The sequence below is a fragment of the Macaca nemestrina genome, chromosome 1 (genome assembly GCF_043159975.1).
Source record: "Macaca nemestrina isolate mMacNem1 chromosome 1, mMacNem.hap1, whole genome shotgun sequence".
Taxonomy (NCBI): Eukaryota; Metazoa; Chordata; class Mammalia; order Primates; family Cercopithecidae; genus Macaca; species Macaca nemestrina.
Window position 1 is genome coordinate 127,818,716 of NC_092125.1, and position 72,089 is coordinate 127,890,804.

Consider the following 72,089-nt stretch of genomic DNA (forward strand, 5'->3'; position numbering starts at 1 on the left):
CTCATTTCAGCTGAGGGACAGCAAGGAGGAGGGAGAGACAAAGTTTACATCTGGAAGAGAGTAAGCATTAAGCACTGAGCTCAGAACTTTAAGCAGTAGAGGAAAGGAGAACTGAGAAAGCTATACATATGCACAAGGTCAGAGACCTTGTGCATGCCTGAGGCTGAGTCTTAAACAGAAGAACAGATACTATATTACCCTCACAGTACAATCAAACCAGATTACTTGAGTTACAATGGTAGCAGCACACTTTTAGGAGATGGCCAAAAAGGAAAGAACATAACACAATACTGTCTCTGAGTTACAGTAGAAAGGAAAACCTAAAATTCTGAATCTTATATTAGTGAATTGTGCTCCTACAAAGTACCAACCACCCTAGATACAAGGTTAAAACTCCTGAACTAAAGACTTAAGCAAAAGAAATGTTGTGATGATTTTGCAGTATGCAATTATTACCTCAGTTTTACTATTATTTATTGCTCTACACAACATGTCAGTTTTTAACTGAATGAATGCACAAAAATTGTCCATTAGCCTGTTGATGGTCATCTGAGTTTTAAAAGGGAGCTTAAAAAGGCAAAGAAAAATCCACAGTCAAATAAAAACAAACAAATGAAAAATATCTTCAAGAGAAAGAACAATTATTATAACCAGATTCAGATGTGACACAAATGTTGAAACTATGTGACTATCAAGCAGGGAATTTAGAATAATAATTAATACACGTAAAATTCTAAAACTTTCAAAAATAGGAGGATAGTGTGCATGATCCAATTGGTTATTTTAGCAAACCATTGGAAATCATAAAAAAGAATTAAATGAAATTTATGGAAATTAAAATACATAATGGGAAAGAGCCCCTTCTCTAGGCTCCTCAATATAATCAACACAGCAAAAGAAAGTCTCAGTGAACTTAATGTGTATTCAATGGGAAATACCCAAGTTGAAACACAAAGAAAAAAATCTAGTGAGAGAAGAAAAGGAGGATACCCAACAGCTGTGAAACCATAGCAAATGTTCTAACATATATAATTGTAATTGGAGGAGCAGAAAGAGAGAAAGAGGGAAAATACATATTTGGAAAAATAATGGCTAGAATTCGCTAAAATTAATGTTGAGAACTTCAGTTTTAGTCCAAACTCTATGATTAGTTTTTCAGGCCTGACCACAGGCAATTAAAGGCTTTCCTGGCAGGTGGGATGGTACAGGTTGTCTGCCCTACGTCAGACTTAGTGCACGGCCAGTGCATTTCAGTCTCTGAAGCGAGTTGCTGTCAAAAACTAGTATTCCCCTACCTGGCCATGCTGCTATGCCTATGTGCCCAAACACTTCTCTTTGGAGATCTGCTTATCAGCAAAAGCTCAAGGTAATTTTTACAGTTTTAAACCATATATATGTGTATGTTTATTTATTTATTTATTTATTTATTTATTTATTTATTTATTGAGACAGAGTCTCGCTCTGTCGCCCAGGCTGGAGTGCAGGGGCTTAATCTCAGCTCACTGCAAGCTCCGCCTCCCGGGCTCACACCATTCTCCTGCCTCAGTCTCCCGAGTAACTGGGACTACAGGTGCCCGCCACCACGCTCAGCAAATTTTTTGTATTTTTAGTAGAGATAGGGTTTCACAGTGTTAGCCAGGATGGTCTTGATCTCCTGACCTCGTGATCCATCTCCCTCAGCCTCCCGAAGTGCTAGGATTATAGGAGTGAGCCACTATGCCCAGACAACAATGTATATTTTTAATAATACAGTATATATCCTTCTCTGACTTTTTTTACACTCAGTGTTATATTTGTCAGAATAATTCTTGCTTATGCATAAAATTATTTGTCATTGATTCTCACTTCTGTCAGTTATTGCATAAATGAATGTACAAAAATTGTCCATTATCCTGTTGATGATCATCTGAGTTCCTTACATTATTAAACTTACATACATTGTTTTTATGGATATAATTTTAGGTGTCTCTTTGAGCAAATATGCAACAATGTATTTAGGGTTTAGGCCTAAAAGGGAGATCCCAGGATCACAAAATAAGCACATATTCAATTGTTCTGATAATGCCAAACTGCCTTCTAATGAAGTGTGTCAGTGTATGCTCACATCATCAGAATATGAGCATTTCTACTGATGCATTCTTTTCCTTAACAGTAAGGTTTAACATTTACAATTAAACGTTCTTGATTATTAATAAAATTGAGTGTCTTTTGATATGTGTACAGTCATTCGTGTTTTTTCTTCAGTCTTCTGTTGGTCTTTTAAGATTTTCTCTGTCTTCATTATACTGAAGGATCTGCAATCTACTGTGTGCTTGACACTTTTATTTATTGCTATTTGAAGATACAGTCATTCAAATAATTGAAAGTTTCCCTTCTCTCCTAGAGCACACAATTTGTAACAAGTAAATTAGCAAGTATATAAATAAGACAATTGTGGGTATTTATAAACACTCTCCAGGTTTTTTGCTGTATAAGAAATTCTCTATTAAGTTTTGTAATAATGCAAGTAGATAAAATATCACATTGTTTTCTATATAAGTATTATACACAGGATATTTCAGTCTCTAGCATGCATCTCTACCTGGACTCTTCCCTTCTGTCTTTTCATTTCTACAGTGTCGCAGTGGGCTCTATATGCCACAGGTTGGGTTTTTTGCAAGTAGACACTGAGATGGAATTTGGCATGCATAATGTTTATAAGTGATAAGTATTTGGGAAAAAGATGGGGATGAAGGTGTGTGGTTGGGCAAAGAAAGAAGTTAAACTATGATGCAAGCTCAACAAAGCCTCGGTCAACCTTATGTTGGGAGATCTGAAACACAAACAGCCAGTTAGAATAATCCCACATTGGCCAAAATATAAGGACCTTTGTGCCTCCACCTCAATTAGTCATTGAATATGGGCTGCCCGGGTTATCATATGCCATTTTAAGTGGGTCTTTGCAACTGTAATACGGAACTAAAAACATGGGGCTCTTTGCTTGCAGCCCAGCCACTTGATTTCAAAATGAATTTATTTATTTTTTCCTTCTCTTGCATTTAAAGATATAACCTTGAGGCAAAATGGAAAAGCTTTTTTTTATGAACATTAAAATAGACTCATATCCCTCCTCTTTTCATCATATATACTCCCTTTACATTTATCTAACTGTGTGCTAGTATCTAATTACATGTCTTCTTAAATGTTCCAGGGGCTAATCTTGAGACAGGTAGACCAATTCTGCAGACCCAGCTGCAGAGTTCCAGAGATTGCTTCAAGATGACTAATTAACAACGCAGCCATTGTCGACATGCTGTCAGCCTGAGGTCCAGGTGGACTGCAACCCAAGATAGCCACCTGAACAAGACACACAGCCATTATACTCATACCCATTCTTACATGCCTTCCTTATCAAGTTTTCCTTTTGAAACCCCTGCCTTTCCCCCCACACTCCAAAAAATCAAAGTAGTTACTTTGGATGGGAATCCAACTGCTTCCCCTTTGCTAGTTTTGGTTAACAATAAGTCACTTCCTACCACCAGACCTCACTCGTGGTAATTGGGCTCTGCAAGCAATGAGCATGCGGACCTGATTTGTTCAGTTGGTGACACACCCCATGTGCTCCGGGGGCTGAGCCCAAGGGTCTGGTTTCCATCAGACAAAGCATGAGGCTGCCTGATGCCTGTGAAATACAGCTGCTTGTGGCTAGCTGACCCCTGAACTGGAACGGTGGGGAGTTTCCTTGCGGCTGTCTTAGGGGGAATCCTCTCCTTCTTTTCCTGTTGCAGTGTCTGTTGCCTTCACTGTTTCGTTGGTGCAAACGAAGTGACTTTTAGAGAAGTCGGCAAACTTTGAAACTAGAATTTTGGAACTCTGAACTTTGGAACTGAGTGAGTTGGAGTGCATCCGAACACCCTGTGCCCCCTTTGGACTGTTGCTGGGGCTCTACTCTGTTTAGACTTGGCCGATAGTGAAACCATTTGAGCATTTTATGCGTTTGCATTTGTGGCACCCTTGGGGCTTTGCTCGGTTTGGACTTAGTCGCCTGTGGGGAAGGTGGGGAGGGAAGGCGTTTGAAATTGAGGTGAGGGATTTGAGACTCTACCCAGCCTCTTAAATGGATATGTATTTGGAGGTGCGCCATTTATTCGTACATGTGAGTGTGAATATGTGCCTTTTGTACGTGGACCTTACTTCATTCTGTCTCTCTCTGTATGTCTCTCTCTTTCCCCTTTTTCCAATTTAGCCAAAAGCTCCCTCTGCCTGAAAACAGTTCACCTTGACTGGTGACTTGCAGAGGTGGGAGGGATTTGTCTGGAGTGCTGAGGCTTTCCCTGGCAGGAGAAAAATGAGGGTGGTGGGGAATTAACCCTTCGCGGTGCAATGGCTGGAAGGCTCCCATGTCTCCCCTCCTGTCCTTCGTTTTCCTCTTCTTTTCTGTAAAGCATGACTTCTTTTCTGCCCTCCATTCCTCTCTTTTCTTTTGGCCTTTTCTTTATTTCTTTGTATTACAAATAGTTATAATGGCAATTTGCTATTTTCGTATTTTAGCAAACTTAGCTAATGCGTGCTTTTGATGGTTTCTGTTTTGTTGTTTTGTTGTTTTGTAATTACAACACAAACTAATGTTTTCATAGATATTTAAATATGTTAATTATTCTGGCTCTTGAAGAGGCATTTTGATGTGTAGACTCCAGTTTATCTTCCATCAAATAAGTTTTTTCTGAATTTCTGAATTATTATTTGTTGTTGTTTACTTGGTTTAGTACTTAAATTGTCTTTATTTTATAGATTTTGCATCTTCTTAAATTCTCCTCCTTAGTGCAATGAATAAGGCATGATAGTTGCATCCTTCCATAGTGGAAACTATAGGAGGCTTAAAAATTTTGTTTATGAACTGTTACTTTCATTCTCAAAATACTGGCTTATAATAGAAGAGAATTTACCTCAGTTATTTTTATCACTATAAATGAAATGCAATTTGTTGGTTGGAATGGTTAAGAAACAGAATACTTGTTTTATAACTGTTGAAATAATTTAAAAAATTTAAAAAATAACAAGAATCACATTTGTGGGAACAAAATTATATATATATATATATATATATATATATATATATATATATGAGAGTGGTTTCATTTATAATTTGATCACTGATTGCCTTCTTATCTACAGAATTTGCTAATTCCATTTGGGAACTGGCTTGAAGCCTTCCTACCCCAAATATGCAAATCTAGAATTTTATACCCAACTAAAAATAACCTTCAATATAAAAGTCATAATAAAGATGTTCTTAGACAAACAATTGCTAATAGTGTTAGTCCCCTGTAGAGCAACGCTGCCAAAATACTATAGGAAGTTCTTCAGGCTGAATAAAAATTATCTCAGATGGTCTAAAGAAGGTATAGGAAGAATTAAGATCTTCAAAAAGGTAAATAAATGCGTAAATATAAAAGACTTACCTGTTTAAACCAGTACATCTCAAATTTTGACATGCATCAGAAACATCTTGTTAAAATAGGGCTTGTTAAAATGCAAATTTCTGAGCTCAATTTCAGAATTTCATAATTTCATGTGTGTGTGTATATATGTCTGTGTGTGTATATATATATGTGCGGGTGGGGTGTTAATATTATCTGTCTATCTATCTGTCTGTCTATCTAATGTATTGTAAGAAACCATCGACATTTATTGTTGCTGCAAATGATAGCTGTGGTATAAAGACAATATTATCATTAGTGAATCCATTTCAGTTTTGAAATTTATATATCTAAAAATATGGGTGATTCTAACTGTTATTAGAATTATTAGTCAAAGTCAATAGCCTCACAGGTTAAATATTTTTAGTTCAGTTTAAGTAGGTTTACGGAGAGTGGTGTCTAATGTGTATTCCCTGATCTCTTTGGAGACAACATAATTTTGTTTATAGTTCATATGTTCTTTTCATACAAGGTGTAGAACATAAACAGTAAAAAACTATACAGGAAACATTATTTCTTGATACTATGCTCATCAACATGGCATGAAATATCTACTTTCAGGACTTAAATCACTGCCAGTTAGAGCCAATATTTGGCTTTACAAGTTATATTTGATCATACATATATTTCCTCTCAGTTTCTACTTTTTTTAATTTTCATAAAAACAACATGCTTTATGCTTTTTCTATGAAAGAGGACTTTAAGCAATAGTTAGAAAACCAAATGTTTGGAATACATTTATATTAAATTTTATTAATTACTTTTTTAATAGGTGCCAATAAACACATAAGACTTGAACAGTTCTTTCATAATATATTCCCTTATTGCAGTAAAAATAATTCCAATATAGGCACACATATAATCACAGGGGCTCATAATCACTAGAAATTAATGTTGCAATTGGTAGTATTTATTTAATTTTCAAGTTTTGGAGGAATTTTAACTATATTACCAAATTTAATCATTCTATTAATATTATGATATTAGTATTATTATTCTAATTCTGTTGATGAAAATTGAACATTAAAATATTAAGAAAATTCTGTTAGAGCTAGAATTTGGGTGTATGCTTACATTCATTCTCAAGTAAAAGAAATTATTTACAGTAAATTCCAGGGCCCTCTGAAATGCCATGTTATCTTTGTGGAATAATTCTTAGAAATATAAACAGGTATAATTACTTAAAAATACAAAATTAAACAAAAGTAAGGAATGCAGATGTGCTAATTTTTGTATAACGGTATTACAATTTGTTTTATCATTTTCAGAGCCAAGGAACTTACAGAAAATTAAATATATTTTACTTGAAAATATCATATTTCTTTCAAGAAAATGAATATATAACTTATGGTAGTGTCTTCTGGGATTGGTGGTTCAAAGCCAAACTGCAGTATAGGGTAATGAGGCACTGAGTATGAAGTCATACCATCTTTTCCTCTAAGGAATGTTCATAACTTTCAATACCTTTTGGGATTGTCTGTAAGTAAAGATATCACATACAATTTCACTAGCAATATTTGAGATTAAAATGAAAAAAGAAATAGTTTTTAAATTAACTTTAAAAATAGTTACTGGTATGAATATTTTATGGAAAGCAGTTCCACCAATTAGCTCCTAGGTGTGCAGAGACCTGATAGCTGGATGCTGCCTAAGGCACATATGACATTAAAAAAATAAATCAGCTCTGAGGAATTCAGAGGACAGGTTGGAACATGAACATAGATTAAGTCACATGAAAATGAAAGGACTAAAGTTTGAAGTTCTTTAAAAATTTGCAATAAGATTGTAAACTCAATTCTCAGTTGCTCAGTCTGTAATTGCTTGGATACATGCATGCTAGAAGACTTGAAGCCAGATGTTGATCTTTCATTCTCACCCTATGGATTCTGTCCTCTCTTTGAATTTATTATTGATTCTTTCAAAATAAATATTCACTGGGGTTTAGATTAGAGATGAAAACCTGGCACATAATTATGCTTGTGAATCTCACTATCAGAAGATTTGGCAAATGACTGTTTTCTATTTGAGTCTTCTCAAAAATCAGTAGCAGCTTTCATTGGCTTTTATATCAATTAGCTAGAGAATTGATTTCAAGTTAACCCACAGAAGCATTTTATGACTATGGAAATATTTCAGAAGTTTTATGTAACTTGAATTACATTTTAGAAATCATTAGCTTAAGGAAGAGTTGGTTTATGAGATTTGTTTTTGGTTTTTTTCTTTACCATTATTTTGGAAATTAGAGTTAGCCAGTAAATATTTCTGTTTTGTACGTAATTTGTTTTGGTCTGTTAGAATCCTTATGTTTTAAAAATATAGAATTATTCCAGCTTTCCTTACATCTCACATTTCTACATTTTTATGTCAATACAAATTATAATTTAATATTCTTGGTAGTTTTCATACTGCTCACTCAGTTGCATCATGCTGCCCAACTCTCAGGGGCAACATTAGTCTATGGTCTAATGTGAATAGCATCCTAAGGCGTAACTACAATAATAAAGCCTGGCGTGGTGCCTCACACCTGTAATCCCAGCACTTTGGGGGGCCGAGGTGGGGGATCACCTGAGGTCAGGAGTTCCTGACCAGGCTGGCCTACCTGGTGAAACCCCGGGTCTACTAAAAATACAAAAATTAGCTGAGCATGGTGATTGCACACCTGTAATCCCAGCTACTTCAGAGGCTGAGGCAGGAGAATCGCTTAAACATGGAAAATGGAGGGTGCAGTGAGCCAATTGCTCCACTGCACTCTAGCCTGGGTGACAGAGAGAGACCATCTCCAAATAAATAAATAAAAAATAACAAATAAATAAGTAAATGAAAATAAATACAGTGTAACTACAATAATAGTGTCTTTGTTTTTGTGAGTATTATTGGAAAAGGGCATTATAATACAATGGAAAAAACTATGTAAAAATGAAATGTAATTCAATTTATATCATAAATATTTTTGAGAACCATTTATCTACTCAGCAATTATTTACCAAACTCTACCACATACAATTTGTGGTATGTGCTAGAGATTAATTTTGAGAAAATCATACATAATTTTTACTTTCATGGAACTTTATGGAATTAACTTATAGAATTAAAGAGTTAATCTTAAACATATATAACTTTCTGCTTTAATAATTTCTAAAGAGAAGAATTACAGAAAATATATGTATAATGGAAATTTTAAAAATGATTAATAAATGAAAACTTCTTTTTATAAAGTGGCAGTTGAGCTGAAAATAGAATAAATCAGTTAATGGAAACATGTATGTGGGGTTGCTTTTGACAAATATTCCATAAATTTCTTATACTGAAATGAGCTTGGAACAATAAGAAATGAAAGTTCACATGAATGTAGCATAGGGAACAAGTGAAATTGTAATAACAGCATATCACTCTAGAGATAGATAGAGTAGAGCTAAAGTAGGACATACAATTGAATTGAAGATTTAGATATTTACCTGAAAAGTAATGGTAACCAATTCAATTTTTTTAAAATTTATTATTATTATACTTTAAGTTCTAGAGTACATGTGCATAACGTGCAGGTTTGTTACATATGTATACTTGTGCCATGTTGCTGTGCTGAGTTTCTTCACAGAATTGGAAAAAACTGCTTTAAAGTTCATATGGAACCCAAAAAGAGACCGCATCTACAAGACAATCCTAAGTCAAAAGAACAAAGCTGGAGGCATCACGCTACCTGACTTCAAACTATACTACAAGGCTACAGTAACCAAAACAGCACGGTACTGGTACCAAAACAGAGATATAGACCAATGGAACAGAACAGAGTCCTCAGAAATAATACCACACATCTACAGCCATCTGATCTTTGACAAACCTGAGAGAAACAAGAAATGGGGAAAGGATTCCCTATTTAATAAATGGTGCTGGGAAAATTGGCTAGCCATAAGTAGAAAGCTGAAACTGGATCCTTTCCTTACTCCTTATACATTTTTTTTTTTTAACAGGGGGTTGAATAAAGTTTAAAAAGACCAATCTTCCTGGACACTTCGTCAGTTTCCTAATATGTCCCTTTTTCTTATTTCTCGTGTGACATTTTAGTTTATATATATTTACTCATCCTAAGCAAGGTCCATATCTGCTAAGATAATTTCTTATTCTGAATATCAATTAAAGTTTTTGTATTTTCATATCTGCTAAGATAATTTCTTATTCTGAATATCAATTAAAGTTTTTGTATTTTCAGAATGAGAGTCACAGCTAACTATGAGGAGAGCTAATCTTTTAACTGTATTTACAACAAACATAATTAAATGATAATCTCTTAAAATTAATCATGTTATTTCAAATTCCACATGTTAAAACTTTGCCTATTAAAATCAATATTTCTTTTTTTTTTTGAGGCGGAGTCTCGCTGTGTTGCCCAGGCTGGAGTGCAGTGGCGCGATCTCGGCTCACTGCAAGCTCCGCCTCCCAGGTTCACGCCATTCTCCTGCCTCAGCCTCCCGAGTAGCTGGGACTACAGGCGCCCACCACCGCGCCCAGCTAATTTTTTGTATTTTTAGTAGAGACGGGGTTTCACCGTGTTGGCCAGGATGGTCTCGATCTCCTGACCTCGTGGTCCACCCGCCTTGGCCTCCCTAAAATCAATATTTCATGATTATAAATGAGTTTATAATATCAAAATGTTGGTGGTGGTAATTATGATAGGAAAGAATTTCACAGTCACTTTTTTTTCACAAAAGTAGAAGTTGAGGTTAATCCAGTATGAGCATATCTTCTCTTGCATGATGAATTTAAAAAATGATGACATTGTGGTTAAAATTTTAGTTTTTAGCTTGAAAGTCTGTATCAAGAACTGACTTTGCCTTTTTTTTTTTTTTTTTTTTGATATAGAGTCTCACTCTGTCACCCAGGCTGGCGTGCAGTGTTGTTGGCTCACTGCAACCTCTGCCTCCTGGGTTCAAGTGATTCTCCTGCCTCGGCCTCCCAAGTAGCTGGGGCCGTTTTTAGACATGGTATAATATATATTTTCCACCAATACTAGAATACACGTATTACTTGTATTTTTTTGATGAGAAAACCAGATTTGGAAAGTTTAAGTTGTTTCTCCAAAGCACTATGTTAAATAATCTCAGATTGTACATACCTAAGAATAGATGATCTTGCCCTAAATTTCCTCCATGTAAATGTAGGCTGTTAGTATTTGTGTAAAAATGAGCAATCCACCTCCTTTTCTGTGCTGTTTTTACATTTGCAAGTTAGTGATGATAATATGATCTAAAAATAGGATTGCCAGAAGGAATAGATAATGTTATATAAAACAGTGTTTAGCACATAATGCTTAATGGCAGTTGTTCTCATAATCATTATTGCTGTTATTTAGTGCTAATAGTGATAGCAAGAGTAGTTATGATATTTATGTAGTGTAAAGCATGAGTGTGAGGTAAGAAAAAAAACGGGATGTGTAAGATGTTGATACTTGATTATCACAGTTTATTTTCCCTTTTGCAGATATATATATAAAAAAATATATATCTGCAGAATATGCATCTGTAATATTTTGTGCGGATGGAGATAGATTATATTCCAAGTATCCCTTAGTGTTAGGTGATCATAATAATAATGTTATAGTCAATGGGATGTGGGCAGAAGTAATGTTTGTCTCTCTCTGGCCCAGTTCATAAGTATATCCCACAAAGTGATAATTTGTATGTTCTCCTCTTTCACTAACTGGATGCCAATGACGAAGGTGATTTTGGAATTTTCAAATGGTAGACTCTCATCTCTTTGAACAGAGATAACACATATTTGAGCTAGAACAATTTTGGAGTCTAAATTCTTCTGTTTTCTTCTTTCATAGCATCATGATTCTTTTTTTTACGTAATCTTCAGCATATCAATGTATATCAAAACCTATAATGATACCAAGAGATTCTTCTGTCATAGCTAGATATAACCTTCATTCAGATAGAACTATGAACACAATGAATATTTATTCAAAGAACATATATTAACATTCACTGGATAAAGTTAAAAAAACTGAATTAAAAATGCATAGTTTATGTTAAAAAACATTTTTACAAAAATTAGTTTTACATTATATATTTTCAAAGCAGCATAAAAGTATAGGAGGCTTTATTATGACAACTGCCAATTCTATCAACGTAGAAGCGTTTGATTTAATAGAGACTCTTTAGTCAAAGTATTAAACTCTCTCATTGTCTAACTCACTTTTTACAACCCCCAACTATATTAATAAAACTTTTTAAAGTACCTATTTTACAATCATTGGAAACATAAATTACTAAAGTTGTCTGATTTTATCAATTATTAATAGTGTTATTAATTCTTATAAAGATATGTAATTATGAAAAATATAATTTGATACCTGAAAAAATGATATCCAGAAAGATACAAATTATGTTAGCCTAGGTCAGCAAGACGTCAGAACAGAAATTTCACAGTTCACATTCCCCAATGGAAACAAATATTAGCAGCAATTCACAGTCAAAAGTGCATTTTCAGGAGCATTGGAGTCCAGATAGGAGATTGTGAATCCCCAGTGGAGTTTAAAACCAAAAAGGTCCACTGTAAGAGGGCAGGCTTGTGCCTCAATGGCAGGCTTACCAACCATAGTCCTAGCTTTAGACTAAGCAGCCATATACTTCTGGAAGATTAGCTCTGCCATGGTTTTCACACCAGCCTCATTAGCTCAGGCACCTGGGTGGATTCATGCCCATATCTACCCTGGATAAAAGGCCCTCTGACATTGAACCTGACTACAGATCCTCCAGCAGCCCTGTAATTTGGCTCCATCTCCACACTATCACAGTCCATGGACAGTCTTGCCTGCTTTGGTACCTAATGAGCGCTATGCCTCTTTATGCCCATGTTAACAGGCTCACTGACATTTGACTGGACAACAGCCCCTTGAAGAAGCTCAATGGCCCACTCTATCCCCATGCTATCATGGTCTAGAGGCAGTGTTACCCACTCAAAAACCTGGCAGGAGCCATGAAAATTGGCATTCCCAGTAGAAGCCTGCTGACCTCAGACTTGCCTGTAGACCCTGAAATAGCCTAATGTTCTGGATGCAGTCTTGCTCTACTGGGTTCCTGAAGGCAGTCCTGCCCACCCAGGGGTCCACTGGGGACCTTATCAATGAGTCTTTTTGGCAAGAGCTGTACCTATATAAGACACTAATAAAAGGACTATCATATTCAGAGTCAACTGTAGACCCAAAAGTGGCCCCACAACCCATTTTTATTCCTGCTCACCTGCAGTCACAGAGTTAGTCCCGCCAGTCTGGGTATCCAGCAGAAGAAGGTCTATATCTGCCAAAATCAGTCTGTAAACACAGATAAATGTATTTGCTCCTTCAATGTACAGACACTAATGCAAGTCTACAAGGATCACCAAGAATCAGACAAACATGACACACTAATAAAGGCCCAGTAATTGACTCTAAAAAAATGGAGTTTCATAAACTGCTTGACAGAGAACTCAAAATAATCATCTGAAGGGAACTCAATGAGCTACCAAAAAAAAAAAAAAAAAAACATGTAGCTAACTGAACAAAAATCAGAAAATCAATACATAAGTAATATTAAATGTGTAACAAAGAAATGAAACCATACAAAAGAAAGAAATCCTGGAACTAAATAATACAATGACTTAACTTCAAAATTTAACAGGTAGCTTCAACAACAGACTCAATAATTCAGAAGTAAGAATCAGCTAACTAGAAAGTAAATCATTTGAAATTATCCAATTAGAGAGGTAATAAAAGAAAAAAGAAAGCATAAAGGATTTATGGGACACCATCAAGAATAACAATGTAGTCATTACAAGAATCTGTGAAGGAAAAAAGGGAGAGAAACAGCAGAAAGTACATTTAAAGAAATGACAGCTGAAAACTTTCTAAATCTAGAAGGGGAAATGAACATCTTGATTCATAAAACCTAAATTTCCAAATAGAAATAATTAAACTGAAAAAAGTCATAGACAATGAGATAATTTTCTAAGCAGCAAGAGTAAAAAAACATGCCACATACAATAGAGCCCACTTAAGACTACCAGTCTGTTTGTCAGCAGAAATTTTGCAGGCCAGGAATGAAATGATACATAAAAAGTACTAAAAGAAAAAAAGAAAAAAAAAACAAAAACTTGCCAACAAAGAATACTTTACAGGGTGAAACTGTACATTAAGAATAAAGAAAAGACTTTCCAAGACAAACAAAAAAATAAAGAAGATGTTTAACCACTAAACCTGTGTTACAAGGAGTGCTAAAGGAAGATTTTCACGTTTTAAAGTACAGATGCTAAACAACAACATTAAAATGTATAAAAGTATAAATGTAATTTAAAAGGTAAGCAAAGAAACAGAATATTTTAATAGTGTAATAGTAGAACATAAATCATTATTAAAAGCAGTATATAAATTAGAAGAAAAAAGTAGTCAGAACCACCATTACCACAGGATTATTTTAATACCAATACACTGTAAAAAGAAAATGTAACATCATTTACATAAACTGCATATGCAAGAAAAAACATGAAGTGTAGAGTATCTGTATCCAATTGAAGTTATGTTATCAGCTAAAGCAGACTTATTTATCTAGAAAACGTTCAATTTGAGCCCACTGGACAACAAATTGCAGAGTAGATACACAACAGGTAAAGGGGAAAGAATCAAAGCACATCATACAAAAAATTACCAAACTACAAAAAGAAAAAGAAGAGAAGATTAAAAAAATTACAAAGAGACAGAAAACAATTAACGAAATGGCAAAAGTAATTTCTTACCTATCAATAATTATTTTAAATGTATATGGATTAAATGGTTACACTTAATATGATCCATGTAATCTATTATAAATAAAATCAATTTAATAAAATGTAAATGTATATGAATTAAACTTACCAACCAAATGAAACAGAGTGGCTGAATAAATTTATGTATATATAAAAATATATTACATATATATGTATGTTATCTATAAGATATTTTCTAGATTTATGGTACAAACAGGCTGAAATAGAAAAGATAGATAAAGATATTTCATAAAAAACAGTCACAAAAAGAGGACAGGGATTATCATACATAAAATAGACTTTAAGTGATAACGTCTCAAGAAACAAAGCAGGTCATTATATGATGATAAATTGTCAACGGAATACGCAGATATAGCAATGATAAATATATATGTACCCAATATCAAATATATCACAAATTGAATATATTCAGCCCTTTATTTGTCAATGATACTTCAATAAATCTGGGAAAAATAATTATATAAGAAAGAAATAATTTCGTCTCTGTGAGGTCCTTTCTACAGTGGTGTGCCACATTCACTTAATGTTTCATTTATTGAAGTAGTATTCAACTAGGTATTAGTAAGAATACTTAATTAGTGTCACTATGTCCCAAGATTACTAATGATAGAGATTTTTAAATATTTTACTCTTTTATGTTTGATCTGTGCTCACACAAACATAGAAAATCAATATGTATGGCTATATTTTTCAGATTGATGCTGTAGAATTTCTCCAGTTATGCACTATGAATAAGTTCTGGAGATCCAATATACAAAATGGTGACTATAGGTAATCATTCTTGCATTGTATATTTGAAATTGGTTAAGTATAGATCTTAAGTCCTCTAACCCAAAGCTTAACATGTGAGGTGACGGATAGGTTAACTAGGATGATGTAGTGACTCACAATATATAGTATATCAAAAAATCAAATTGTTCACTTTAACTATATAAAGTTTATATTTATCAGTATAACCCCAATAAAGCTGAGAATAAAGAAATCAGCTTTGGGGAAACAAAAATGAATCATGTTAGTCCAGGCATTTATATACGCTCATAGGCTCATTTTAAATGACTTTATTTGGGATCTAGGCCTTTATGTAGAACATTTGAAAGCTGGTACTGGTATATTTATTTCTTTATGTTCAATCCTTTTTGACTTCCTCTATTACTCCAGTCTGTATATCTAGCAGTCTCCTCTCAAACATCTCTACTCTTTCTTCAAATATATTTGCTTAATCCATTCCCAGAATGCCAAACTTGACTTTTCTTTTGTAAATTTATGTACGTGTTTATTCATATTGTATTGTTTCCAGCAGTTACTGGCTCAACAAATGTGTTTTAACAATGACTTTCATTCAGATCAATATTCTAAATACGTCACTCACAACAATAAAGATGGTTTTAAAATACTTAGAATCCTTTTCTAGCCTATGCATAATTAATTTAGTCCTCTCTAGAAACAATTTTACACAATAATAAAGAAATAACCCTTTCCCAATTTTCAGTCTCTCTCAAGGGCAATAAGAGATGATATTGACTAGACTATACTCCTTATGTGAACTGCATGAAGTCAGAAAAATAAAGAGCATATCTTTAAAACAAAACAATGTACTCGGCAAACATTGTAGTAAAAATGGAAAATGTTTTAGTGTTTTTCAAGTTATACTCTAGTAGTCAACTGCCTGCATGAAGGTAGGCCCTAGGTATACATATATGTATGCAAGCTAATGTTAATGATAAAATTGAGGACTTTGCCCCTAAAATATCTTAATTACACATTTTATTGTCATAATGCTTTCTAGTTACCCACATTTAGTGCTGTGTCATAGGATTTATACCCTTTTTTACCCATTTATAGTCTTTCAAAAATGAAAGCAGAATAAGGTTAAAAGATGGGCTATTTCAGACAAGAGATCCAGGACAGACTTGTTTGACTTGAGGCCACTTTATTATTACACTGAATGTGACAACATAGGCATTCAGAATCTGGTGAAACAATCTTCTAGGAGCAGCTAACAAGAATCCTAAGACAGGAGTGTTTATGTTTGGGTTGAGACACATTGAGGAGCTGAGTGATTGACAGCAAGGGGAGCAAGACATGAGGTAGACTTGTATTCTATTCTCAGTGAAATGGGATAGCTTTAGAAGCTTTTTAATAAAAGGGATATATGATCTAAATTTTCTACTCTAAGTATCATTCTCTGTATAGCATGGAATGTAAATAGTACAAACAGAGAAATAATGAGAATGCATTTGCTAAATTTTATAATAACTTTATCATTTCAGTTTATACTATACCAGTATAAAGTGAACATTGAATATTTTATGATAATTTTGAGAAATTTTAATGTAATGAATAGTTTCAGCAGTGACTTTAGAGTTCCTTAAGAGTTCCCCAAGAATCATTATCTTAAAAATATTTTATTATGAATATTATCAATTATTTGGCAAAATTGGAGTAATGATATAAAGAATCATAAGTGGGAGTATTCTATTGATATATAGTCTCTAAACAAAATACTTCAAATGTAAAATAATAAATATATTTCCAATTATACATGTTCTCAAAATATGTTAGATACATTTTAGACTAATGTTAGTTTTAATATTATTTTATATTAAATATTTTATATTTATGTTATTATGCTATTTATGACCCTACTAATAAACCACAAGTAATGTATTCTTGGTTAATTTTAAGATATATATATATATCTATGTGTATATATATATATAGAGAGATATATAGTTTAGTAAATTAACAACTTTTATTTAAAAATAGACTTTGAATCACAACTCAAATGTTTTCCCCATTTTATTAATTTTTACACTTATTAAGCTCCATTAAAATTATAAATGCAGATGCAGCTTGACTTACAATGGAGTTACAATTCAATAAATCTGTTATAAATTGAAAACATTATAAGTAAAAAAAGGCATATAATGCACCTATCCTACAGAAAGTCATAGCTTAGCCTAGCCTAGCTTAAATGTGCTCAGAAACTTACATTAGCCTACAGTTGGGCAAAAGCAACTAACAAATAGTCTATTTTATACTAAACTGTTAAATATCTCATGTAATTTATTAAAACTGTAGTGAGAATGAAAAACACAATCGTTGTGTTGGCTCTCAATGTGTGATTTTAAATGAATGCATATCTTTATTGCACAGGTATAAAGTCAAAAATATGTTAAATTGAAACATCATAAGTCAGGGTCCATCTATATATCTTGCAGTATTTACATAAATGGGGCAGAAAAAATGATCCAACATTTGTATCATTAAAATCAAAGAATGGGGAAGTGAGAATAGAACTGCAGAATAATTCAGTGAAATAATGACTAGAAACATTGTAAATGTGGTAAAATACATAATATACAGAGCTAGGAAACTGAACTGTAAATAGGATAAATTCAAAGAAACCCCACATATTATGAAGACCCCTTAAAACCCAACAAGACATGTCACAGTGAAATTTCTGAACATTGAAGACAAAGCAAAACCTTGAAAATAGCTAGAGAGAAATTATTCATTACCTACCAATACAAATAGTATATCTAAAATGATATATACATAATTTCAAAACAATATCCATGTTTTAAATATGTTTAAAATATATACATAATTTCAAAACAATATCCATGTCTCAACTGACATGATGGTGTCTAGAAAAAAATTGCACAATATTTTTAAGTGCAGAAATAAGATAACTATTAACTATGAACTCTATATCCAGTGAAATTTTTATCATGAATGAAGGGGACTCAAAGACATTCCATGTCAAAGAAATAGTAAAATAATTTGGGTAGCATACCTTGAGGACATCATTGAAAAATGGCGGAAGGAAATTCTTCATAAAGCAAAGAAATTATAAAAGAACAAATCATGGATCACCAGGAAGAAAATTCAACTGAAAGAATAGATATGTGGACACATGCAATAGACTACCTTCACAAGTTGGATAATTCATTCATTGTATAATTCATGCAATAGGCTATCTTCAAGAGTTGTATAATTCATATTGATGATTGAAACTAAATAATGACATCATCAGATAAAAAAGAAAATGGTAATTAAAAGTCAGAAAGTAAAAGATTTGAATGAAAGTCTTCTACACTGCACTTGAAATGTTAAAATGTAGATACCATTAGACTGTGTTAAGAGTCATATGAGGCCGGGCGCGGTGGCTCAAGCCTGTAATCCCAGCACTTTGGGAGGCCGAGACGGGCGGATCACGAGGTCAGGAGATCAAGACCATCCTGGTTAACACGGTAAAACCCCGTCTCTACTAAAAAATACAAAAAACTAGCCGGGCGAGGTGGCGGGCGCCTGTAGTCCCAGCTACTCGGGAGGCTGAGGCAGGAGAATGGCGTGAACCCGGGAGGCGGAGCTTGCAGTGAGCTGAGATCCGGCCACTGCACTCCAGCCTGGGTGACAGAGCGAGACTCCGTCTCAAAAAAAAAAAAAAAAAAAAAAAGAGTCATATGAATAAAGTAATACACAGAGCAAATATACTAAGACATACACTCAAAGCATTATGAAAAAATTAAGATAGAATTCTAAAAAAAATTTTCAAGTATCCAAGAAGGCAAAAAAAAAAAAAAAAAAAAAAAAGAGAGAGAAACAATGGAATAAGAAGCAGAGGGAACAAGCAGAAGATAAATAATAAAATAGGAAATGTTTCTCTGATATAGCAGTATCTTTTTTTTAATTGTACTTGGTTAGACATGTCAATTTAAAGCAGCAATTGACAGAGAGGATAAAACACACAGCCTATCCATATGATGTTTCCTGGAAAATTTACTTCAAATTCTACAACATGCATAGATTTAAAGTTAAAAGGATGGAAAAAATATATCATCAATTATTACTTCACATGTAAGTTGCTGGACCACAGCTCCATAGTCTCTGTTTCAGTAGTTCCAGGGTGGGATCTGAAATGCTGTATTTTTCTTTTTTTAACTTTTATTTTAGTTTCAGGAGTACATGTAAAAGTTTATTATATAGATAAATTGTGTGTCACAGGGGTTTGGTGTACAGGTTATTTTGTCACCCAGATAATAACCATAGTACCTGATAGGTACTTTTTCTATTCTCTTCCTCCTTTCACACTCCACCGTCAAGTACTCCCCAGCATCCATTGCTCCCCTCTTTGTGTCAATGTGTATTCAGTGATTAGCTCCCACTTATAAGTGAGAACATGCAATGTTTGGTTTTCTGTTTCTGCATTAATTTGCTTAGGGTAATGGCCTGCAGCTGCATCCAAATTGCTGCAAAGGACATGATTTTTTTCTTATTGTGGCTGCACAGTATTCCATAGTGTATATGGACCACATTTGCTTTATTCATTCCACAGTTGATGAACATGTAGGTTGATTCCGTGTCTTTGCTGTTGTGAATACTGATGTGATACACATACAGGTGCATGTGTCTTTTGGTAGAATATTCATTTATCTTAGCGTATTCAGTAGTGTGATTGCTGGGTTGAATGGTAGTTCAACCCTCAGTTCTTTGAGAAATCTCCAAACTGCCCTTCACCGTGGCTGAACTAATTTACATTCCTACCAACAGTGTATAAGCCTCCCTTTTTTTCTGCAATCCAGTCAACATCTGTTATTTTTTGACTTTTTAACAAAAGCCATTCTGACCGGCATGAAATGGTATCTCCTGTTTTGATTTTTAATTTATTTGATGATTAGTGATAATGAGCATTTTTCCATATGTTTCTTGGTCGCTTATATATCTTCTTTTGAGAAGTGTCTGTTCATGGCCTTTGCCTACTTTTTAATGGGATTATTTGTTTCTTGATTGGTCTTTTAAATTCCTTGCAGATTCTACTAGGCCGTCGTCCGATGCATAGTTTGCTAATATTTTCTCCCATTCTGTAAGTGGTGTGTTTACTCTGTTCATAGTTTCTCCTGCCTTGCAGGAGCTCTTTAGTTTAACTAGATTAAAACTTTTCCAGTTTTATTTTTGCTACAATTAGTTTTGAAGACTTAGTCATAAATACCTTCCTAGAGTTTGTTCTAGGATTTCCCTGTCTTAATTACATCGTGAAAACATAGTTTCAGCATTAAGTATTTATTCAGATGATTACAAATAATAGAAAGAATATGGAAAATTTAGTTCATTTAAATAAATGTAATATTGTGTCTTGTAAGTTGACAATTATCAGGCTATATATTCGTACTCTGCCATCATTCAAGTTTATAGTCTTAAATTAAAAACTAGATAGCAATTTATGCATATATTTAAAAGTGAATTTAGTAGGTATTCCTGTGTTGATGTTAGGTTGGGTTATTTTAGTTGTATTTTTCAAATTTGGACTTCTTTTTCATAAAATCAGAAGCAAAAAAAAAAAAATAGAAAAAAAATGCCAGTAACTAAAATTGTATACAAATATTCTGCTTTACATGGGAGATGAACTTTACTTATGAAATAGACAGAGTCATCATCAAGGAAACACTAATATAAAATGAACATTTGTCACATAAGACTGCTTTTATAAAATAAAATGTTCAAAAATCAAATATCCTCGAGAGCTGAGATAATGTTTATACAAAAAAACTGTTTTAGATATGCTAGGAGAACTAATAACAATGTTAAATTAGTGATATAAAGATTTATTAAAAATATAAGGATTAAGAAAAAAATAAGTTATACTTACTCTTTCAAATATATATATATAGTAATAGAATGAAAGGTTAAAAATGTGTACATTCATTCATAGAAGGCTGAGAAAGCTACAAAATTTTATGTTTAAATAATATACATTTAAACTTTGTCACGATTTCCAAAATTAGAGTTGATAACATGCCCATTTTTTTTTCAGAAAAAAGCTTTAAACTGATTTTCATAGTATAATGTTGTCTGATAATTTAAGGTTAGTAACATTCCTTCAAAGAATAATTGTGCTAATAATTTTTAAGCCATGTGTAATCATCAAGATCCACATAAAAATTGTAATTATTTTATCTTCCTAGACAGTGAAATAAAATAATTTTGAACAAAGTTAAAGTATGTTCTCAAATTTCATCCAAGACAAACTAAAAGGCTAAAATTTGAAAATATTTTATAAATCATTCTGAATAATATTACTGAATCATCTAGAGTATGATCAAGACCAAACATTTTCTGCGTAAATAGGCAAAATGAATACAAATTGTTTCTCTCACTATGAAGAACTCAACACTTACTGCAAATTCTAAATTCACAGCAATTCTCCAGGTAGAAGTTGATGGTTTTGTGCTGATTAGAAAACAAATGTAAAGAAGGCTATTTTAAGATAAGCTGTGTGTGTTCAACATAAGGCCAAATCTAAAGGAGGTCAAATAAATTTGTAAATACAGTCATACAACAAAGCATCCATAGTTCAATTGGCATCTTCTTCTCAGGTTCCTGTCTATAACTTCTATGAATAAGATTATGTAATTCACAGGATTTTTGTGATTAAATGTGTGACCACAAAAGACTAGAGAAAATCAAAATCAAATAATGTATTGAAATTAATACAATTAAATATTATATCTAAAATGATATATACATAATTTCAAAACAATATCCATGTTTTAAAATATAATTTTACATTTTTTATTTAAATAGAATTATATGTTTTATTTAAGTCATAAATTATATCAAGGAATATATAAGGAAGATAGTTAATGCCTAGGAATGTAACAAAAATATTTTAATGCTTTCTCTATATGTTTTGATTCATAATTAAGAAAGTACCTAAGAATGACATAAATTGAAAGTATAGAATAAATTATAAGAGATTCATAATTGTAAATCACATAAATTATAATTATTTGTGACATTAATAACTTATGAGTGGTTTATAAATCATTTCTGATAACAGTTAATTAACAAAAAGTTACTTCAACCATTCTGAGAAAAACAATTGGAAACCTTATTATAAATGATATTATTTACCCATAGAAAATAACCCCTAAATGAATTATAATTTGCAAATTGAAAATGTATGCTGGTATTCATCTAAACCATCTAAATTTGTTAATATTTTAATCTCTTGCAATATATTGGATACAACAAATTATAAAATGAAACATTCTAAATAAAATTCTATGACATTCTACGCGAGTTGGTGACCCAGTTATTATGGAAGGATAACTGATGGTCTTCAGTAAGTTGTTGAATATTTTCCCTTGTAAGTCTGTTGTTTTCAAGAACATAGTGAACTTACAATATTACTCTAAGCTTCTTTCAATTTTATGAACTCTTTCTGATGAAGAAATAATCTGATCACCATACACTGACAATGGATAATACATATTAGAATATCAAACATCTTAGTTAAATTTTCACATCAGAATTCAATTTTTATTTTTCTTCTGTGTTATTCTATACCACTTCTGGTTAAATTACACTAAATGTTATTTCTACACATGAACTTAATAGGGATTACTTCCATGGCAACTGGTATAAGTTTTCAGTAAAGAATAGCTTTGAGGGTACTGTATCTTTGGGATTATGTTTTGAGTTATTCTGTTAACCCTAGGGACTTTTATATTTATTTTTTCTTGGAAGGACTTAATTTGAAGAACAAAAGATCAGATCAGATTTAAGTTAGAATAGATGTTTCTCTTTTTTTCTCTCTGAGAAATATCAACAGAGACACAGAGACATGCTTGCACCCTGTGTTACATAACTGATAATTTAAAACTAAATTAAACCAATTATTTCCAGGTATGATTGATATTTCAAAGACATTGTTTCCATTGGTAAAATATATTCATTCACATTTGCCTTCACAATTATTTATTCCTTAGGGATTATACCTATTTTGTTTACAGTCAGAAAATCACATGGGATTTACCCTATAGAGGCTATAGAATATTTAATTTTTAATATAATTTCATTTTTATTCTTATTTATATGTAAATATAATTTGATAATAAATAATGGGTAATAATTATTTTAGTTTTTATTTTCTCAATGAACATTTATTAAGTTTTCTAACATGGTAATTATCTAGAAGGACATTGAACATAGACTAGTTAGCAAGCAGACATTGGCCCTGATCTCATGAAGGAAGCATTTAATTAGGAAACATTACAATTTCATATAAGTGTAATTTTATCTTCTTATATGAGTGCAGAAGACTAAGACAAGTGAAAAGACAAAATAGAGTTACACACATTAAAGTAGTAAACATCCATAAATCTATCAAGGTTTAAAGTGCTTCAAACACATCAGAGGGATAATCCACAGTATATGAAACCGGCACATAAAATGCTGCCTTAGTTGAGAGAACAACCTTGAACAACAGAAAATGAGCGGTTCTTTTAAGTATTTCTACATTTCTGGGCCTTTCTATTCCTATTTTCCTGACACCACGTTGCAGGTCTGGAATAAGCCTTTTAGTTCTTCTTTTCATGTGTTTTAGACATTTGTGGTTATTTTTCCAGCTTCTTCATTGATGGATTACATACTGTTCTTTTTTTTTTTTTTTTTTTTCATTATCTCTAGAGAGCACAGCACCTGTCTTTATCTGTGTATAGCCTGCATTTTGTCATACAGAACTACATTAATGTGATTTTTTTTTTTTTTTTTTTTTAACATGGAGTCTCATTCTGTTGCCCAGGCTGAAGTGCAATGGAACAATATCAGCTCAGTGAAACTCTGCCTCCTGAGTTCAAGCGATTCCCCTGCCTCAGCCTCCCAGTAGCTGAGATTACAGGCGCCTGCCACCACGCCCGGCAAATTTTTGTGTTTTCAGTAGAGGTGGAATTTCACCATGTTGGTCAGGCCGGTTTCGAATTCCTGACCTCATTTCTTTCCACAAAGCCCCCAGCTCTGTGTATCTTGTAAAGATATAATTGCCTTTTAAAAAATGTTTCCTTAACTTGGAAGAACACTGCTACTGAAACCACTAGAATCAACAAAGATGCTCAGCACACAAAATGCTTATTTATGGGGTTAATATAAGCAAACTTTTCTATGAAGTTCTTTACACACACTACTTGCAAATCTTCATCAGCCACCCATTCCTTAACACTTCAAGGGGTTGCCTGAATAATTCTTCTAGAACTTACCTCGAGTAAGGTTATTAAAGACCTCATATCTTGAATGCAATGTACATACCTTAATCCTAATTTGTCTTGCCCTGACTTTAGCACCTTATAGGGTTGGCCTTGTTTTTCTCTAAAAATATTACCTGTCTTGAATTTTCTATTTCTATTTCCATGAAATGCCATTTTAAGTTTTCCTGTTATTTTTCTGGACATTCCTTTGTAGTATCTTGTCAGCTTCTCTTAATTTATACACTCATTAATGATTAAAGTTTTCCTGAAATTTATAGTGGAAGTTTAAAACATTTTAGTGGCATCTACTCTGGTTATTTCAGTTACAATCTCTTTGTGAGAGCTCTCATATTCATATACCCAGTTGAGATTGCTCTAGGGCCTAAATATGGAGCTTCTTACTGACAACCACCTTGAACTGTCTCACCGGCACTGCCTGTTTAACACAAATCTCCTCTCCAAACATATATATTCTCTGTGTTCCCTAAGTCAGGAAATTACACCATGGTTTACATAATGGTTTTCCCTCAGCCCCAAATCTGGGATTATTCTTGATTCTCTTATTTGTCATCAATTCTATCACAAATCTAATTTATTCTATATCATACATACCTCTGAAACCCACTCACCATCTTCTTCCTCATGGCCAAGTGGCCATCATTTCTCCTCTGGATTATTGTAATATTCTCTTAAGTGATGTTTCAAAATTAACTCTTCCTACTTTGTTATTTCTTCTTCGTTCTTTAAGATCTCCTTTTGTAAATGTAAAACTGATGGTCATCTGATGTATAGAACAATTCAAGGCCTTCCTACTGATATCTGAACAGACCCAAAATCTGGCCAATAATACCATCCAGAAAAGGTTTCTTTCTGTCTAACTTTCTAGGATCTTTTCACATATCTATTCCTTTAACTCTCCATGCCTTAGCTATATTGACTTTCATTTGGTTCCTTTATTTGTCATGGTTATTTCAAGCCCTAGGTCAGTTTTTCTGTTCCTGAAAAGATATATTTAAGTCTTACTATTCCTTTATATGTGTATTTGCATGAGAATACAAACCTATATAGATTCTTCTATTAATTCTTCACATAGAATGCTGAAAATCAATTCCTTATAATTATTATAATTGAAATGTATTACATGATAAATATATATGTTCTATGATATTGAAGTTTTCCATTAGCACAGCACTTGTGTTAGTCTTGTTCATCATTATAGTCTAAGTATAGAGCTTGATAAATTGCAGGCATCAAATAAAAAGATATTTGAATAAAAATGAATAAATCAAAAACCTTATATAAACAGAATAATTAAAATTGTTTCCATGAAGAAAAAACACAGAGGCCAAATTTAATTTAAAAATTTACTAAACCTTAAAAACAAAAAATGCATCCTATTTTATTGTTCTGAAATTAAATCTAGTGCAGATGAGCCAGGGCCCACAGCCAGTGAGGTAAGAATTTATAAAATCTTGAAGAAATTCAAAATGAAGCAATGCTGTTCCCTAGAGTTTAGAAGACTAGTTTTTTCAGGAGTATACATTTCTGAAATTTTACTTCTGTTCTTTTAACATTATTACTCAGATTTTATTGTACCAAATAAACTGTATTTATATATTTTTAAGTTTATGCATATAGGCAAATATCTCTAAAATTTCTCTTCTAATAAAAATACTTACGGCCGGGCGCGGTGGCTCACGCCTGTAATCCCAGCACTTTGGGAGGCCGAGGCGAGCGGATGGCAAGGTCAGGAGATCGAGACCACAGTGAAACCCCGTCTCTACTAAAAATACAAAAAACTAGCCGAGCGAGGTGGCGGGAGCCTGTGGTCCCAGCTACTCCGGAAGCGGAGGCGGGAGAATGGCGTAAACCCGGGAGGCGGAGCTTGCAGTGAGCCGAGATCGCCCCACTGCACTCCAGCCTGGGTGACAGAGCGAGACTCCGTCTCAAAAAAAAAAAAAACTTACATATACACATTTAGATATTTTGTGTATTTATTCAGTAAGTGTATTAATTCAAATCTTATGTTTAGCAGTTATTAATATTCCTTTTGCACAACATCATAGGCTTCACAGACAGACATTCCCGGAGCTAGGATTCCTATACTAGAAACGTTGTATACTGCCTTACACTGATTATACTTTAACATATGTAAGCAATTTGTTGAATTCTTATTCACTAAACGTTCTTTTCCCATCTTCTGGCCTGTCTCAGTGGGTCATGCCTGTAATCCCAGCACTTTGGGAAGCCAAGGCAGGCAGGCAGCAGGCAGATCATTTGAGGTCAGGTGTTTGAGACCAGCTTGGTCAACATGGTGAAACCCCCTCTCTACTAAAAATACAAAATTAGTCGGCGTGGTGGCACACACCTGTAATCCCACCTACTCGGGAGACTGAGACAGGAGAACCGTTTGAACCCAGGAGGCAAAGTTTACGGTGAGCTGAGATCAGGCCACTGCACTCCAGCCTGGGTGACAGAGAGACTCCGTCTCAAAATAAATAAATAAAAATATAAAAGTAAATATATTTCCCATCTTCTAGTAAATTGCTGTTTTCAGAATTGATCGTAAATCTATACTTTCTGGGCTTTCATCCTTTTAAACATCTTAGCCAATAACTTCTGTACTCCATTCTGTCTAATATATTAATTGATGAAATGGGGAGTAATTCTCATAATCCTGAATATCTTATTATATTAATTTAGTGTGTTGATATTACTGCCTGACATATACTTTTAATCTTCAACTTTCTTGTATGAATTTAAAATATGCCTATTATATTAGTATTAATCTTTTAGTATTTTAATATTGTTACATTTTACTCCTTGATTAACACCGAGTAGGCTACAAAATACATTATATTTTATACTAATACTTTAAATACATAATAAACATTTTATATACTTCTTTGGAATAAGTTAGTAACATTTCTAAATATAGTTGAAGGAATATAATGAAGTCCTTAACTGCAAACTAGTTGATTTTAGATGTATTCAATGTTTCATAAAACATTCAGTAAAAATGGCAATGTATTTTTAAAAGATATTAATACAAAGTCTATAAATTTACATAGATTAATACATGAAAAGTAACTCAGTTTTTATTCGTAAAAAGAATAATTCTTTTTAAAGAGATAGTTTGGTCCTAAGTTGTGTTTTTTGGCTCATTTCATTGAAATGGTAAGCTTACTTGGCTCTTAAATTAATATTTTTTCAAAGAAGACATTATATAGTCACAATAACCAAATACTCTTTTATTTATATATGTCGAAAATCAAGTGAATAAGATATACTCAAGCTAAACTGTAATACCTTCAGTGAAACATTTGTCCAATAAAACACCTTTGGTAAACGTTTGCTATTTTTTCCAAGTGCCATAATCAAGATTCATTTAATTAATGAAACTTTTAATGCAATTTCACCTTCTTTTCCATTTTAGGTTAATAATTATCAAACATATGGCAATGCTGGACTTTAGCTGATCACCGTGCTTCTGGAAAATAACAAAAGTTAAGACATCTGTTCACCATTTTGTGTGTCCAAGGACCACCTACTTTTTACATATGACAAGAACTACCCACCTCCACTCTTCAGGTAAGACTTACTGTCCACTCTGCCCCGTGACTCCCCCACGTCTTGGGGACGACTCCCTTGTACCTGAAGCTATACTACTGTAAGCCTCCTTTCCTTTTTTAAGATGTTTGTCATTAATGAATGTTCATTCTATTGCAATAGCCTGAATAAAATCATTTTCTCAATTGTTCAGTACGTATTGTCTGTGACAAAAGAAAGATAGGTTATAATTTGGCATATATTAATAATTTTAGTATTTTTATTTATGAATTATTCTATCTTTCCAAATGCATAATAAAACGTAATTTTTCTTTTTATTTTGAGAGGGAGTCTTGCTCTATTGCCCAGGCTGTGACACAATCTTGGTTTACTGCAACCTCCACCTCCAGAGTTCAAGCAATTCTCCTGCCTCAACCTCCCGAGTAGCTTGGATTACAGGCATCCACTACCACAACTGGCTAATTTTTGTATTTTTAGTAGAGACGAGGTTTCACCATGTTGGCGAGGCAGGTCTCGAACTCCTGACCTCATAACCTGCCCATCTTAGCCTCCCAAAGTGCTGGAATTACAGGCAAGAACCACCGCACCTGGCTGTAAAGTGTAATTTTATACAAAGTTATAGACACATTTAAATATATATATATACACACACACACACATATATATATATATCTCGACGTGCAAATATGCTGTATTGTCCTGTTATCATGCTGCTAATAAAGACATGCCCAAGACTGAGTAATTTATAAAGGAAAGAGGTTTAATTGACTCACAGTTCCACAGGGCTAGGGAAGTTTCACAATCACGGCAGAACGTAAAGGGGAAGCAAGACACCTCTTACACGGCAGCAGGCAAGAAAGCTTGTGTTGGGGGAACCCCCTTTTTAAAACCATCAGATCTCGTGAGACTTATTCACTATCGCAAGAACTGAATGGAAAGACCTGCCTCCAGGTCTTTTCAATTACTTCCCACCAGGTCCCTCCCACAACACGTGGGAATTATGGGAGCTACAATTCAAGATGAGATTTGGGTGGGGACACAGCCAAGCCGTATCATACACACAGATTATTCACCTGAATTAAATAAAAGCAAATAATAGAAAGAATCAAAATATTAAATGAATATGGAATACTTTTCATAAACTTTATATGTATGTACACATTTGAACACACACAGACATAGTTTATGGTGGCTACATGAAAAGATTGGTAGAAATAGGTCATTTCAATCTCTTCAACTAAATATAACTATTTAAAAATCCAAAATAGATTCCTGAAATCTTTATATGTTTTTATTTGGGTTCAGCAAAATCTTTTGACTTTAAAATGTTAGCACCACAAAGCACCTCAGTAAGAGGACAATGAAACACTCAAAGGGTAATAAGTCCAGAAATCTCTCTCCATTTAAAAAGTTATTTCTTTATAAAAATTTTATTTTCCTGTTGATAGAATACAGAAATAAAACTCAAATTTTGCTTAGTGACATAGTGAAGTCATATTCAGGATATGGATTTTTACCCTACCAAAGAGGTGATAATGAAGACATGTAGGTTTCCTATTCAGCCTTTGTACTCAAAGTTTAAATTCAAAAAAAGAGAGACCCTGTATCTTAGAATGCCTTCCCCTCTCCTAGCAACCACATTATTGAAATTCAAACTGCTAACATTCTAAAATCCCCTTTTTAAATAAGGATAGAACATGCTGAAGAAAAAAGTTACAACGAGAAAATATATGGGAACAAAATGCCTACGCAGTGCAGAAGTCTGAATAACTAAACCACTCAGAGTAGAGGAAAAAAGCGAGATTCCAAAGATCCAATAAAGTCGATTCTTAAAAACGTATAAATCAGTTCCTACCTTTTTTATCAAGTTCAGATTTCTCTGTCCTTAATCATATATTAAGATAATCTAAGATAAATTATCTTATATTTTGCAAAGCAACCATAAGTATAAAAAATACTGGAAGAATAATCAGCATATTAAATTCATGAAGAATTTTTACAACGTGAAGAATTTTTAGAAAACGTATCTCCAAATAGAGTGTACAAAAACATTTTCTAATAATTGTTGCTTGAAACTAAATATTTAATTTTTTAAAATTATAATAGAAGCATACTAAATAATATGCCTAAATAAATCTAGAAAACAGTTCATTGTTTTCTATCAAAAATAAATGTATATTTATATATTTATTCTAAAACATTGAAATTATATTAAATTTGACAAAAATAATAGCCACAGGAGGCACAGTTTTTGTAATTTTTTAAATGAGAACAAAATATTAAAGAATATATTTATTTGGTGAGAAATATATTAAATAGTCTATTGCAGCAGGGTAGGGCACCATTAAATCCTCAAGTTTATTTATTTTATTTTATTTTTTTAATTTTGAGACAGTTTCCCTCCCAGGCTGGCATACAATGGCTCAATCTTGGCTAACTGCAACATTCACCTGCTAGGTTCAAGATATTTCACTGCCTCAGTCTCTCTAGCCGGGATTACAGAAGTCTGTCACCATGCCCAGCTATTTTTGTAATTTTAGTAGAGACAGGGTTTCACCATATTGGCCAGGCTGGTCTCGAACTCCTGACCTCAGTCGAGTCGATCCGTCCACCTCAGTCTCCCAAAGTGCTGAGATTGCAGGCATGAGTCACTACGCCCGGCCTCAAGTTTAATTCTTAAGTGGGTCAATCAGTTACAGTTCTGCTCAAAGCTTTGAATGCACCTAAAATTTCATCCAACATCTATTACCTTTCATCATATCCTAAAATAGCTTGAAGATGTATATGATTTTATGAAAAAGCTCTGTAAAACAAAACAACAAAATTAAAGGTTTACATTTTAAAGCAACAATATTCACCTATAGTTGATGAATGCACAGTTAGAGTGAAAAAAAATAGAATTTTGATGAATTCTGAAATGGTTCCACCCTATTCAAACAAGTTGTATTAATGTATATATACATTTCTTAATATATAAAATTCACAAATTGCTACGAATACAAAAGCTTACAAGTTTCCAGTGAGAATAGCCTCTGTCAAAAACTTTGCTTGATTTGCTGTATATTGATTAATTTTGTTACTGTAAAACAAAAAGATATATTCTAATTGAAAAATATCAAACACAAAGTTTTGAATTATAAAAGCAGCCTCAAGCAAATAATAATTTTAACCCAGCACCAAAATTAACACATTCAAAGGGCGTAAGCAAGCATTGGGCACAGATAAAGCATTCGTTTCAAGGAGGATCCCAAAACCAACAGATGCAGCAACCAAAGCTATCATTTCCCTCCTATGTTAAAATGTATTTCAATTTTGGATTAAGGCAATGTATGCAGAAACACAATTCACTAAAGGAAACTATTATGGGTTTGAGATTTTTTTCTTTTATATACTGTTGATTACATAGAGAAAAATGTTATTTATAGGCTTTTCCCTATTTTCTTTCTTTTTTTTTTTTTTTTTTTTTTTTTTTTTTTTTTTTGAAAGGGAGTCTCGGCCGGGCGCGGTGGCTCAAGCCTGTAATCCCAGCACTTTGGGAGGCCGAGACGGGCGGATCACGAGGTCAGGAGATCGAGACCATCCTGGCTAACACCGTGAAACCCCGTCTCTACTAAAAATACAAAAAACTAGCCGGGCGAGGTGGCGGGCGCCTGTAGTCCCAGCTACTCCGGAGGCTGAGACAGGAGAATGGCCCGAACCCGGGAGGTGGAGCTTGCAGTGAGCTGAGATCCGGCCACTGCACTCCAGCGCGGGCTACAGAGCAAGACTCCGTCTCAAAAAAAAAAAAAAAAAAAAAAAAAGAAAGGGAGTCTCACTCTGTCGCCCAGGCTGGAGTGCAGTGGCCGGATCTCAGCTCACTGCAAGCTCCTTCTCCCGGGTTTATGCCATTCTCCTGCCTCGGTCTCCCGAGTAGCTGGGACTATAGGCGCCCGCCACGTCGCCCGGCTAGTTTTTTTGTAATTTTTAGTAGAGACGGGGTTTCACCGTGTTAGCCAGGATGGTTTCGATCTCCTGACCTCGTGATCCGCCCGTCTCGGCCTCCAAAAGTGCTGGGATTACAGGCTTGAACCACTGCGCCCTACCAAGCTTCTCCCTATTTTCAAGCCAGCCAGCCATCCTAAATTCATAGATTTTATTGTAAATTATAACAAATCTAGACCATGATATTATTGCCTGCTCCAAACAATGGACTTTCCCTAGTTTATACCATTAACATTTTTATCAATGGTATTTATATTTGGTATTATTAGGAGGTCATTATAATTTTACAGGAATGTCTAACTGAGATAATTTATTCACTCTTTTATGTTAATCTTTTTCTACATAGCATCACATAAGATAATGGAGGTGTGATTTTTCCAGCAACTTTTGCTAGTTTAATAAATGACTTAAACGACCTCCTCTTCCAGATTCATTTTGAAATTATACTTAGTTTGTTAATATAAAAGAATAAGCATAATACTGCTGAATCTACTATGCATTACATTTCATGATTCTTTCATATTGTTTTGATCAGGGAATAAAGAAAAATATCTTTGGCTAGTTTTGATATCCTGAAAGTTTATCATGTTTTTTTTCTTGACTGAATAACCTCCTACTTTGGGAAGTCCTTAATACTTTTACTTTAATCATAAAATTAATTGGTAGATTATCTTTCCATATATGTATGTGTTTGTATGTAGGCGTGTGTGTAGTAAATCAAAAGAAGTTGAAAAACAATATTCTCTGATAACCTCTACATATTATAAGCTAATTTTTATCTGGATAATTTATAGAATTTATATTTTCAATTAAATTTTATTTTTCAATTGTCTATACCACCACTGGCAAGCTCAAAGTCTCCCAATACACTCTTCATGGGCCTGTGGGCAATGGAAGATGATACAGAGTCCAATATTTTCCCCTTTGCCTATTGGAAATGGATAGGCAAGAGACTTGCCAAAAAAAATCAGATCTGATTCCTCAGATCCCAAATCCTATAAATAAACAGATGCTGTCCCAAATATCAATAAGTTGAAATTGAGATCTGAAAAGCCTTTGTGATAAGATGTCTCTAAATTGGCTCCTAAATATCTCTACTTCTGGTATTTGTACCTTATGAAATGTTCTCTTTTTAAGTGTGACCTGGACTCTTTGAAATGCTACTAATTAGTAAAATACTGCATATATAATGAGACATTACTTGGAAAACTACTTTACAAAATTGACTGTTGACTTTCATCTAAGGTGCTCTTCCTCACTCCCTGGCTTGCGCACTTTCTGGGAAGATATTTGTCATACTGTGAGATACCCTGTGAAAAATCTCAAACTGCAAGAAGTGAGAGGCTCCAGACAATAGCCAGGTAGAAACTGAGGCTTTTCATTCAAAATCTTTGAGGACCTAAATATTTCCATGAACCAAATAAATGAACTTGACATTCCACCCTCCCCAGGTTGCCCTTCAGATAAAACTCCAGCCCTGGCCAACAGCGTGATTAAAAAAACAAGAAACTGGCCGGGCGCGGTGGCTCAAGCCTGTAATCCCAGAACTTTGGGAGGCCGAGACGGGCGGATCACGAGGTCGGGAGATCGAGACCATCCTGGCTAACATGGTGAAACCCCGTCTCTACTAAAAAAAATACAAAAAACTAGCCGGGCGAGGTGGCGGGCGCCTGTAGTCCCAGCTACTCGGGAGGCTGAGGCAGGAGAATGGCGTGAACCCGGGAGGCGGAGCTTGCAGTGAGCTGAGATCCGGCCACTGCACTCCAGCCTGGGCGACAGAGCGAGACTCCGTCTCAAAACAAACAAACAAACAAAAAAAAAAAACAAGAAACTTTAGCCAGAGGTATTCAGCTGAGCCACTGTCAGCATTCAGTCATTAGAAAGTTTTAAGTGGATCAATTTGGAGTAAACTGTTATGTAGCAACAGGTAACTGATATAATCTTCTACCCATTGTTAGGATATATGGAGCTTAAGGAAAAAAAATGCAGTTTTATAGAGATACAGTGAGAAACTGCAGAATGGCAAGCACAGGTGGAAATTAATTAGGGAATTGGGGCATGTGAATATGCTTAAACTGTTTGAGCCTGTTAGGTACATATTTGCTTTAGTGGGATAAATACATTTTAAAAGTCCAGGATGGCACAGACATTTATATTTTTAATTCACTTATCTCATATTTTATTTCAGTGTTAACTACTCGTCTATGTCAAATCAATTATGCTCATTGGATTATTTTACTTTTATTTAAATTTTGTTATCTGGTATTTATTATATAGAATATGCAAATTGAAGTCCTGTCCTTCAGCAATCAATAAGGTAAAGGAGAAGAAAGACACAAATAAGTAGAATTTTATGATACTTTAAGATACAAACAGACTTCACTTTGCATAATAGTGTGAGACCATAAAAATTACCATGAAAGCTGAAACTGTGCAAATAAACCTTAATAACCAATTGGGAAAATTATGATTGTTCCATGACCTATAAAATATTTATTAAAAATTTTAAAATGCTCTTACTGTGGGTGCAAAAGTATATAGGGAAATAAAAAAATAGTAAAACTAATATTTATTTAGTACACCGTAATTTTTAAACTTAAAAAAATTAAGTGTTTTATTTCTTTGTAAAAAAACTTATCAAGAATATTTTGAATATTGATTGCCTTCTTGTTGTATAACTTACACCACAAAGCAGGAAGCTTTTTGTATGCCTTGGAGAACTGTTATATTCCTTTCTAATTTTGGATCAGTCCCCAATATTTTATTCTTTACACTTCCAACATTAAGAAATATCTTTGAGAGTTATTGGAATGTGAAGCTTTGCGTTGTTTTTGCTTCCTGTATGTCACCTCTAGTCTTTCACCATAATCAGCTTCTTTATTTACGTTGATAAGTTCACCTTCACCAAATTAACTCTGGCTGCCTATTTAGAGCCTTTCAGGCAGTGGCAGCATCGACATTGCCACAATCTGCCATTTCACCTGTAAAATCTATGTAGTGTTACATACTATGTATTAAATAGAGATTATATATATTATAATATATTATATATGTGAAAGGAAAATAAACCTCAGGACTCCCAAATCACTAAGCCAAAGCAAAAGTCAAGCCGGGAGCTATGTCAGACAAACATACCTTCCATTATATTTCTAAATATGATTGCTGCAAATGTAAAAAGCTACGCATCTCCCTCACAATTTGCCCACAAGGAAATTCCTTGTGGGCAAAGGTCAGACAGAAGTCAAAGTCATCCCTCTGAGGCTCACCTGAGACAAATACATATCTGATTACTACCTCTGCCCTATTGTTTATGTAAAAATGCAGATTCGAGCCAGACTAAATTGTGTGTTCAGTGGAAAGCTGATCAAGAACTCAAATTGTGTATTCAGTGGAAGGCTAATCAAGGACTGAATATAATATAACCTTTGACTCTCATCTAATTATAACTTGGAAGCCCCCACTTAGAATTGTCCCACCTTACTGGTCCAAATGAGCATATATCTTATATATATTGATTAATGTCTCTTGTCTGCCCAAAATGTATAAAAGCAAGCTGTATTCCCCCCATTTCAGGCCATGTCATCAGCACCTCCTGCAGCCATGTCACAGGCATGTCCTTAACCTTGGCAAAATATTAAATAAACGTTCTAAATTGATTGAGACTTTTTTCAGATACTTTTTGGTTTACACAGGCAATAGTATATATAATACAATAATGGTATTATACTACTAATATATACTATATTCTATTAAAATACTATATTATATTAATATATAATGGTATTATATATAATATATGGTTTCATTTTTCTAAGACGTCATGTAAGTTTATCACTAGGAGATAAGGAAGCAACACTACACATTTGTTATCTGTGTGTAAACTGAATCACAAGAAAAGCTGTGATTAGTCATTTATGAGGACATGAGTCTACTGTATACATTAGTAATTTGTGGGCTGCAGAACCAGCAGCAAACTTTATACTTTACGCAGTTACAGTTTACATTTTGTGACAATTAAAAATTGCACTTTGTTGTTTGTGGGCTGGTGTTATTTTCTCTAAGTCATGGAAACTGAAATTTGCACATATCATTTCCATGAAGAGTGAGGTTTTATTTATTTAAAACCTGTAGTTCGAGAACATCAAAGCCTAAAAAAAATGGTAGCTCCTTCTATTTAAACTTACTTTTCTGGAGGAAATGGTTAAATCAGCATGTGCAGGTTGCTCAAACTCTACATATTCAGGAAAACAGAGTAGCTTGACAGTTTAGGAAGAAAGATGATCTCTGAGATCTTAGAATATTTTGTTTGTTTGATAAGTGTGTTTATCTATCCCTAAAGCTTTGATCCTGAAGGACCAGTGTGATCAGGTAGTTTATGCTTATACTGTGATTTATGGTGGCTGAATGTATTCATCCTAAGGGACTGGAACCTGAGTAGCTGAAGTCAGTCATGCAGGGACTAGATGCCTATGTGGTAGGACCCTATATTAGTCCATTCTTATGCTGCTAATAAAGACATACCCCAAACTGGGTAATTTGTAAAGAAAAGAGCTTTAATTGACTTACAGTTTAGCATGGCTAGAGAGCCTCAGGAAACTTATAATCATGTCAAAAGGCCAAACAAACACATCCTTATTCACATAGCAGCAGCAAGGGGAAGTGAAGAGCACAGAGAAAAATGCCCCTCATGAAACCATTAGATCTCATGAGAACTCACCACTATCAAAAGAGCAGAAGCATGAGGGTAACCATCCCCATGATTCAATTACCTCTTACTGTGTCCCTCCCTCCACACATGGGACTATGGGACTACCAATTTAAGGTGGGATTTGGGTGAGGATATAGCCACACCATATCATTTTATCCCTGGCTCCTCCCAAATCTCATATCCTCATAATTTAAAACACAATTGTGCCTTCCCAACAGTCCTCAAAAGTAGTAACACATGCCTGCATTAACTCAAAAGTCCAAGTCCAAAATGTCATCTGAGACATGGCAAGTCTCTTCCACCTATGAGACTGTAAAATCAAAAGCAAGTACATCACTTCCTAGATACACTGGGTTTACAGGCATTGGGTAAATACACCCATTTCAAATGGAAGAAATTGGTCAAAACAAAGAGGCTACAGGGCCCAAGCAAGTCCAAAATCCAATAGAGCAGTCATTCAAACTTAAAGTTCCAAAATAATCTTCTTTGATTCCATGTCTCATATCCAGGTTAGTCGGATGCCAGAGGTGGGCTCCCATGGCTTTGAGCTTTAGCTCCCTTATGGCTTTGCAGGATATAGCCCCACTCCCAGTTACTTTTGAAAGGACACAAAGATAGATGTGTACCCGCCCCCCACCTGCTACACCCTTGTTCTGCTCTCTAATCTTTGCACATACCAGAGATTTCGTAAGTTCTGTGAGTACCTGGTTTTCTGCACGTACCAGAGATTTTGTTTTGCACATACCAGAGATTTTGTAAGTTCTGAGGCAAGGTCACAAGACGTGTTTAAGTAAGATAAACTCTTGCTGCCATAAACCTGCTCTCCCGCCTCAAAGTTTGAACCAAAATATCAGAAATGGCAGGAACCAATCATAGTTAGCCAAATCGCCTTGTTCAAACACTAGCCAATCATATATCTGATTTGTATAATAACTCTATGCCCACTTTTCTTAGACTATATAACATTGTTCGGAGCTGAGTGGGGGAGCTCTCCTGCCCGTCTCGTTTCACGAGCGAGGGAGAGTTCCAGGTTCGAACCTGTAATAAAGATCCTTGCTGCTTAGCTTTGACTCTGGACTCTGGTGGTCTTCTTCGGGGAATAAACGGTCTGGGCATAACACTTTCACAGGCTAGTGTTGAGTGCATGAGGCTTTTCCAGGCACACAGGGCAAGCTGTTGGTGGATCTACCATTCTGGGTTCTGGAGGATGATGTCCCTCTTCTCACAGCTTCGCAAGGCCATGCCAGTGGGGACTATGTCAGGGATTATGACCTAACTCTGTCTGGGGTTATGACCCCACATTTTCTTTGTCCACTGCTCTCACAGAGGTTCTCAGTGAGGGCTTCACACCTGTAGCAAACATCTGCATTGACATCCAGGCATTTCCATACATCCTCTGAAATCTAGGTAGGGGTTGCCAAACATCAATTCTTTACTTCTGTGTATCTGCACGCTCAACACCACGTGGAAGCTGCCAAGGCTTGGGACTTGAACCCTCTGAAGCCTCAGCCTGAGCTGTGGCTTTACCCCTTTTAGCCATGGCTAGAGTGGCTGGGACATTGGGCAACAAGTCTCTAGGTTGCACACAGCAGGGGTGCCCTGGGCCCAGCCCAGGAAACCATATTTTTCCTCATAGGCCTCTGAGACTGTGATGGGAGAGGCTACTGTGAAGGTATCAGATATGCCCTGGGGACATTTTCCCCATTGTCTTGGTGATTAACATTCAGCCCCTTGTTACTTATGCAAATTTCTGCAGCAGGCTTGAATTTCTCCTCAGAAAGTGGGTTTTCTTTTCTATCCCATTGTCAGGCTGCAAAATTTTCAAATTTTTATGCTCTGTTTTCTCTTGAATGCTTTGACACTTAGTAAATTCTTCTGCCAAATACCCTAAATTATCTCTCTCAAGTTCAAAGTGCCATGGAGAGCTAGGGCAGGAATAAAATGCATAGTAAGAATGACCTTTACTCCAGTTCCTAACAAATTCCTCATCTCCATCTGCAACCACCTCAGTTTGGACTTCATTGTCCATATCAGTATCAGCATTGTGGTCCAAGCTATTCGCTAAGCCTCTAGGAAGTTTCAAACTTTTCCATATTTCACTGTCTTCCTCTGAGCCCTCTAAACTATTCTAACCTCTGCCTGTTACCCAATTTCAAAGTTGCTTCTAAATTTTGGGGTATCCTTATAAGAGCACCTCAATCTCTATCACGAGAAGAGCAGCATGGGGGTAACTGCCCCCATGATTCAACTATCTCATACTGGATCCCTCCCACAATATGTGGGGATTATGGGAATTACAATTCAAGATGAAATTTGGGTGGGAACACAGTCAAAACATGTCAGACCCAAATTTGAGCTCTGGACACCCAAAGCTGCGTGGGTTTCTTTGATTGATAACACTTTAGCTTTCCATGTGTTGTCACAAGTTGTTGCTGGGAGATCTAAACAGGTCCTTGAAATTCTACCAACAGAAGACACCTAGAAGATTGAGACTGGTTTTACTTGGACCTCGTCCCATAGATCTCTTCCTTTTGCTGATTGCAATCTATATTCTTTCACTCGTAAAAATGTAAACATGAGTATAACAACTTTCCTGAGTCCTTCTAGTGAATCACTGAGCCTAAAGGTGATCTTGGAGACACTTGACATACCTGTGTATCTTCTGTCTTACGGCATTCCATCCTCTTCTTAAGCATTCTTTATTTTATATGAGACTATATATATATGTATACATAAAATATATATTTTTCTTTTTCAACTTTTATTGTAGGTTCTGAGGGTACATATGCAGGTATGCAAGTTTGTTACGTAGGTAAATTGCATTTCTCTGCGTTTGGTGCACAAATGATGTCATCACCCTTGTAGAGAGCATTGTACCTGATAGGAAGGTTTTTAACTCTCACTCTCCTCCCACCCTGCAAACTCAAGTAGGTTCTGGCATCTATTGTTCTTCTCTTTGTCTCCAAACATATGCAAGTTTAGCTGTCACTCATAAGAAAAGAAAAGCAAATACTGCATGTTCTCTCTTATAAGTGAATTAGGATAATGACCACCAATTTTTTTTTTTTTTTTTTTGAGATGGAGTTTTGTTCTTGTTGCCCAGGCTGGAGTACAATGGTGCAATCTCGGTTCACGATAACCTCTGTCTCCCGGGTTCAAGTGATTCTCCTACTTCAACCTACCGAGTAGCTGGGATTGCAGGCATGCGCCACCAAGCCCGGCTAATTTTTGTATTTTTAGTAGAGATAGAATTTCTCCACATTGGTAGTCTTGAATTCCCAACTTCAGGTGATCTGCCCGCCTCGGCCTCCCAAAGTGCTGGGATTACAGGCATTAGCCACCATGCCCGGCCTCCACCAAATATTTTTTATAGAAAATGAAACAGCCATGATCCTTACCCACATGAAGCCTGATGAGAAAACAGAAAATTGGGGTAAACAATCACATTAACAAAAATATGATATTATTTTCAACTGGGTTAGTGTTGGCTGAGAAAAAGAGAAGTTGATGCAATTTTAGGTAGGGAGGAAATATTTAGGAAAGTAGCATGTGAACAAGCACTAGGATAAAATATGGGGACAGTAAGATGTAAGAACAATAACTGAAACAACTCTGAGAGGAGGATATTGAGAAAGCCACAAGCAGATTTAGTAAGAATCAGATTTGTAGAAAATATCTTTAGAGAGGTAGGTATAGGCCTATAGGCCAATCATGGAGGATTTAGTTGAGTATAAAAGCTGTTCTTTGTTTTATATGTATGATGAAAGTAACAAAAGTTAATGTACATGTTAAATATATGATTATGGTTTCTCCGCACAGGATAAAATAAAAAGAGAGAACAGGTTAGCAGTATGGAGATTAAAAAGACAACAAAATTAAAGTGAAGATATCCAGCTACAGTTCCAGCTGCGACTTGCAAGACTCTGTAATTTCACATGTGTCAATAGAGATGTATATATGGGAATACTTACTTTATAAATTGTAAGTTATATTAAAATGCATATGATTTTTTTAAAAAGCATCCAGAGTGATTGCAGAGCATGTTCAGTAATAAGAAGTGAAGCTCTTCAACATTTTAAAGGCAGGAAAACATATATAGGTGGAGTTTCCAAAGTGGTAGGAGAGAAACCTTGATGATATGGAGAAATATTTCCAAATAGAGGGCAAGACTAACTGTGTCAAAAGCTCTGAGGTGAAAAATATGTTGAAGATTGAAAAGCAACCATTAAATCACTCTCTGCGGATAACTTTCCCTCTCAACTTCATATTCACTCACCCATTCAACGATTATTTCCTGAGCTCCTGTTCTATGTAGAACCCTCTTCTAGGCACTTAGGCTATATCACTGAATAAAGTGTCTTGTTAAAAAGGATAAGTATATAAGTAAAGGAAAGAAGTACAACTACATGAATAAAAGAAAGAAAAAGTAAGATAAATCAGAAGTATAAGTAAAGGTGTATTAAATAATGTGGTTAGTTATAACCTTCAATGAAACAGTAACATGTAACTAAAGACTTGAAAGAGCTGAAAAAGTGATTCATGAAAATATAAAGTCTAAGTGTGTTCCAGGAATATTTCTTGTGCATATATTATAAGGTTAAAGCGTGCCTGGAGTACTGGGGGAGCAGTAAGGATACCTATGTGCTCAGAACAGAGTGAAAGGGGAAATTACTAAGATAGGTCTCAGAGATGACAATTACAAGATCTGGTATTTACTCTGCATGACACGGAGAAACACTGCAACATTTTGAGCAGAATGACAATAACACATTTGGTTTGCAAAGACTATCTGCAATAGAATCCAGTTTTCTGGGGTAAGAATTAAAACAAAAAGCATTAATTAATTGGCAGCTTATTACAGTAATCCAAGTAATAATTTATGGTGGTTTGTTACAGGATTATAGCAGTGGAAGAGATAAAGAACGGTTATATTTTGTTTATGTTCTTAAACACAGACTCAATACAACTTCCTGATGCAGTGAACATGGATTACAAAAGGAGGCAAGAATGACTCCAGTGTTCTTAATCTATGCAACAGTAAAGGCAGTTTTAGTAAACTGAGGTGGGGACTGTGGATGGAGCAGGTTTGGGGGTGATGGTCAAAATGTCAGCTATTGATTTATTAATATTTAGGTAAAAAAATAGTCATTCAAATAGCAAAGTTAATAATGTAGTTGAATATAACAGTCTAGATTGTGGTAGAGAGATTTGGATTTGAGAAAATATCACGAATAAGCAGGAGTAATATAATTCCCTGTTATCATCATTTACTGGCAGTAACATCCATCCTTTTCCTTTCTTTTGTAATGAAAGGCATGACCCTTCCCTGAATATAGCCTAATCTTTCCAATATACCTGGCATTCTATCCCCACTCTTCAGAGTAATTATTGTGCCATTTTTTCCACTGACTTTTTCTCATGTATTAAAAATATTTCTCTGGTAGAGATGAAAGCTTCTGGTAAAAAAAATAGATATATATTATATATGTATATATATAATATATATATGTATATATATGTATCAGTTGTTTTACATCTGTTCCTTGAATCCACTGACAACATCAAAGCCAATAAGAAAATGGAGGAGAAATGTTTCTCCTTCATTGCGGTTAGGAAAAATGTCATAACTCCAATGATGATCCATGAAGAACAGCTGAGAAATAATTTGAAATACCATCTAAAAGAGGAAAGATACTTAGAGCCAACATATATTTTCCTGAGAATATATTCTTATATCTTGATCAAGGCAAGTTTTTGTTTTGTTTTTAAGTAAAAACATTTGTTCTTAAATGCTCATCTGTGTCTCAATGTTAGCGGTATGCCTCTTTGGTAAGAAATAACCAGAACATTGTAGGATGTTTAGCTCCTCTGAGTCCACATCCTAGATGTCAGTAGTATCAGCTTACATTGTCACAACCAAGTCTGGCTCTAAGCGTCCCTGAACTCATTTTGGGAGCTATACTCTGTACTGTTCTAAATGTTAAATAGTATTATTTACAGTTATTTGTTTTAGGCTTATAACTGGCAAGTCAAAATGGAAAACGAGCTCAGGTTCAAGTTCAATAAGTGTCAGGCTTACTGATAGCAGAGGAAAAACTGTGTAGAAATACCACCCTTATTGTCTATGACATAGGCTTCTAATTATAAGACACTAGAGACATTGACATCTACTTAAAAAAGGAAGATATGATCACAGAAAAGCTGTCATAAAAAAGGTCTACAATATAAAATACATCAACAGTTATGAAAAACCAATGACAGAAAACATGCAAATGTTTATGTTAGCTATTTATGAGTAAATGGCATTACAGGACATTTTATCTCTTTATACTTTCACATTTCCAAAATTTCACTGTGTGTGTGTGTGTGTGTATGTATATGTAAAATTAAAACATGAATTTAGCAAAGTATCTTGTAAATTTTATGATGAGAATATGTTATTAGAGTCTTTCAGAAGCAATTAATACTACTATAATTTGCATTGTTTAAAATACATCAGTAGATTAAATATATTTGTAATTATAAAATAGAAACATAATGTACACCTTAACCTTAATAACTATAATGTCATCTAAGGAGAAGTTTAAGTAAATGTGTTATTGGAATAAATTATTTGATAATTTAGTGAATAAAATGATAAAATTTGCATTTGCAGTTTTTCTGGAACTTAAAACAGTTTAATTAACAGGCTAGCCTTGACACAAGAGTATATAGAAAAATAAGTCAAGTGATATTGTAATAAAGCCAAAAACATTTTAAAAATGATTTTAATATTAATCACAATATTTTTATTATAAATATGGTACAGTCATGCACTGCATAAGAATGTTTCAGTCAATAATGGACTGCATGTATGACTGTGGTTTCATAAAGTTATACTGCTTTGTTTTTATTGGACCTTTTCTATGCTTATATACACAATGGTAAATACCATTGTCTTACTACAACTGCCTACAGTACTCAGTACAGTAACATAATGTACAGGGTTACAAACTATGAGAAGTAAGCTATTCACATACCTTAGGAGTGCAGTAGGTTACACCATCTAGGTTTGTGTAAGTACATCCTATGTTGTTCAAACAGTGACAAAATTCTCTTAACAATGAATTTCTCAGAACATATTCCTATCCTTAAGAATAGGATTTTAAAATGACTGCATTTAAAAAATTTTCTAAGTAGTATTTCAACACCAGAAATTATGATTAGTAATGTTGATAAGGAATAAGAAAACAGCTAATAGATTTAAGCAGTCTAATTTTTAATCTCAGTCAATACATATGTTATATAAATCATCTAAGTCACAGAGGTAATTAAATACTTATATTTCATGGGAAGTATAATAACCAATATTTTATATATTCTTATTTATGCTCCAAATTTGTAAGGAATAAAGATGTTGTCAGAATAAAAACATCATTTCAATATGCTTAAAATTCAATTAACTCTCTTTTGGCAGAATCAATGAGACAATAATTATAAGACATGAGCATACAATAAGCAAATTCTTGAGAAGTGGATTTTATTATTCTTCAGTCAATATGGAATCAGCATGACAGTGTATTGAAATTTCATTTTTATCACACTTTTAAAACTGTCATTTCTGGAATAGTAGAGTTAAAGATCTGCAATAAAATAAAAAAGACTGCTGTTTACAGCAATCAGAGAAGGAGTATGTATTTTAATCTTAGCATTGTGAAATGCGCTGAGAGCTCATTTACCCATTGCCATTTACAATTTGTGAATCAATTTGTAAACAATAGTGCCTGCCTATATAGTTGGTCCGTTCTGTGAAATTTTACTTCAGGAATATTTTATGGGGTATTTAGGAGATCATACATCCCTTTATTTATTTTGGTCGCCATTTTCAAACTTCTATGTTTTTACCCTTCCATTTTCTGCAGATTGCCATTTCAGGACACCTCCTACATCTGAGGAAACATGCATTGGTCTTGTAGTATTTTTCTCCTCCAAATAAAAGTCAGTATGATCACAACTAAACTATCAGAAGTGAGTTTATGGGTAGCGTTAACCACCTCGTTTATCACCCAAACTGGAACACTTATGGTACTTCATTGCAGCAGGCATAAATTGAGACTTTTCTGGGCAAACTGAAGTGTTTGTTCACTACATTTATAGCACATTTTTAAAACTGCAAAACAATTACATTGCTATTTGCCTCCATGTGTCATAAGAGACAATTGACTTGAATCCCACGGGTTGAGCAACAGCCCACAAATTTGACTTATATTTATTTATAAAGTTTATGTAACAGGTCATTGGATATTCAAACACATATTCTAGACCTGGAGAAGAAACTCCACCTTCGTAGATGACATTGAATGCAGCTACTAATTATGGTATCTCTAGTTTGGATTTAAGAGAATAGTTGGGACTATAAATTGCTTCTCATGGAACATATAGTGAACATATTACATCAACTTATGCTGAAAAAAGGTGTTGTTCAATATCTATGTAATAAGCAATACTGTACCTTTCTATTGTTAAACGTGTGAAAGGCACCTCAAATTCACATTATTCTGATTATGCCTACACAGTGCTTATGGGCACTGCGATTCTTCATGTGAAAAATAGTAATAAATTTTAAGGCAACTGCTATGCAGTAAAATAAAACAAATAATAATAATTACTACTAAAGCAGCTACTAGGCAGTAAGATAAGGTACATGTGCAGCTATGCACATTTTATACTGCCATTTGTGAAGCTTAAACAAATTTAAAGCATGTAGAATGTTGAGTGAGAAGTAATAACAAACTATGGTATCTGTTAAAGTTCTTATGTGAAAAATATTATATTCATAATTTAAATATTTGTTTTGCTTTTATCAAAAGACACAAATTGGCCTTTTCTTTGCATGCTACAGTTATGAATGTAACAGTTCTTAGAGATAAAAAATTATTTAAACTATGGCATAAAGGGGTCATTCATATTAGAAATACATGGGTAGATATTTTTTAAATTTGGGATTATTTATTACAGACAAAGTTGTTACTAAGCTTGTTTTAAGTCAGTCTTCAGTGATAATTAAAATGAGAAGATATACAAACAATTTAAATATGTATTTGTCTAGAAATTAAAATAAATTTAATTAACATTTTGAATTATGTCCAAAACCACACCTCTAATAAATAAGAAAACATTAGGCCGGGTGTGGTGGCTCACACCTGTAATCCCAGCACTTTGAGAGGCCAAGGTGGGTGGATCACAAGGTCATGAGATAGAGACCATCCTGGCTAAAACAGTGAAACTTCATCTCTACTAAAAATATAAAAAATTAGCCGGGCATGGTGGTAGGAGCCTGTAGTCCCAACTACTTGGGAGGCTGAGGCAGGAGAATGGTGTGTTTTCATCCACAGTCAGATAATGTTGTTATTGTTGCAGTAACTTTTATTTGTCTTCTCAAATCTTACTTCATTTAAGAAGTACTCAGTAGAGAATTTAATATAAATTTTTATTAAAAGGCAACTGTGATTTACTATTATTTACTGTGAGGCAGAGCTTGCAGTGAGCCGAGATTGTGCCACTGTACTCCAGCCTGGGCAACAGAGCGAGACTCCATCTTAAAAAAAAAAAAAAGAAAAGAAAGATTGCTTCAAAGAGAATACAATACCTAGGAATCCAACTTACAAGGGATGTCAAGGACCTCTTCAAGGAGAACTATAAACCACTGCTCAGTGAAATAAAAGAGGACACAAACAAATGGAAGAACATACCATGCTCATGGATAGGAAGAATCAATATCGTGAAAATGGCCATACTGCCCAAGGTAATTTATAGATTCATTGCCATCCCCATCAAGCTACCAATGGGTTTCTTCACAGAATTGGAAAAAACTGCTTTAAAGTTCATATGGAACCAAAAAAGAGCCTGCATTGCCAAGACAATCCTAAGTCAAAAGAACAAAGCTGGAGGCATCACGCTACCTGACTTCAAACTATACTACAAGGCTACAGTAACCAAAACAGCATGGTACTGGTACCAAAACAGAGATATAGACCAATGGAACAGAACAGAGTCCTCAGAAATAATACCACACATCTACAGCCATCTGATCTTTGACAAACCTGAGAGAAACAAGAAATGGGGAAAGGATTTCCTATTTAATAAATGGTGCTGGGAAAATTGGCTAGCCATGGTAGAAAGCTAAAACTAGATCCTTTCCTTATTCTTTACACAAAAATTAATTCAAGATGGATTAGAGACTTAAATTTTAGACCTAATACCATAAAATCCCTAGAAGAAAACCTAGGTAATACCACTCAGGACATAGGCATGGGCAAGGACTTCATGTCTAAAACACCAAAAGCAATGGCAACAAAAGCCAAAATTGACAAATGGGATCTAATTATACTAAAGAGCTTCTGCACAGCAAAAGAAACTACCATCAGAGTGAACGGGCAACCTACAGAATGGGAGAAAAATTTTGCAATCTACTCATCTGACAATGGGCTAATCCTACAAAGAACTCAAACAAATTTACAAGAAAAAATCAAACAACCCCATCAAAAAGTGGTCAAGGGATATGAACAGACATTTCTCAAAAGAAGACATGCATACAGACAATAGACACATGAAAAAATGCTCATCATCACTGGCCATCAGAGAAATGCAAATCAAAACCACAATGAGATACCATCTCACACCAGTTAGAATGGCAATCATTAAAAAGTCAGGAAACAACAGGTGCTGGAGAGAATGTGGAGAAACAGGAACACTTTTACACTGTTGATGGGATTGTAAACTAGTTCAACCATTAGGGAAAACAGTATAGTGATTCCTCAAGGATCTAGAACTAGAAGTACCATTTGACCCAGCCATTCCATTACTGGGTATATACCCAAAGGATTATAAATCATGCTGCTATAAAGATACATGCACACGTATGTTCATTGTGGCACTATTCACAAGAGCAAAGACTTGGAATCAACCCAAATGTCCATCAGTGACAGACTGGATTAAGAAAATGTGGCACATATACACCATGGAATACTATGCAACCATAAAAAAGGATGAGTTTGTGTCCTTTGTAGGGACATGGAGGCAGCTGGAAACCATCATTCTCAGCCAACTATTGCAAGAACAGAAAACCAAACACTGCATGTTCTCACTCATAGGTGGGAACTGAACAATGAGATCACTTGGACTCGGGAAGGGGAACATCACACACCGAGGCCTATTATGGGGAGGGGAGAGCGGGGAGGGATTGCATTGGGAGTTATACCTGATGTAAAGGATGAGTTGATGGGTGCTGACGAGTTGATGTGTGCAGCACACCAACATGGCACAAGTATACATATGTAACAAACCTGCACATTATGCACAAGTACCCTAGAACTTAAAAGTATAATAATAATAATAATAATAATAATAATAATAATAATAAAAAAAATGAACATTCAAAGTGATAGGCACTCCAAATACCCTGACTTGATCATTACACATTCTATGCAGGTAAAATGTATTCACATGTACCCATAAATATGTACAAATATTATCTATCAATAAAAGAAAAAAAATAAAGTGAGCAATTCAGTGGTAAAAAAAAAAAAAAAAAAATGAAAACATTTAATGCAGTGACCTTGTAAGTGTTTTTCCAGTATGTTTTAAAGTGCGGACCCAAAAAAGCAAAAGCGTATAGTGTTTTTCATATATAACATAATATTTGACTTTATTATTTAAACATTATATTTACACAGAAGGAAAGTGTTCTGTACATTTAATATTAAGCATCTGTGAATAATTTTCAAAGGATATTACCGAGTTTTCTTATGCTTAAGAAATAGTATATGTAGAATGGAAGAGCAATTTTAAATAACTGCTAGGTTTTGTATAATAGGAATACATTTTAGTGGTCTTATAATTTATTTACTCACTTATCTTTGAAGAATTGAACATAGTGATGTTTTTATTTTTCATATTTGTCTGTCGTTTCTCAGGTCTAAGCCAAAGGACACTTCAGTTATCCAATCTTGCAATAAATATATTTAAGTACCTAATATGGGCCACTGTCAGTATTAGGGGCACTGAGAATTTCAGATCTGATGAACACCCAAGAGCTGCTACCATAAAATAAACTAGGCAGCTAGTAGGCAATACGATGAGGCACACGTGTAAAACTTCTGCTTTTAGCTTGGTGAAGAGTGGTTACACAGCCATTATTACAAAAATTACTTTTTTCCACAAATAAAGACATCACTTGTCTAGAGAGTATATGCTGCCATTTGCTTTTGTCATTTAAGAAGTGCTCAGTAGAGAATTTAATATAAACTTTTATTAAAAGGCAACTGTGATTTACTATCAAAGGCAATACAGACACATCATTGAATAAAGGAAGATTCTTAAACCTCCTTAGGGACCATCCAGAATACTCTTTCAGAGTTCATTCTTTCTTTTCCAGGCCTTTCTTCATTTACCACCCCTCCCCTACTGGTAGAAGAGAGATTAGAGGCATTATTTTCTTTATCCACAGTCAGATAATGTTGTTATTGTTGCAGTAACTTTTATTTGTCTTCTCAAATCTCACTAAGTTTTTTCAACCTTTCTCAAAGAAAATTCAATTATCTGCAACCTCCCAAATATTTTATTTGAACCCATCACATTTATTCATTTGTCTGTTTGTTTCTAGCTATTCTGAGCCATAGATTATGTAGGTATTTCAATAACAATTTCTTATACAAAATGTAATACAAAAAATACATATTTAACACATAAAATCAGTTTCTTAATAACTATTAAGATTTCAGTTAATTCTAAACTTTATGTAAAAGTTAAAATGAGCTCAATATGTGTAGACATATTATGTTTTCTTAGGCTATTGATTTTTTTGCAATGTTTAGTAAATAGGATAGTGCAGGGCTTTTATCATATTTCTTAAGAATTTTATGTTATTAGCCTTACTTTTCTGGTAACTTGTTTTCTAGTATATTCATTAGCAACCTCCTGGTACAACATATCTGAAAATGCTTGACAATTAAAATAATAATAACAACTTTTTATATGAATCCCTAAGCAGAAAAGTACGAAGAAAAGTCAAAGTCCAGAAACTGTGGGAAATCATAAATTAAAAATGATTTTCAAATATTAGAGATGATGATGCCTCCGGGTCATCTGTCAATCTCTAAATTACCTACAGCTTAAAAACAGAAGACAAAATTTGAGACCATGCAGAATAGTAGATCTTATCAGAGAATATGCATAAAACCAGGATTAACAAATGTAAGGAAAATACAATTCTTCTACTGAAGAAAATAAAATTCTTATTCATTTTTATTTAAATTCTAAGTGTATGTGTGCACACACACACTCACACACACAATATTCTAATAGCAATCTTACCTTCACATGGATTTGAGGACCTAATTTACAATATCACTATGCTCTAAGCAGCTCCACGATGGCTCTATAATTTAAATTTTAAAACTACTACTTTGTCACCATTCAGAAAACTAGCAAACAAAAATTTAAAAATATTTTTAGAGAAAATTATTTTTAAAAATTTAATAATTTTATTTAGAATTAAATTTCCTAAACATCAGTCTCTGAAGCATACAGAAACAAAGTACCATGAATGAGAGTAAAAATGAATATAGCAGAATCAGACCCACATGAACAGCAGATACAAAAATAAAATAAAAGCAACATGTTCCAGGTTCCCAGGAGAAATGGATCTATATTTATACACACATATATACAGAAAGAAATGTATTATAAGAAATTAACTCCAGTAGTTATGGAGACTGAGAATTCTCAAGATGTGGAGTCAGAAAGCTGCAGAGCCAAAACAAACAAACAAACAAACAGTATAGTTTTATCTGGGTCTGATGCCCTGAGATTAAGGAGTGCTGAAGGCATAAGTTCCAGTCTGTCTTAGTCCAAAGACAAGAGAAGACTCTCATCTCAAGGACAGTCAGGCAAAGAGAGTGAATTCTTCCTTACTCAACTTATTGTTAAAGCCATCAATAGATTAAATGACACCTACCCATGTTGGGGAAGGAAATCTGCTTTACTGTCTTTTGATTCAAATATTATTCTCATTAAGAAACACCTTCACAGCTACAGCCAGAATAATGTCTCATCACATCCCTGGGCACCCCTTGTCCCAGTCAAATTTATACATAAAATTAAATATCACACAATATTTAATAGAAATAAAGAAATAAAGTAGGAATTGAAAACTATGACAGGAAAAAATTAGGGTATAAAATATAAAAATGAGGCTATAGGGTAGATTTGATTGAAAATTCAAATCCACAAATAAGGGAAACAAATTTATAAATTCTGTAGGGGTACGTGAAATCAATGTGATCACACATCTTGATAAAGTATTTTACATATGGAAAGAAAAACATTCAACAGAAGGTACATTTGTAAGATAGAAATAATAGATAAAATAACCTGGAACTAATATTCTAGGTGATATCGACATAAGGGAAGATGAAGGGCAATGATACAAGACTGAAACAACTATTTGCTTTTTTTATGAGCAGTTAATTGGAAATGGTCTTTTTTTAAAAGTGAAGAAGAGAAAGATGGAAACATTAAAAAAACTTACAGAATTTGAAACATACGTATAGTTAAGAAAACGATTATATTCTAAACAGTATAAACATAAAGGACTACAAATTAGACCAATAAAATTAAAATCAGGTCATCTAAAAATGAGAACTTCAAAGCAGCAAAATGATAAGATAGCTCACTTAAAGAGTAATAAATAGACTTACCGAATACTTCATAAAAGCAGCAATGAAAGTCTAAAAAAGGGAAGGAATATTCTCAACATGCTTTGAGAAATAGATGTCAACATTGAATTCTATATCCACCAAAACTATCAATTCAAGGGGGAGCAAAAGTATATTGATTTCCAACTGAGAATCACTAGTGGAATTTTTAAAAATATATTTCTGAGATTAAAAAATGGATTGTGAAAAAATGTGTTTCTGGTTAGAATGAGATAATGGGGACAATATTTGGCCTCCCATTTTAAACAACCAAATATGGAAAAAAAGAAAATAAATGTCAGTTCTCAAGAAACAGAATTTGAGACAAAAAAGGAGAGAAAACTTTAAAGTATGGAAGCAAAGGACTTGAGCCTTATCAACTCACTGCATTGACCCAGTTTCCAAGTCATGATCAACAAGGTAGATTCAAGCAAGTCTGCCAAACTGCCTGAGTTAAAGAGAGAGCTGAGCATCCAGGTAGATCAAGACTGCTAGTATTTGCTAATTGGAAAATGCCAGAATATTTTAAAAGAATGATACATCAGGAGATACATGGGTTTATCTGAATAGTGTGAGATTGGTTTTTCATTACAAAATTATAATATGCTTCATTTTTTTTCATAAAAATCTAAAAAAAGAAAACAACTATTTGTCTTAATGTGTATAATTATTATATAGTATCCAGAATATGTTTCTAATAAAAATCTTAGCAAATTAATAGTAGAAGAGCACTGTCTTGATCTGATGATGAACATCTAAGAAAGGCCTACAGATAAAAATATACTTAAAAATAAAAAATAAAATATTTTCTTCCTAACATCAGAATTAAGATAAGGATTTTTGCTTCTCAGCATTTCTATTCAGCTTCATAGTAGAGGTACTAGCTAGTACAGTAATCAAGAAAATAAGTAGCAGGCATCAAGTATGAAAGGTAGAAATAACGTTGTTTTTATTTGTGGATTGAAAAAATATGATATAGTATCAAAAATCCATGAGAATGAACAACTATGTTTATCAAGTTAAAATATTCAAGAACAATAGACAATAATCAATTGTATTTTTATATATTGTATATACTACCAAAAAGACTAGAAATTGACACTTAAAAGTAATACTAATTAAATTAGCATCAAAAATATAAAATACTTAAGAATAATTTTTTTTTTTTTTTTTTTTTTTGAGACGGAGTCTCGCTCTGTCGCCCAGGCTGGAGTACAGTGGCCGATCTCAGCTCACTGCAAGCTCCGCCTCCCGGGTTCACGCCATTCTCCTGCCTCAGCCTCCGGAATAGCTGGGACTACAGGCGCCCGCCACCTCGCCCGGCTAGTTTTTTGTATTTTTTAGTAGAGACGGGGTTTCACCGTGTTAGCCAGGATGGTCTCGATCTCCTGACCTCGTGATCCACCCGTCTCGGCCTCCCCAAGTGCTGGGATTACAGGCTTGAGCCACCGCGCCCGGCCAAGAATAATTTTTTTTTTAATGTGAAAGACCACATCTACTCATGGTTTAAAAAAGAAAAAAAGAAAAAAAAAAACTCTTAATGAACTAGAAACTAAAAGTAAATTCCTTAACTTGATAAAGAACATCTGTCAAGAAAATAGAAAAATTCAAACATTAAAATAATACTAACCTCATAGTTAATTGTGAGAAACGAAGTTTTCGCACTAAGACCAGAAAAAAGGCAAGAATGCCCTCTCTCATCACTCCTTTTCAACATTATACTTAAAGAAATAGCTAATGCAAAGCAAGAAAAATAAACAAAAGCCATACATTAGGAATGAAGAAATAAAGCTGCCTTCATTCATAGATGGCATGATCATCTATGTAGAATATAAAATAATCAACAAAAAACTCAAAAAATTATAGAATGATTACAGTGAGATTGCAGGATGCAAAGTCTATCACTGTCTTACATGACATCACTCTCTCTTATGTACTAGCAATGAACAATTGGAATTTACAAGTAGAAACACAATACCCTTTATATTAGCGCTCCAAAGATGAAATCCTTAGGTATAAATCTAATAAGCCAAAAGGCTCTTGCAATTGATAAATGATTTCAGTAATGTTTCAGAATACAAAGTAGATATACATAAATATTCATGCTGAGAACAAAATTAAGAACATAATCCATTTATGATATTAACAAAACACTAAAATACCTAGGAATACATCTAACCAAGGTGGTGAAAGATCTCTACAGGTACCACAAAACACTACTAAAGGACATCATAGATAATAGAAACAAATGGAAAAACATTTCATGCTCATGGATTGGAAGAATCAATACTGCTAAAATGGTCATATCTCCCAAAGCAATCTAGAATCAGAACTTTTTTTTAATCAAACTACCCACATCACTTTTCACAGAATTAGAAAAAAAAAAACTATAGTAAAATTCATATCAAAGGGCAAAATAGCCAGAATAGTTAAAGCAGTCCTAAGAAAAAAAAGAAAAATTGAAGCATCACATTACCCAACTTCAAACTCTACTAGAAGGTTACAGTAGCAAAAAACACCATGGTACTTGTGGTACATAAACAGATACACAGACCAATGGAACAGAATAGAGAACCCATAAATAAAGCTACACGCCTATGGCCATCTGATTTTTGACAAAGTCAACAAAAATAGGGAATGGAGAAATGACTACCTATTCAATAAATGAAGCTGAGACAGCAGCTAGGCACATGGAGAATGAAAATGGACCCCCACTTTTCATTACATACAAAAATCAACTCAAGATGGACTGAAGACTTAAATGTAAGACTCCAAACTATAAAAATCCTAGAAGAAAACCTAGGAAACATAATTATAGACATTCGTCATGGGGAAGCATACACGACTAAGGCCTCAAAAGCAATTCCAAGGAAAACAAAAATTGACAAGTAGGACCTAGTTAAACCAGAGCTCTTCCTCACAGCAACAAAAACTATCAAAACAGAAAACATACAGTCTACAATATAGGAGTACATATTTGCAAACTAGGCCTCCAGAAAAGATTTAATATACAGAATCTATGAGGAAATTAAACCATTGAACAGGTAAAAAACCAAATAACTCAATTAAATAATGGGAAAGAGACATGAACAAACACTTCTTAAAAGAATGCATGCACACTGCCAACAAATATATCAATAAGTGCTCCACATCTCTATTCATCAGAGAAATGCAAATAGAAACCACAATGAGATACTAAATGGCTATTATTAAATGTCAAAAAGTAACAGATGCTGGTGAGGCTGTGGAGAAAAGGGGACACTTACATGCTATTGGTGGGAATGAAAATTAGTTCAGCCACTGAGGAAAGAAATTTGGAGACTGTTCAAAACACTTAGTATTACTATTTGACTCAGCAATCCGTTACCAGGTATTTACCCCCCAATATATATCATATATATAATATATATCATATGGAAAGATTGTCTTTTTCTTCTTAAATTATTGAATATGTTGTTTTATGGGTGGTCAACCATAGACCCATTAATGGGTCAATAGTTGAATTTATGGATTATGGATTTATTATCACAGATTTATAATTTATAATTTATTATTATGTATTTATCCAGATTTTGGCAATAATGAGCAATGCTGATATAATTATTCATACACAAGTTTTTGCATGAGCATTACTTACTTACTTCTCTAGGATTAATGTCCACAACGTGCACTGACATGTTCATCACAGCACTATTCTCAATAGTAAAGACAAATAATTGGCCAGGTGCGGTGGCTCACACCTGTAATCCCAGCATTTTAAGAGGCCGATGCAAGCAGATCACCTGAAGTCAGGAGTTCAAGACCAGCCTGGCCAACATGGCAAAACCCTGTCTCTACTAAAAATACAAAAAAGTAGCTAGGCATGGTGGCACACACCTGTAGTCCCAGCGACTCAGGAAGATGAGGAAGGAAAATTGCTTAAACCCAGGAGGCAGAGATTGCAGTGAATGGAGATCTCACCACTGTATTCCAGCATGGGTGACAGAATGAGACTCTGTTTCAAAAAATACATACATACATACATACATACATACATACATACATACGTACAGTGAATCAACCCAGATGCCCATCAGTGATGGATTGGATAAAGAAAATTTGGTATGTATACACCACGGACTAATATGCAGACATGAAAAAGAACAAACTCATGTTCTTTTGCAGCACCATGGATGCACTTGGATGACATAATCCTAAACAATTTAACACAGAAAACTAAGTATAAATTAACATAGAAAACAAAACATTACATGTTCTCACTTGTAAGTGGGAGTTAAACACTGGGTACTCCTGAACATAAAGATAGCAACAATAGAAACTGGACACTACTAGAACAAGAAGGGAGGAAGGGAGACAAGGGTAGAAAAACTATTTATTTGGGTACAGAGCTCAGTTCCTAGGTGACGGGATCATTCATATCCTAAACCTGTAATGCAATATACATAGGTAACAAACCTGCACATATAGTGCCTGAGTCTAAAATAAAAATTGAAGAAAATACAAAGCAAATAAATAAATAAATAAAAGAAATAAACAGATTCCTCCAAAAGTTAAACTTTTTAACATAGAAATAATTAGAAATTCACATGCAGTTTTAAAAATAAAAATAAATAAAAATAAAAATAAATTATATACTCATTACTTAGTTTTCCCCAGTGGTTACATCTTGAAATGTGTAATACAACATCATAAACAAGATAGTGACATTGATACTGTCAAGAGCTGAGCCATCACAACAGGATCCCTCATGATGTCTTTTTATAGTAACACCTATTCCTCCACTCTAAAATGCTGGAAACCACTGATCTGTTCTTTATTTTATGTAATTTTGCATTTCAACTTGTGAATGGATTTATGTAGTATATAACTTGTCAGAATTAACTTTTATGATTCTGCATAATTCCCCAAGATTCATCCAGATTGTTGTATGTGTTAATAGATTATTATTTTCTTTTCTTTTTAAATTGCTGAATAGTAATAGTTTTTTGTTGTTGTTGTTGTTGTTGTTTTTTGTGAGAGTCTCGTTCTGTCGCCCAGGCTGGAGTGCAGTGGCGCAATCTCTGCTGACTGCAAGCTCCACCTCCCAGGTTCACGCCATTCTCCTGCCTCAGCCTCCCCAGTAGCTGGGACTACAGGTGCCCGCCACCATGCCCTGAAAATTTTTTTGTATTTTTACTAGAGACGGGGTTTCACCATGTTAGTACGAATGGTCTCGATTTCCTGACCTCGTGATCCGCCCACCTCGACCTCCCAAAGTGCTGGGATTACAGGCGTGAGCCACCGCGCCCGGCCTGAATAGTATTTTGTTTTATGATTGTTTGACCACAGACCCGTTAATGAACATCTGGACTTATCCAGATTTTGGCAATAATGATTAATGCTGTTATAATTATTCATACACAAATTTTTCATGAATATTACTTATTACTTCTGATATTAATGTTCAGGAGTGCAGCTGCTGGATTGTATAGTGGTTGCATGTTTACTTTTAAGGCTCTGCCATCCAAACTGTTCTCAATAAAAGTTGTAGAATTTTACATTCTTATTAGCAATATTTGAGTGATTCAGTTTCTCCATATCTTTCCTAGCGTTTGATATTGGCACTTGTTCTTATTTTAGCCGGTGTGATATGTAGGTAATGACATGTCATTGTGATTTTAATTTGCATTTCCCTAAGGACTAATAATAAAGAACATATTTTTGTGAGCTGATTTGCTAACTATAGTTTCTCTGGTGAAATAGCTGTTCTTTTATTTTTGCCCATTTTCTAATGAGATTGTTTTCTTACTGTTATCAGTGTTCTTTATATATTCTAGACATTGGTTCTTTAGTGAATATTTTTAAAATACTTTCTCTGTTTAGCTTGTCTTTTCATTCTCTCTTAAAAATGTCCTTGGTGGAACAATTTTTTTAAATTTTGATGAATTTCACTTTAAACTTTTCTTTGTTGTGCTTTGTTGTTTAGTTAAGGACTCTTTGCCAAACTGCAGAGACCAAACTTTGCCTCACTATAGATCCCCAAATTTTTCTATTTTCTTAAAGGTTTTATAGTTTTGTGTTTTACATTTAAGCCCGTAAACCATTTTAAGTTAATTTTTGTGTAAGACATGAAGCTTAGGCATTTTGAGTTAATTTTTGTGTAAGACATGAAGCTTAGGTTATATGAACTGTATTCCATGCTCACCATTAAAATTATTTGTAACAGGGTGTATAACTCCCAAATCTGATGAGAATGAGCATAAAGTTTAAAAAATCATTGCATTAAGTAAGGCAAGAGAAGGATAAATTGTTGAAAAGAATATATAAAAATAGAAAATGTTTTAAAGTCAATTAAAATAATTCCAATTAAATCTAATCACAATAACTTAACACAAAAATTTGCAAAACACTAACAATGTGCCAGACACATGGTTTCCATAAGAATGCTAATTAAACCACATTAATAGATTAAAATGTATGGCATATATGTTATTGGAGATAAAAATGGTCACAACCTATTCATAAAGTTTTAATTCAAAGAAAATTATAGAAATTAAATTTTCAGGCCGGGCGCGGTGGCTCAAGCCTGTAATCCTAGCACTTTGGGAGGCCGAGACGGGCGGATCACGAGGTCAGGAGATCGAGACCATCCTGGCTAACACGGTGAAACCCCGTCTCTACTAAAAATACAAAAAATTAGCCGGGCGAGGTGACGGGCGCCTGTAGTCCCAGCTACATGGGAGGCTGAGGCAGGAGAATGGCGTAAACCCGGGAGGCGGAGCTTGCAGTGAGCCGAGATCCGGCCACTGCACTGCAGCCCGGGTGACAGAGCGAGACTCCGTCTCAAAAAAAAAAAAAAAAAAAAAGAAATTAAATTTTCATACTCCCATTCCTGGATTAATGGGTTATTGGATTAATAGTTTATTAAGGGAATGAAACAGGTGGCTTTACAAGAAGAGTAAGAGAGATCGGAGCTAGCAGACAGCCTTGTTACAGTGTGATGCCGTGTCAACTTAGGACTCTGCAAAGATTCCCTGCTACCAAGAAGGCCCTCATAAGATGCATCTCCTTGAACTTAGACATCCCAGTCTACATAATTGTAAGAAATAAATTCATTTTCTGTAAAAATTATCCAGTTTTAGATACTCTGTTGTATGCAATAGAAAACAGAGTAAGACAAAGGTTATTCTTGAAGAACCTGAGAGGATTCTTGAAAGTAAGTCATTAAAGTGAAGTGTCCCCTGTAATATTATGACTGCCAGCTGTTTCCTTAGCCTTCAGTTACTCATCAAAATTAGTATTTAAGTGTTCATATCAGTTTATGACTTGGTGGCCTGGGCTGCAAGTAATCAAAGTTCAGCTGGAACTCATATTCACCTGTCTCTCCAAATTTCCGAATTGTAGTTTACTCTGAAACCGCAGTTCTCTGATGGGTACAATATAATTAATTACTTTTAAAGTTGTCCAAATTTTTCTTGTAGTATGATATTGCGTGCTTATTTAGAAGTTTTGTACATGCCAGAAATGAACTGAAAGCCCAAGATTAGCCTTTCATCCAACAAGGGAAGATATTATCTAAGGTCTGATTCTCTAGGTCTAACTCATTTCCTAGGGAAAACATGTTAAACAAAGGCCAAGAGAGAATACTCAGGCTCTCAGTAACTTTTAATTGCTGACAAAAAAATAAGCTTTTCCTTTATTTAGACTATTTTAATATCAGGAATTTCAGAGCAATAGATTGGTTACTCAGATTCTCTGTATTCTTCCATGAGGCTACATAACTTTGTAATTTTCATGTAATTTTGTGTTAAAATACAATTACTTTATGTTAACATTCATGATTAGCAATTATTGCAAGATTCTGAAAGAATATGACATGTTTCAAAAAATTTATATACCATATCATGAAATATAAGGTATTTTATGGCATTTGCCTTTTATATATTAATACAAGAGTCTTGCCCTGCCAATAAAATCTATTTGTTTTATTGTAGTCATTCTAGCTGTCAAATTTATTACTATATCCACCTGGCATGTGAATCTAAATTCTTAGCATTCTCCTTTTATTGAACAGAATTTATGATCACTTTCAAAGCTCAATGAAATAAAATAAACAATTTCCAACATGATTCACCAGCAGAGTAGGTGATTATTTTGTTGATATCGTTCACAGGAGTTTGAGTTTAAAATAACATTTGAAGATTGTTGTAAGAACAGGCTGTTTAGAGGCATGGTGAACCTAATTTAAGTACAAGATGACATCTGGTAGCACTACGTTAATTTATTGTTGCTGCAAGGCAGTATTTAGGTGGAAATATTCTATACTAAGCTTATAATTGTCGAATAAATTTTAGTCAATTCTTGATGTCAAGTGGCATAATTCAGCATTCTTAGATTATTATTTGGAATTATATACAATTTTAGATTGTTACTGCCACTTGAACCTAATGAACTTTAAATCTGTATATAGTGACAGTCCATTGAAATGTCTATGATAATTATGGTTAAACTCTATGTTCCATTCTTCCCTTGCCTCTAATTGAAGAAACTTTGCCATTATCCATAGTAGTCATCTCTTTACACAAATGACTGAATGTGAAAATAGGCCCATATCTACATCACTTCATACAGTGTGTTACTTAAAAGTGTGCATGCAAGCCTATATGCAAATGAATGCTTTTTGCTTGGGCAAGTTTCATTTTAAAGCAAACCAAGGCTAACTCATAATGTTAACCAGAGACTCATTATGTAAAGAACTCTATCATTTAGCTATACTGGTTTGCACTATTAAAAATCACTAAACTATCCAGTGACAGTGACAATGTCTTTTCTTCTTACTTTAGGCACTGCCATTCACATTGCTAGGTTAAACATAAAAGAAGTTAACATTGTTTAACAAATACACTGGGCCGGGCGCAGAGGCTCACGCCTGTAATCCCAGCACTTTGGGAGGCCAAGGTGAGCAGATCACCTGAGGTCAGGAGATCAAGGCCAGCTTGACCAATATGATGAAACCTCGTCTCCACTAAAAATACAAAAATTAGCCATGTGTGATGGCTCAATCCTGTAATCCCAGCTACTTGGGAGGCTGTGATAGGAGAATCACTTGAACCCTGGAGGTGGAGGTTGCAGTGAGCTGAGATCACTCCACTTCACTTCAGCCTGGGCAACAAGAGCAAAACTCCATCTCAAAACAAAAAACAAATACACTCAGCACATTAAATGGACTGTGAATACTATTATAACGTACTGGTTTACAATCAGATGAAAAGATAATGTATATACTTAGGAAATATTTATTGAATAAACTAGTTCTATATGTATAAAATAAACGTATTTAGTATTACAGACTAAATGATGCAATAATTAAATTATTTTTATTAAAAGTGTGTAAAATTGGTCTTTGGTGAAGTTTTATTCAACAAGTTATTTAAAAGAAGGAACACCTATAGAAATATCTCTCACCTTTCTGAAGTCCAGTATATATTGCTCTGCAGGGTAAAGAAGGAATAATGACTCTCCTTCCAGGTCATTTGATGAAGTGGAAGTAAATTTACCTCTGATTAATTTGTGGAGAACTTTCAATTCCAATGCACACAAAAACACACAACGTTTTGTGTTCACATACCTACATATTTTCTAATTTACTTATCTCTATTATTAACATTCTAGGCCTAAATGCAATGTTGCATGTTTTATCTACTTTATATTGCTTTTTCTTGCTGTAAAATTAGAAATTCTAATCACCAAATGGATTCGAAAAGCTATTTAAAAAATATAGAAATGTAGCAGGTAGAGCTCTATGGATTTTGTTTTCCTTGTTGAATATAACAATGTGGTAGGTAAGCTAGTAAATCAGAATTAAAATAAACAAATATATTAAAGGAAAGTTACCAAAAATCAACAGGAAATTTTTTACTAAATAACAAAATTTTGAAGCAATTTTCATCAAAATTCCAGTAAAATAAACATTTCTACTATAACAAATGTTATTAGCTATGATTGAAGAAAGCTAAAGCTACTGTAAAAAGAGATGTACAATTACTAGTTACCAACGTAACTTTTTTTTTTTTTTTTTTTTTTTTTTTTGAGACGGAGTCTCGCTCTGTCGCCCAGGCTGGAGTGCAGTGGCCGGATCTCAGCTCACTGCAAGCTCCGCCTCCCGGGTTTACACCATTCTCCTGCCTCAGCCTCCCGAGTAGCTGGGACTACAGGCGCCCGCCACCTCGCCCGGCTAGTTTTTTTGTATTTTTTAGTAGAGGCAGGGTTTCACTGTGTTAGCCAGGATGGTCTCAATCTCCTGATCTCGTGATCCGCCTGTCTCGGCCTCCCAAAATGCTGGGATTACAGGCTTGAGCCACCGCGCCCGGCCCCAACATAGCTTATTAAGATGGAGAGATAAAAGTATTATAATTTGTTGGTTCCAAAGAAAATGAAAAGTTATTCTCTGGAAAATTGTGACAAAACCTATGAAAGGTGTTGGAATATACATATCAGAATTTATACTTGTTATATAAAATAAATAATATATTATTAAAGATGTAAAGCATAGTGACATAAGGGAGAAGTATACAATATTTACTTAAAAATTTTGTTACGACATGATGTTTTGAGATTAATTTTTTGGAGCGTTAGTATTTTGAATGTTAACACAAAATAATATAACAATCAGTATAAATTGATTTATGTTTATCTGGCAAACTATTGTATAACCATGATGAATATTTCTATTTGATGGAAATAGAAGTGTATTCTATTATATGGGTTAAACATATGCTTATTTAAAAAACACCAATTACTCTTGTGTCTGAAAATAAATAACAAGAAAGCTGGACCATGCACATATTTTGACATGTCAATATAATTGAAATCAAAATAATATGGGAAAATATGGCAAAATAGCAACCAGATAGTTCACATTCCTAAGGGCTTTGAACTTCTTTATATTAGTAGTTAAAGTATTCAAAAAATGTAAAAAGAAAAATCAAAATATATGAAGACCAAAAATATAGTATCTACTTTGATAATAATTAGAATTCCAAGTTAAATTATTATGATATATCACTATTGTCTATTAGATGGCAAAATATTCACAACGAAAAATAATTTCCACTAGTAGGTGCAAGGCAGATCATTCTAATGTGCATACAGATTGGCCAATTTCCTCACGCCTGTAATACCAGCACTTTGGGAGGCTGAGGCGGATGGATCACGAGGTCAGGAGATCGAGAGCATCCTGGCTAACATGGTGAAACCCCATCTCTACTAAGAATTCCAAAATAAAAAAATTAACTGGGCTTGGTGGCAGGCGCCTGTAGTCCCAGCTACTCAGGAGGCTGAGGCAGGAGAATGGTGTGAATTCGGACGGCGGAGCTTGCAGTGACACGAGATCATGCCACTGCACTGCAGTCTGGGCGAATGAGCAAGACTCGGTCTCAGAAAAACAAAACTAAACAAAACAAAACAAGATTGGCCAATTTCTTCAACATTTTAGGAGGGAAATCTGAAATAATATATTCAAATTGCAAAATAAATTTACCTTTTAACATTTCATTTTAAGAACCACGTTGCCGTAAAAGCACTTGCAGTAAAAAGATTTGTCATATAAGCACTGTATAGAAACATGTTTACAAACTTGTTATTTTGTTAGCAAAAACAGAAGATCTGAAATCTCAACAATAGAGAAGACTTTGGTAAACAGTGTGGTATTTGTAACATGCTAATTTGGAGCTCTTAATAAAATCTGGCCTAGAAAGAATTTAAGAATGTATTCTTAAGTGAAAATAACAACAACTACAACAAACCAAAATAATTGTGTAGTATATTCTCATTTCTAAAATATCAAGCCAGTTGATAACATCACTCACAAAAATATAGCTATACATATTTACCTTCTAGATTAGTGTGCAAATAAAGCAAAGATCAAAAATGTAAGCGAAAAATTTAAAGACCTCTATCATTAAAACTCTTACAAAATATATAAATTATGTAAGTATTCTTATTAATACAACTTAATTTAATACAACCTCATAATGGAAAGATTAACTGAATATGGCCCATATTATGAGAGAAAGGATTTCGCACGTACTAAACTAGATGTTTCCATCTCCTTATATTTTCATTTTTCCCCAATTTATTGAGATGTAATTAACAAATTGAAATTGTATATGTTTATGATGTATTCTATATTTTGATATATGTATATGTTCTAAGATGATTACCACAATCAAGCTGATTAATATATCCGTCTCTCACATAATTACCATTTTGCATGTGCATGGTGAAAACATTTAAGATTTTTACTTTCTTAGCAAAGTACAAGCATGCAATTTAGGCACCAAGCTGTACATTAGATATTTAGAACTATTCATTCTGCGTAACTGAAACTTTGTATCCTTTGACCAACATCTCCCTATTTCCACTGCATCCCAGACCCTGGCAATGATCATTCAACTCTGCTTCTGTAAGACAGACTTTTTTAGATGATTTCACACACAGTGGGATGATGCAGTGTTTGGTATCTGTGCCCGTCTTATTTCACTTAGCATACTGTCCTCCATTCATCCAATTTGTAACAAATAACAGAATTTCCTTCTTTTTTAAGGTTAAATGGTATTCCATCTAATCTATTTTAAGGTTAAAAAGTATTCCATGAAATAGTCCATTAAATATGTGTGATATACAAACACATATATATTTTCTTTTATTTTTTCCTTTTTTTCTTTTGAGACAGAGTCTTGCTCTGTTGCCCAGGCTGACATGCAGTGGCGCCATCTCGGCTCACTGCAACCTCCTCCTCCTGAGTTCAAGCGATTCTTCTGCCTAACCTCCCGAGTAACTGGGATTATAGGTGCCTGCCCCACTCCTGGCTTTCTTTCTTTCTTTTTTTTTTTTTTTTTCAGGCAGAGTCTCGCTCTGTCACCCAGGCTGGAATGCAGTGGCACAATCTCAGCTCAGTGCAAGCTCCGCCTCCTGGGTTCACACCATTCTCCTGCCCCAGACTCCTGAGTAGCTGGGACTACAGGCACCCACCACCATGCCTGGCTATTTTTTTTATTTTTTTTTATTTTTTATTTTTAGTAGAGACGGGGTTTCACCATGTTAGCCAGGATGGTCTCAATCTCCTGACCTAATGACCCGCCTGCCTTGGGTTCTCAAAGTGCTGGGATTACAGGCATGAGCCACCGCGCCTGGCCTAATTTTTGTATTTTTAGTAGAAATGGAGTTTCACCATCTTGGCCAGGCTGGTCTTGAACTCCTTACCTCATGATCCACCCGCCTTGGCCTCCCAAAGTGCTGTGGTTAAAGGTGTGAGTCACCACACCCAGCCACATTTTCTTAATTTACCAGTAGATGGACATTTACATTATCTTTGTATCTTTGCTGTGACAAATAATGTTGCAATGTATTTGAAACTCCAGATATCTCTTTGAGATACTGACTTCAGTTCCTTTGGATATACAACAAAAAAATGGGACTCCTGGATTATATAACTTTATTTTTAATTTCAAAGGAACTTCCATAGATTTCTGTAATGCCTGTACCAATTTACACTACGATGAAAACAGTATACAAAAATTCCATTTTCTTCACAGTGTTACCAACAATGTTTATCTTTTGACTTTTTATAACTACTCTAACATATAAGAGGTGATAATTCATTATAATTTTAATTTTTCTGTTGATTAGTGACATTGTATATTATACCATATACCTGTTGATCATTTGTATGTCTTTTATTGAGAAATGTCTATTCAGTTCCTCCACCCATTTTATAACTGGGTCATTTTTTTATATTGATTTATTTGAGTTTCTTATACAGTTTGCATATTAACTTCTTACAACATACATGGTTGCAAAGATTTTCCTCATCTTTGTAGGCTGCCTTTTTACTTTGTTATTTTGTCCCTTTGCTGAGCAGATGATTTTTATTTGACATAGTTGTATTTGTCTATTTTTGCTTTTGTTGCCTGTGCTTTTGGGGTTGTAGCCAAAAAGAATTTATTGGAAAAACCAATGTCAAAAAGATTTCCCTTTGTTTTCTTCTAGTAGTTTTGCAGTTTCAGGTCTTCTATTTAAGTCTTTAATCCATTTTGAGTTGACTTTTATATATGGTGTAAGAGATGGTTCTCATTTCAATCTTCTGCATGTAAATATCCAGTTTACTCAATACTATTTGTTGAAAAGCCTTTCCTTCCTCTATTATATTTTCTTGGTAACTTTGACAAATACTAATTGATGGCAAATGAATTATGAATTCTGCTAAAATTGAAGTAACGACAAATCTTAAATTTATAGTGAACTTTGGGTGGAAGAATGGAGAAATCCTCCATTTCTAAATCCATTTGGTAAATCGATGCTTTACCAAAAGTTTATATGGGCAATGCCCCAAAGAAATCGTCAGTTTACAAATACCAAACTCGTTTTAAGAAGAAACAAGATAATGTTGAAGATGAGGTCTGCAGTGGCAAACCATTCACATCAATTTGCAAAGAAAAAATTTATTTTGTACATGCTCTAATTGAAGAGCACCAATGATTAACAGCAGAAACAATAACCTACACCATAGATGATCTCAATTGATTCAGCTTACATAATTCTGACTGAAAAATTAAAGTTGAGCACATTTTCCACTTAACAGGTGCCACAACTATTGCTCCCAGGTCAGCTGCAGAGAAGAGCAGAGCTTTCAATGGAAATTTTAAACAATGAGATACAGATCCTGAATATTTCTTTGAAGAATGATAACAGTGGGTGAAACATGGCTTTACCAGTAAAATTCTGGTGATAAAGCACAATCAAAACAATAGCTACCAAGAAGTGGTAGGTGGTCCAGTCAAAGCAAAAGTGGACTGCTCAGGAGCAAAATCATGGCAAAACTCCCTTGGAGATGCTTAAGGCGATTTGTTTGTTGACTTTCTGGAAGGCCAAAGAACAATAACATGTGACTATTATGAAAGTGTTTTGAGAAAGTTGGTTGAAGCTTTAGCAGAAAAAAAAAAAAAAATGCCTGGGAAATCTTCACCTGAAAGTTCTTTTCCATTATGATAGTCTCATGCTCATTCCTTTCATCAAATGACGGCAATTTTATGAGAGTTTTGATAATCATTGGGCATCTACCATATAGTCCTGATTTAGTTCCTTCTGAACTATTTTTGTTTCCTAACCTTAAAAACATGTATTTTTTTTTTTTTTTCAGTTAATAGTATAAAAAAGACTACACTGACATGCTTAAATTCCCAGGAAACTCGGTTCTTTAGGGATGGACTAAATGGCTGGTATCATTACTTACAAAGGTGTCATGAAATTGATGGAGATTACGTTGACAAATAATGTTTATTTATTTATTTATTTTTCTGGTTTAATTCCGTTTTTCCACAAACTTTTTGATGTCCCCTTGTGTGTGTGTGTATGTATTCATGTGTGTGTGTATACAATCTCTTATTGGCTCTGTTTCTCTAGAAAACCTTGACAAATGCACACCATTAGATTTCTCAAAAAGGAAGTAATCATGTGATACTTTGATTCTGATGCAGTAATACTGATTGTATGATAAGTTTTTATGGCAGCAATTGGAAAGTAATACAGCTTTTGTACAGGAAACGACGTGTTACTGAAGCAATTATCTATAAATAGGTAACAATATGTGGCAGGGCACAGTGGCTCACACCTGTAAACCTAGCACTCTGAGAGGTCACAGCAAGCAGATCACTTGGGGTTGGTGTCAGGAGTTCAAGACCAGTCTGGCCAACATAGTGAAACCCAATCTCTACTAAAAATACAAAAATTAGCTGAGAGTTGTGGTGTGCATCTGTAGTCCCACTGACTCAGGAAGCTGAGGCAGTAGAATTGCTTGAACCTGGGAGGCAGAGATTGCAGTGAGCCAAGATTCTCCCATTGCACTCCAACCTGGGTGACAGAGCAAGACTGCATCTCAATAAATAAATAAATAAAAATAAAAATATGTAACAAATACCTGCAAATGTGTTACCTTACCTGGGGGGAAGAACTTTCTGGAGATGTGATTAAGTTAAGGATATTATAATGAAAAGTAATCCTGGATTACCTGAGCAGCCCTAATGTAATCACAAGAGTCCTTTAAAAGTAGAAGAGAAAGTCAGATAGACATCCAGAGACATGGTGCTGTGAAAAGGACTCAGTTTGAAGTGACTGGCTTTGAAGGTGAATGAAAGGAATTTGAGTCAAAGAGAGTGGGTGGTTTCTAGAAATTGGAAAAAACAGGAAATTGATTATCCTCTGGAGCTCCTGAAAGGAGCACAGTCGTGCCAACACCTAATCTTAGCCAAGCTACATTCAAGACAAGATTTCTAACCTCCAGAACTATAATAGATTAAATCTGTGTTGTTTTAAGCCATCAAATTTGTAACAGCATTAATAGAGAACAAATACAATTCCTTAACACTGTCAAATATAATGAGAAACCATGAAATTCTAAAATGTATTTGAAATTCTAAGGTATACACTGTCACTAGTAAAAATAATTTCTAATATTTTGTCATTTTGTCACAATGTTTTTAATAAACACAGGTTTTCAATTAAAGAATTTTTAAATATAGTTATAATACCTTCTATATTCATTAATTTTAGACTTAATTATATTTTATATCATAGTAACAATATAAATGACATTTCCATCTTGGCATTTTTAGATTTCGTGTGTAGATACAATAGCATGATAACTTTATATGTATTCACTCACATAATATGCTTCTGTTCTTTTTCAGAGTCATAACTTAGTAATTTCTCTTAAATTTGCTCTGTCCTGTGGTTGAATTTAAGTTTGTTCTCCCTGTAGAAACATAGTTTTGACTTTACTTAATAGTAAAATGTATTCTACCACTGATTCTGTTTTATCCTGATAAAGGAAGTAGGTTTCAGTAATAGAATTTAAACATGTGAATGAATGTTCCTATATAGATTCTTGTTGAGAAAGGTTCACATAAAGAGGTTGGTGTTTCATCTAGCCCAAATGGTATTTAAAATACATATTATCTGTTTGCTTTGTACAGACACATACTATTAAATTGAGTATGCTATAAACAAATATATGGTTATGCTGAATATGTTAATGTTTATGAAAAGTTATAGGGGTGCCTTACATTTGAGAAAAACATGAAATCTATGATACAGTATACATGGTGATCTTCTTGCTTAATGAGATATACCACATGCGAGCTGCTGACATATTGGCCAGTGATCTGTTTGTAAGATAAATAAAGAATTATCTATTTTCATTTTAATTATTTTAAATAATATATTAGGAGTGTGTAATATATTTTAATTATATACAAAATGATTTATTTACTTAATTAAATTTTTAATTTAATTATTGTCATGAATCTTTTATTAAAACCTGTAACTACAAATAACTTCCACATTACTTTGCCATATTAACTAAAAGATCTGGGTTATGGTATTAAAATGTAGGAGGCTGCCGGGCGCGGTGGCTCACACCTGTAATCCCAGCTCTCAGGGAGGCAGAGGCGGGAGGATAGCTTGAGCCCAGGAGTTCGAGACCTCCCTGGGTAATATAGCGAGACCCCATTCTCCATAAAAAGGAAAAAAAAAAAAAGACAAAAAAAAAATGTAGGAGGCTATTAAATTAATAACTGTGTAATGGCATATATCATCATGCCTACAATGTAGTAATAGATCAAATACTATATGGCATAGATCATGCATATAATACTTTCTCTTAGTACCTCTTAATCTTATCAAATGTTTTATTCACAGTGGTGTGTGGGAGGATACCGGTTGTGTGGGACAACAATCAATCTCCTATGATACTAGAAACTGAGAATTTTAGTTAATGCAAGGAAATTATAAGGTACTTGGATGATCTATGAAAGCATGAGGAAAATGCTTTCAAGTCCATTAAGATTGAAAAATAAAAGTAGAAAAGAGATAGATCTCTTCCACTTCTGCACTGAAAACAGGAAATTTCCTAAGGCACTAAATTAATATGTGACATAAGCTAAGTTGATGCTCTTTTTATAGTTTAGATTGATACTTACTGATATGAGAGGGAAAAGAAATATGAGAACGTAGTTGAGAAATGGGAATGATAAAACGTTAGAAGTCTAGTTAATGCATCCTGCAAGCAGGAGTGGAACAAGCATCATTAGATTATGAAATGGAAACATAGTGAACTGTATCTATTGGATGTTACTGTTGAGATTTTTATTAATGCATACCTGTAGAACAAACTTCACTAAGATTTTCTTGGGAAACAATTTCTTATCATTTTTCTTAGTTATTATTTTATAGACAAGAAAGTAATTTCATATATATAATGATCTTATTTTGACACTCATGAGCCATTTTTTGTTTATTTAACTTGTGGTAGATTTTAAATTTTCACTTCATAAATGTACACATGAATGTGTATTGAGCATACATACACTGCTTAGATTGTAGCATGACAAAGCATCTACATCTACAGGTTATCTGAATCTCACATTTCTGTCGGTACTTAACAGGCAATTTTAATGAAAAAGAGCCAAGATTATGCACAGTGATCTGGTCATTCTTGAATCATTTTACTCACTCGTGCTTATGAGGATTAATTTTCTTATAAGGTTCCAATATAATATGAATATATAGCTGTTAGACTTTTTAGTAAGGTAGAGTAAAAATATTATTAAGCCCAGAGGAGTTAAAAGCCTGACTAGGCAGTTGTGTATATTTTGTAAGGACTATATATATTGTTGTACTTAAATTTTTCAAGTTTGACATGAAATGATGGGAATTTTATCCCAAAGGCAATCATCTTCCAAACAGTATAACAGTGTGAACCAAAATACTGAAAATGTCAACATTTCACAGATCATTGATTCTTAATGTTTCTGAAGTTTTTAGTGTCCTGTGGCTACTGTTAAAAAAAACTGACATTCTTTTTGTAGTACTTCTCAATGTCTTAACATCTTTTGAGTCAGAGCTAGCAATGTTGTGTTAGTTTTGATTGTTATTTTGTTATAAATTACATTCCATACCTGTTAGAATTTATCACTTGTGTTTTGATAAACTCCATATACAAAAGATGTTTAACATTTAATCCTCTAGAGCTTAAAGTAAAATTCTCTGTCAAATTATAAATATAAAATTATTTCTTCCTCATCTTAGAGGAAAATCTTTTAACTTTTCATCATTGTGTACGATGTTTGCTGTGGGATTGTTTATATATAGTCTTTGTTGTGTTGCAGTGTGTCCTTGTTATACATAATTTTTGAGTTTTTATCATAAATGATGTTGAATTTTGTCAAATGTTTATTCTGCATCTATTGATATTACTGTATAGTTTTTGTTCCTCATCACTAATGTGATATTTTATTTATTGCTTAGTATATCTTGAGCCATCCTTGCTTCCCAGGGATAAATCTCACTGGCTTAAAGTGATAGATTGCTGAGGATTTTGAATCTATGATCATCAGGTATACTGATCTGTAATTTTCCTTTCTTGTGATTTCTTTGTCTGGTTTTACTATCAGGATAATTCTTGCCTCACAGAGTGAGTTTGGAAGTAGTCTCCCCTTCTCGATTTTTTGGTAGTTTGAGAAGAATTAGAATTAGTTCTTTAAATATTTGGTAGTGTTCCACACTAAAGCTATCAGATCCTGGCCTTTTCTCTGATAGGAGATTTTTTATTACTGATTCAATTTTCTTACTCATTATGAGTCTGTTCAGATTATCTATTTCATTATTTAGTCTTAGTACCTTATATTCTCCTAGGAATTTATACTTATATATGCTATACTACTGGAAGTCTTAGCCAGAGCAATTAAGTAAGAAAATAAAATAAAAGCCATCTGAATCAGAAGGAAAAAGTTAAATTGTCTCTGTTTGTTGATGATATTTTATTATATATAGAAAACTCTAGAGACTCCACCAAAAATAGGACGGACTAATAAACAAATTCAGTAAAGCTGCAGGATAAAAACAACACATAAAACTCAGTAGCATTTCTATATACTAACAATAAATTGTGCAAAAAAGAAATTAAGAAACTGATCTTATTTATAGTAGTTTCCAAAAAAATACTTATGAATAAAGTTAACTAATGAGATGAAAGATATATACACTGAAAGAAGAAAACATTCATGAAAGAAGTAAAAAAAGGCACAGAAAAATGGAAAGATACTCTGTGTTCCTGAATTATAAAAATTAATATTGTTGAAATGTTTATATTGCCCAAAGCAATCTACAGATTTTATGTAATCCTTATCAAATTTCCATTAAAATGTTTTGTAGAAATAGAAAATAAATTTTTTACAAAACCACTAAAAATCCTGAATGGTGAAAGCAAGCTTGAACAGAAATGAAGTCAGAGGCATCATACCACTTGTACCTGGGCTAAAATATACTACAAAGCTATAGTAGTGAAAACAGCTTCGTACCAGCATAAAAACAGATACACAAACCGGTGGAAGAGAATAGGGAGCTCAGAAATAAATCCACACATTTACAGTCAATTGTTCTTTTTAAGTTTTTCTAATTTATATATATTAAATATATATACACACACATATCCTTTTTAATGTGCTAAGAATATATATATGTATATCATTTGTATATATTGTAGGTGTGTGTGTATATATATATATACTCATATATATTTATATCTCTCTATCCTATGTATCGATGTAGGAGATTATATATAGGAGATAATTATATATAGGAGATATAACTCATATATGCAACAAGGCCTCACTGTGTCACTCAGGCTAGGATGCTGTGGCATTATCATAGCTCACTGTATCCTCAAACTCTGGGCTCAACTGAGCTTCCTGCATCAGTCTCCCAGGAAGCTGGG

General features: G+C 34.0%; 1 long non-coding RNA gene across 1 annotated transcript; it reads left to right on the forward strand.

The window, feature by feature from the left end:
• Positions 1-16,268: 16,268 nt before the first annotated feature.
• LOC139356748 (uncharacterized) lies at positions 16,269-44,538 on the forward strand. Its single transcript, XR_011609130.1, has 4 exons — positions 16,269-16,345; positions 27,723-27,877; positions 29,546-29,653; positions 44,447-44,538. It is a non-coding gene; the product is annotated as an uncharacterized lncRNA (long non-coding RNA).
• The last annotated feature ends 27,551 nt before the right edge of the window (positions 44,539-72,089 follow it).